Source organism: Epinephelus lanceolatus, chromosome 24 (assembly GCF_041903045.1).
Source record: "Epinephelus lanceolatus isolate andai-2023 chromosome 24, ASM4190304v1, whole genome shotgun sequence".
In the NCBI taxonomy this organism is placed as follows: Eukaryota; Metazoa; Chordata; class Actinopteri; order Perciformes; family Serranidae; genus Epinephelus; species Epinephelus lanceolatus.
In genome coordinates, this window is record NC_135757.1 from 2,835,417 (window position 1) to 2,907,332 (window position 71,916).

The window sequence follows — 71,916 nt, forward strand, 5'->3', positions numbered from 1 at the left end:
TGCGAGTACAAGCGGCCGAAATGAGTTTCCTCTGCAGGGTGGCTGGGCTCAGCCTTAGGGATAGGGTGAGGAGCTCGGACATCCAGGAGGGACTCGGAGTAGAGCCGCTGCTCCTCCACATCGAGAGGAGCCAGTTGAGGTGGTTCGGGCATCTGGTAAGGATGCCTCCCGGACGCCTCCCTTGGGAGGTGTTTCGGGCATGTCCAACCGGGAGGAGACCTCGGGGCCGCCCCAGCACACGCTGGAGGGACTACATCGCCCGGCTGGCCTGGGAACGCCTCGGGGTTCCCTCGGAAGAGCTGACAGAGGTGGCTGGGGAGAGGACTGTCTGAGCTTCTTTGCTGAGGCTGCTGCCCCCGCGACCCGGACCCGGATAAGCGGAGGACAATGAAACGAGATGAGACGTGACCTCTGGAGCCAGCCTAAAGTGGTCATTTGAGGAACTCAAGCTTTTTGGCACTTCCATGCTGTCCTCATTTTCAGTGCCAAAGGTTGTGTCTTGTTGTGGAGCCACCAGTACGTTCACCAGCAGGGTCCCTGCGCAAACTCTAAGCCTGCCCACTTTTTAGCAGTCCAATCAAATGCAACGGATTTAATTCAAATACCACTTCTAACTACACGGCTCAAATATTCTGTTTCACTGAAAAATCCCAAACTAAAGACCTGGGCATTTTAAGATGGGGGTCACTTCTGGAGCCAGCCTCAAGTGGTCATTTGAGGAACTCCAGCTTCTTGGCATGTACACATAACTGTACACCGCACAAATAATCAGTTTCACTGGTAAATGTGATGCTAAAGACACTATAACTTCCGTGTCACGGAGACTCTAATGTTGCTGAATACCATGTGGGGTCAACTTTGCAGAGAACTACAAGACCAAACTATAAGACCGTCGCAACGCAACTTTTGTGTTTATTGCTAATCAGCAAATGTTGCCATGCTTAACTAAAGCCCCTTCTACACTGCCAGATTTTCGGCGAATGTTGGGCCATTTTGCCGGCAAGCTGCGAGTGTTGAGACACACAGAGCTGGATTGGCGAGTTGATCCGAGGTGCCCAATTTTCCGCCTCGTAGGGTAGGCATATTGGTGGAACCCTTTTAGTTTAAGAAGAACGAGGCGGCCTTCTGCAATGGGAGGGGATGTTGATGACTTGTGGGAGGAGCTGTTGATGACGCCGCACGTGCGAGCCACTGGCGGTGGATAAACAGGAAACGGCTGATAGCAGGAATTAGCGAGCAGCTAGTAGCAAGAGGGAAACACAAACCTGACGGACACTGTAAAGATGAGCAACTGGGGAGACAAGGAATTGCGCGCCCTCCTTGTCCTCGCAAACGAAGAGGCCATTAACCGTCAGATGACGGGGACGGTGAAGAACGGGCCGACTTACGAGAGAATCACCGAAGGACTGACCAGCCGCGGCTTCCCTCCCACGTCACTGGTTACGTCACACGCTGAGCTACACGTTTTGTTACTTGCTCACGCCCCCCATTGCCCCGAAAAAGGCGCATTCTGTATAAACAAAAGTAGGTAGGCGGCATTTTGCTGCACTCCCCGATTTTGTTTTTATACTGCCAATGCTGAAAAAAGACTGATTGGGCTTTCCTGCTAATTTGCACAACTCCTGTTTAAAAAGGGCTACAGATGGTGAACATGATGAGCATTTTACCAGCTAAACATCTGCATGTTGGAGTTGCCATTGTGAGAATACTCTTTGGGGATTTCATGTGAGTTATTCATGTTGGCCAAAGTCTGTCTCCTGCCTCTGGTCCTGGTTGATGTGACACAGGTTTATAGTACAACCACGAGTGTTTTAATATGTAGCTCTATAACTGACATGTTCATGTTTCAGCTGATGGAAAAACATTAAACACACCACTCCTCCCCCTCCTCCCCCACCTTCTACCCCACACATCAGCTTGTATTTAGCTTCCTTGTCACCTCAGCGTCTGCATCGCGGGATCTGTTTGATGAATCATTCAGAGGACGATGCTCTCTCGCTAATTTGAGTCATGCGTCTGAGCTGCGGGGGGCTGAGCAGTCATGCTGTTCTCATTGGTTAAACATCAGCGAGGGGACAGCGGATGAACACAGCAACATACACTCTCAGGTTGTCCAACAAACAAGCTGCTCTGGAGCGTAATCTGATTATTTTGGTCTCTGTGGGGCAGAGCTAATACTGATCTAAGCTGACTGCTCTTTCACACATTCTGCAAGGCTGACGGTGCTGCTGCAGGATCCAGGTTTTCCTGAAAACCACCGCAGCATGTCGGGATTCATGGAGAGGAATTACTATGTTCACTATATACTTTGCACCATTTGTCTGTAGTTGTATCAACAAATTAAGAATCAAAATAAAATACACAGCCCTGCAAACCATGAATATGTTACATTTGCATGCGTGCATATCAACATTTTTTAAGTGACATAGTATGAGCTGTCATCTGGAGGTGGAGGGGATGGTGGACGATGGGTCACCTTGGAGAGTCGTCTGCCAAACTGCAGACCACTGTACAAGACCAACAAAAAACATAACCAGTTGTGCTTTCAGCAGCTTTTTAGCCACCAAACAGTGTTTTTGTAGCTACGCGTTGCTGTTTTTCCAGCAGGAATAGTGACACGAAAAGCATCTGACATGTTTGCATTTCCTGCCGGGATAGCAGCAAGAAAGTGGTTGTTTTTTACAGAGATGTTGCTGCATTTCCCTCTGAGATAGTTGAATGAAAAGTGGTAGTTTTTGACCAAGACATTGCTGTGTTTCGTGCTGGGATAGTGCTATAAATAGTGTTAATTTTAACCGAGACATCACTGTGTTACCTGCTGAATAGTGGCATGAAAAGCATTGTGTTTTTACCGAGACATCTCCTGTTTTCTGACGGGATAGTGGCATGAAAAGTGGTTGGTTTTTACCGAGACATTTTTGCATTTCCTGCCGAGATTATGCCACGAAAAATGATTGTTTTTACCAAGAATTGGCTGCATTTCCTGCCAAGATAGTGCAACAAAAAGCGGTTGCTTTTACTGAGACATTGCTGCATTTCCTGTTGGATAGTGCCACGAAAAGTTTTTTTGTCTTACCACGACATTGCTGTGTTTCCTGTTGGAATAGTGCCACAAAAAGTGGTTGTTTTTACTGAAGAATATCTACATTTGTTGTTTTTGACTGAGACATTTCTGCATTTCCTGTCGAGATAATGCCATGAATAGTGATTGTTTTTTTTACTGAGACATTGCTGCGTTCCCTGCCAAGATATTACCACGAATAGCAGTCTTCTTTTTACTAAGAATTTTCTGTATTTCCTGTCGAGATAATGCCATGAATAGCGATTGTTTTTTTACCGAGACATTGTTGTGTTCCCTGCCAAGATGTTACCACGAATAGCAGTCTTGTTCTTACAAAGACATCGCTGTGTTTCCTAACAGGATAGCGGCATGGAAAGTGGTTCTTTTTACCAAGAACTGGCTGGGTTTTCTGCAGGGATAGCACAACAAAAAAGCAGTTGTTTTTAGCGAGACATTTCTGTATTTCCTGTCAAGATATTGCCATTAAAAGGGTTTTCCTACCAAGACACTGGTGTGTTTCCTGCTGGGATAGTCCTATAAAAAGCAGTTGTTTTTCACAGAGACATCATTGCATTTCCTAACAATATAGTTGCACACAAAATGGTTGTTGTTGACTGAAACATCACTGCGTTTCCTGCTAAATAGCTGCATGAAAAGTGTTGTTTTTTTACCAAGACATTGCTGCATTTCCTGTTGAGATAGCGCCACAAAAAGTGGTTGTGTTTTTACTGAGACATGGATGCACTTCCTGTAGAAATCGTTCCCAAAGAACTGAGTATTTTCAGCTGAAGCATGATCTTTCTAACCATAACCAAGTGTTTTTTGTGCCTAAACCGAACCTCACATCAACAACAGTTTTGTTGAAACATAAAGTTTCAACCTGTCCTCTACATTATAATGTATTTTTTTTTTTTTTTTTTGTGGCAGTAGGGCTGAAATACCTTAAAGTCCTCAGACAACATCAAAACCTCAAAAACAAATTATTAAAACATCCTTGAACTGTGATCGCTCTCACAGTAGCTATTATGAATTAAAAATGAATTCCAATAAATTTCCATGACAGCAACAATGATTACATAATAATGATTTAGGTTTTAAAGGAGCATTGTGCCAGATCTCTCCCGGTTAGAATTCCTTCAGTGTTCATTGTTCAGAAGGTTTTTACCAGGAGCTGAATTATCTGCAGAGGTCTCTTCTTCTTCAAAGGAAATGGACCATGTGAATTAAACCGGTAAAAACACTGAATAAAACAGTTTAATGTGAAAAATTAGTGTTTTTGGATGCTCTGCGTTAACGAGCACTTGAACAGGTGTACCTAATAGCCTAATGTGGCCGGTATAAAGTCTTGGCTCATCCAGCTACTTTCCAGGATCTTTTTTGATCCGCCAGGACCGGTTACATCACGCATCAACACAGCTGGAGAGCTAGCGTGCGTCACAGCATGAAAGATGGGCCGAGGATAACGCTCAAAAGTGTGGCTTCACTTTGTAGAAGAAAAAGACGACAAGGCAAACTGCAACTCACGTCAAATCTGACGAATTTTACGCACGATTTATACTTCTGCATTGAACCAACGGCGTACGTGACCTACGTCGCAGCATCGATATGCCAGTGTCACATTAGCTGGTCTTAGTAATCATGTAGTTGCCGTGTTTTTATGGTGCATTTTTAGTTTATATTAACATACTTTTCAGCCCTTTTTGTGGTAATCTTATTTTGTGTTTTACATTGCGTGTTTTGGAGCTACATATATTTTATCTTTGGTCTGTCTGTAACTTCAGCTGCTGCCTGAGAGACTCAGATTTTTAATCTCAAGAGGTTTTTCTGGTTGAATAAAAGTTAAATAAATACAATCAGTGATTCTATTTTTAATATATTTGATTTTAGGAAAGTAAGAAATGACATTCTGACTCAGTATCTACATATTTTAAGGCAGAAGGAGTTTGTCAGGTCTTAGGGATTTTTTGATTATTACACTGGCAGTTTTGGTCCTCCATACCTCCAGCTGGAGGAGCAGCGGGCAGGAGGAGGCAGGTCCAGCCCTCAGAGGGGAGGCCCGGCCCAGCTGGTGTCAGGCTGATGACGCGACACCAGGTGGAGGAAAATCTCCTTACAGAGGAGGCGGGAAGGAGGAGCGGTAGAAATACACAGCGACGGCAGTGAACGCAACACTCCGCTGTCAGCGCACCGACAAACATCAGCTTCATCACCGGCTCCTTCACACGGAGCTCACCCGGACTACCGGCTGCATCGAGCGGCTCCCGGCCGGTCCTCCTCCCGGTGTGGGGTCTATGCTCCAGGATTCTCCCTGCAGGAGGATTTAGATCAGCTGCAGGCGGACCTGCAAGCGGTTTATTGACTTGAGAGGTAAGACGGATTCTTGTTGACTAATCTGCGGCTGACGCTCGTGCACAGGTGTGCCGTCATGAATTAAAAGTTTACAGAAAGGCGGTCAGTGAGGAACATGGAGTGCACAAATGTGCAATAATAATAATAATAATTAAGGGTTTTTCTCTCCAGCTTTGGACTTTTATATCATAATTAACAGTTATATTTGGAGATGAATGAGTAAATAATGTCAAAAAAGATCCACAAATGAGCTTCAAATGTTCCCAAATCCCCAAAATAAATCTTTAATTGCCATTTCTGTCTGATTTAAGAAAAATAAAAGCAAATCCTCACCTTTAAAAGAGAGATAACTTTAAATATGTTAAATTTTTGACGTAATAAATGCCTTAAATGCTCAGTTAAAACTAAGTGCACACATTAAATCTGTTTACCTTTGTCACCTGTACAAGGATAATTTAAATATTAGGGCCAGAGTTAGCAGATATTTACATATTATATATACATTTATGTTTTAACTTCTTCACTTCACAACTGGATTATGAAATATAAACTCATATTTTTAGGTGTATTTGCTCATCTTGAGCATTTAAATTCAGACCTCCCTCTAATCTTTGCATTTTTATAGTAATTTCCTTGATAAGGGACTGTTCTCTACTGGTCAGGGGAGGACGCGGGTAGCTCGGGTGTGACTGTGTTTTTTTGTTTTTTATTTTATTTTGACCCTCCCCGAGACTACAGATATTTTTCCTGAAAACCCATGACCCTCGCTTCACCTTAAATTAGTTATAAAATTTGTAAAACTTTGATGTTTGAAAGTGAAAAGTTGAGGACGAAATCCTGGAGTTGAAAATCAAAGGATATCTGTTTTTATAGTTTCTGGCCATGATAAATGGTGTAATTTTGGCATTGTAAGAAAAAAAGGAAAAAAATAAACTAAACTAAAATAATAAATATAATATCATAATAAATAATAATAATAATAATAATAATAATAAAAAAAATACAAAATGCCCCTTCCTTAAAACAAACTAAAACACATTAGTTCCTCCCTAGAGCTTAATTTTTTTTTGACATACCTCTCCCTTTTTACACCACCCCTAACCCTTCACTTTGTAAGTAACGAACAGTAGGAAAAACAAAACAAGGGAACACAACAGCAGAAAAGCAGCCTGTGATGAGCGCACGGTGCTTTATTTCAAGGACTCACAATCCAAAAAGGTTTGGGACGCACTGATCTGAGAGAGTAAACTTTTGAACTGCGTCGTCCAGTTTCTACACTGACTGTTCTGTTATCAGCCACTCCAACAATCATCTTTGATGAATCATCATTTTTTTTGTCTGTTTTCAGGCTGAAACTCCACTTTTAAAATGTCATGTGTGTCTGATTTGCTTTAAGTCATTTATTCAGTTTGTTGCTGAATCATCCGATTCTTTGAACCAAGCAGGAATTGTTTGTCAGACCCCAGCCAGCAGAGTATTTTACTACGACTCGCCAGGATAAATGATGGCATTATATGTTTCTGCAAACCTCAGATGCGCTATGTTAACAAGTTGTGTATGCAAACACTGTAGTTGTTCTTAGGCAAAAAACCAACTTGGTTATAGTTTGGAAAATATTATCTTTTGGCTTAAAATACCTGCTTTTCATGGCAGTGTCCCGGCAGGAAATGCACTGATAGCTCAGTTTAAACAACCACATATTGTGGCAATTTCTGAACAGGAAATGCAGCGATGTCATGGCACTATTCTCGCTGGAAAAACAGTGCTTGGTTGCCAAGGAACACCTATGTTTGGTGAGAACGCAGCAGTGACTTGCTAAATCACAACTGGTTTTGTTGTTTGTTTGTATTGAACAGTGGTCTTGCCATCCACCTTCCCCTCCAACTCGACTAGAAATTTAGCAACAGGCTGCTAAAAGACAGCTATGTTTGGTGGCACCAACATTGCTAGAAACATAGCAACTTGTTGCTGAAAGACAGCCATGTTTGCTGGTGGACACAGTGACAGAAACGCAGCAACTGGTCACTAAAAACAACTACGTTAGGTGGCACAAATGCTGCAAAAAATGTAGCAGTGGGTTGCTAAAAAAAATCCAAGTTTGTTGGTGCAAATGCAGCTAGAAGGTCAGCGGCTAAAAAACAGCTACTTTTGGTGGCACAAACATTGCTAGAAACATAACAACAGGTTGCTGAAAGACACCCATGTTTACTGGCACATGCACCAATAGAAACACAGCAACTGGTCTCTAAAAAACACCCACATTTGTTAACATGAATTTCGCTAGAAACGCAGCAACTGGTTGCTAAAAAACACCCACATTTGTTAACATGAATTTCACTAGAAACGCAGCAACTGGTTGCTAAAAAACACCACTTTTGGTGGCACAAACACCGCTAGAAACATAGCAAGAGGTTGCTGAAAGACAACCATGTTTGCTGGTGCACACATCGATAGAAACGCAGCAACTGGTCACTAAAAACATCTACGTTAGGTGGCGCAAAAGCTGCAAAAAATGTAGCAGTGGGTTGCTAGACAGTCAGCAACAGGCTGCTAAAAAACACCTACTTTTGGTGGCACAAACATCGATTGAAACATATGTTGCTGAAAGACACCCATGTTTACTAGCACACGCACCGATGGTTTCTAAAAAACACCCACATTAGTTAGCATGAATCCCACTAGAAACGCAGCAACTGGTTGCTAAAAAACAGCTACTTTTGGTGGCACAAACACCGCTAGAAACATAACAACAGGTTGCTGAAAGACCCCCATGTTTATTGGCACATGCACGGATAGTAATGCAGCAACTGGTCTTTAAAAAAACACCCACATTTGTTAGCGTGGATTCCGCTAGAAACGCAGCAACTAGTTGCTAAAAAAACAGCTACTTTTGGTGGCACAAACTTTGCTAGAAACATAACAGCGGGTTGCTGAAAAACACCCATGATTAGTGACACATGCACCAATAGAAATGCAGCAACTGGTCACTAGAAAACACCTACATTTGGTGGCACAAATGCCACTAGAAATGTAGCAACCGGTTGCTAAAAAAACACCAATGTATGGTGGCATAAATGCTGCTAGCAATGCACTGACAGTTCACAAAAAATGAACCACGTTTGGTGGCACAAACACCACTGGAAACACAGCGAATGTTGCTCAAAAACGCCTACATGTGGTGGCACTAACGCAGCTGTAAACACAGTGACGGGTTGCTACAAAATTTAGCACAGTTGATCATTTGAAGTCAGGCGATGCAGATGAGTCATTATCCCAGTGGAGGACTGCTTCTTCTTTCCCTGTCGTCTTCACACTGACACAGATGAAGCTCCAGCCTTCAGAGTGCATCAAGTCATAAAATAAAGCACATCAATGAAGCATTTGCTGTGAACTCTGACCTTTCAGGCTGACATAAATAAATATAGTCTTTCTGATTGGTACCAATCTGTTGCTGAAGTAGCTCCACGTGCACAGGATGTTATGAGGGTCTGCTTTGTGTCTGCAAACTGGATTCAAGCTCCCGAAGCATCACTGGACTGAAAGAAGACGATGTGTTGTGAAAATAAAGGCACGTGACGTTTGAGCCACGTGCTTAATCCTGAAGCTGCTCACTTTATGATGTTGTGTATGAGCTGACTGGTGGATGGCGTGTCACCTCGCAGAGACGCCTGACAAGCTGCAGACCACTGCTCAAAACCAATAAACACATCTGGTCGTGATGATAGTGAGTCATGGCTGTTTTCCCAGCAGGTCTTTAGCCCCCAAACATGGATGATTTTTAGCAACCTGTCAGTACTTTACCAGCGGACTTTATAGCCCTGAAAAACTGTTTTTTGTCAGGAACCTGCAACTGTTTTACTAGCAGCTTTATGACCCCCTAAAGTAGATGGTTTATTTGGGTCCTGCACATGTTTTTCCAGCGGATTTTAAAGCCCCCAGAAGTGATTTTTCTTGGGAACACGCAGCTGTTTTTCCAGCAGCATCATATTCCCCAAAGGTGGGTGTGTTTTAAGACCTGTCAGTGATTTTCCAGCTGCTTTTTAGCCCCCAAAGTTGGTGTTTTTTAGCGACTCGTGGCTATTTTTAAGCAGTGTTTCAGCCCAAATGTGGAGGATTTTTGGCAACCTGTCGGTACTTTTCCAGCGGCTTTTTCCCCCCCCGGCAATTTTTTGTTTTTCTTTGTAGCACTCTGCAGCTGTTTTTCCAGCAGCTTTACAACTCCCAAAGGTAAATATTTTTTGGCAACCTGTTAGCACCTTTCCAGCCCTCCAAAGTTGGTGTTTTTTAGTGACCCACAGCTGTTTTTCCAGCAGCTTTATAACCCTTGAACGTGGGTGTTTTTTGGGGACCTGTCAGTGTGTTTCCAGTGGCTTTTTAGCCCCCAAACCTGGGTGATTTTAGGCAGCCTGTTGGCACCTTTCCAGCTGCTTTATAACCTGCAAAAGTTGGTGTTTTTTAGTGACTCATGGCTATTTTTTAAGCAGTTTTTCAGCCCAAATGTGGGGGAGTTTTGGCAACCTGTCAGTGCTTTTCCAGCGGCTTTTTTGGCCCCCCAAAATGTTTTTGTTTTGTAGCAACCTGCAGCTGTTTTTCCAGCAGCTTTACAACTCCCAAAATTAAATATTTTTTGGCAACCTGTTAGCACGTTTCCAGCGGCTTTCTAGCCCTCCAAAGTTGGTGTTTTTTAGTGACCCACAGCTGTTTTTCCAGTAGCTTTATAACCCTTGAACGTGGGTGTTTTTGGGGACCTGTCAGTGTGTTTCCAGTGGCTTTTTAGCCCCCAAACCTGGGTGATTTTAGGCAGCATTTTGGCACTTTTCCAGCTGCTTTTTAACCTGCAAAAGTTGGTGTTTTTTAGTGACTCATGACATTTTTATAGCATCTTTTTAGCCCAAAGGTGGGTGATTTTTGACAACCTGTCAGGGTTTTTCTTTTTGAACTTTTAGCCCCGAAAAATGTCTTTTCTAACGACCTGCATGTGTTTTTGTACGACCTTTTATAGGCCCTAAAAGTGTGTGTATTTGTTGCGACCCACAGCTGTTTTTGAAGCAGCTTTCAGCCCCCAACAGATGTTTTTAAGCAACCTTTTTAGCTCCCAAATGTGGGTGTTTTTTTAAAGACCTGAATTTTAAGTAATGGGAGAATTTGTTGCTCCATGGTGTCTTAACATTGTTGCAGCCTAAACATATTTTGAGTTTGGAACTGTTGATTGGACAAAGCAAAACATTTAGACACGTCACTTGGGACTTTCATTGTCTTCTAATGTTTTGTACAGGAAATAATCAGCAGATAAATGATCGTTAGTGTCATTCTGGAGATAAAGTATCGACATGTGCTGCTGTAATTATTCTAAGTGGCTGCAGATGTTTATGTGATGACAAACTAATGAGACTGGGCCAAATTAGGAGCACAAAGTAGTGATTTTCAGCTTGAAAGCTCAGCTGTAGTGATTATACCCCAAATAAAATCTCTGGAAAGTAGTTTTAGTGCACGCTGATGTTCCTGCTGAGTTTTTAATGTCAAACTAAAGCAGCAGGATCTGAATTAGCAGTAATTATCACAGCTAACAGAGACAGAGACAATACAGCTGCAGGACAGTGTTTAATTCTGACAGACTGAGCTTTACTTCAGTGTCATCTCTTCTGAATCCGGTTTATGAAAGTATGGAATCAAGATTGAACGGGAGAAGCTGCAGGGAGTTTCCCCTCACTGTACTGTGCTGTAGCGTTAAACATTATTAGCACTGTGCAGTACTTCCTGTCTGCTGTGCACTGGAGTGGAAAATCCGTTTAAACATAAACATTTAGTATGGTATGGCTCATCATGTGTCAGATGACCTTTAACATCATATGTTCATGATATGAACCGCCCACAGTGAGCTGCAGGCATCTCGTTTTTCTTGTTTACAGGCAAAGATAATTCAGTTAGCTTCATGTTAAAGGTCGAACACAAGACAGAGGATACTGAAGCTTTTCTCTGCTTGTTAACTGCACATAACAACTTCTAATCCGTTTTATCCTCCAGATTTTAGTCCTGAGTCATGTGGCAACCCTGGTGATTTCTCAGCCCGGTCAGGGGAAGAAAATGGTTGCATATCTGCAAACCACAAATATGTTGACTTTGTAGCTAGGTGTCATGCTTCTATCGACATTTCTGTAGTGACAAAGTTCTGATCACATGTATGTGAGCTGACTTTGTCGTCAGACGGGCAGACCACTGTTCAACACCAAATAACACTAACACTGGTAGTTAGCAGTGACCTTTGACTGTGTTTCCAGCTGCATTAGTGCCACCAGATGTGGGTGTTTTTTAGTGACCTGTCACGACATCTCCAGTGGTGTTTGTTTTGGAACGACCTTTGCTGCATTTCTGGAGGAGTTTGTGCCACCAAACATGGATGTTATCAAGTGATCAGTTGCTTAGTTTTTGCACCACCAATTCTGGGTATTATTTAGCGAACTGTCACCACGTTGCATTGGTTGCTGCATTTCTAGCGGCATTTGTGCTACTAAATGTATTTGTTTTATAGCAACATGTTGCTGAGTTTCCAACAGCGGTTGTACCACCAAATATTGTTTTTGTTTTAGCGGTGGTGTAGCATCATTTTAATGAATGATTGCTGCATTTCAAGTGGTGTTTGCGCCACCAAACGTGAGTGTTTTTTAGTGACTGGTTGCTACACTTCTAGTCATGTATTCGCCATCAAATGTGGGTATTTTTCAGCAACCAATTGCTTTGTTGCTTGCGGCATTGTGCCATAAAATGTGCGTGTTTCTTGGTAACCAGTTGACTCATTTTTATCAGCATTTGTGCAACCAAACGTCAATGTTTTTTAGTGACTGGTTGCTACATTTCTAGTGGCGTATTCGCCATCAAATGTGGGTATTTTTTAGCAACCAATTGCTTTGTTGCTTGCGGCATTTGTGCCATAAAACGTGCTTGTTTCTTGGTAATCAGTTGACCCATTTTTATCAGTGTTTGTGCAACCAAATGTGAATGTTTTTTAGAGACCAGTTGCTGTGTTTCTAGCAACGTTTGTGCCACCAAACGTGAGTGTTTTTTAGTGACTGGTTGCTACACTTCTAGTTGTGTATTCGCTATCAAATGTGGGTATTTTTCAGCAACCAATTGCTTTGTTGCTTGTGGCATTTGTGCCATAAAACATGCCTGTTTCTTGGTAATCAGTTGACCCATTTTTATCAGTGTTTGTGCCACCAAACGTGAATGTTTTTTTTAGAGACCAGTTGCTGTGTTTCTAGCAACGTTTGCGCCACCAAACGTGAGTGTTTTTTAGTGACTGGTTGCCACACTTCTAGTCATGTATTCGCCATCAAATGTGGGTATTTTTCAGCAACCAATTGCTTTGTTGCTTGCGGCATTGTGCCATAAAATGTGCGTGTTTCTTGGTAACCAGTTGACTCATTTTTATCAGCATTTGTGCAACCAAACGTCAATGTTTTTTAGTGACTGGTTGTTACACTTCTAGTGGCATATTCGCCATCAAATGGCGAATTGTTTAGCAACCAATTGCTTTGTTGCTTGTGGCATTTGTGCCATAAAATGTGCGTCTTTCTTGGTAATCAGTTAACCCATTTTTATCAGCGTTTGTGCCACCACATGTGGGTGTGATTTAAAGACAGGCTGCTGCATTTGCAGTGGCATTTTCGCCACCAACTGTGGGTGTTTTTGAGTGAACTATTGGCCTTTGTGTGTTTTTTACGAGCTCATAACCAAGTGGGGTTTTTTTTGTGTCAATGTCTTAGGACACTTTGACATATGGACAAGAGGAGGTGAGACTCAAACCACCAACCCTTTAGTTGTCCCACTCTAGAAAGTGGGCTCCAGCATTTATCGATCTGTGCCAAATGAAAGAAGTCCAGGAGTGTGGTGAAAGGCTGTAAAGACTCGAAGTTTAGAGCTTGGATCTGACTTGGGACTTGTTGGTGTGAGATTAAGGACCTTTTACACTGCACGATGTTGAGCTAGAAACGTTGAATGACAGATACAAAATACGCTGAATGACTCTTGCTATAAATAACTGTGGAAATATGGTTTAATAAGAACATCGTTAGGATGAAAACTTTAAAAGTCATTAGTCTCAGTGTTGGTTGTTAAATTCGCAGCCACTGTGTTCATGATGTTTCTGTGTGTCAGCATGTTCCTGATATGATAAATATCTGTCTGTTAATTAGTAACACACACAGGATTATATAATGCTGCAGTGTTTATGCCAAACACAGGCCTCGGCTGGCGTCAGTGTGTGTGTGTGTGTGTGTGTGATTGAGTGCATGTGACTCCCTGTGGATCGAACGCTGTCGGTTCAGATCTGTGTTTCCTGTCTGTGTTGCCCGAGGTGCTCTGTGTGTGTGTGAGTGTGAGCTGTGATGGGTGGATGCTCCGACCGCCGCCTGTTATGGAGCAACGCAGCGGGTTACATCCTTCAGATAAGACTTATCACTGCTGGATCTGCACATGACGGTTGAGGTCGTGGCCACAAAGTCCAACAGTGTGTCTGACAGAGATGTCTTGTTGCTGCGTGATTCTTGCTGCTGTCAGTGCTACTGCTGTGTGTGTGTGTGTGTGTGTGTGTTGGTTTCTTCACGTGTTCTCCCGGCTGTCAGTGCTGGTTTCAGCCATGTTCAGGATCTTTGTAACAGTCATGGAAGTGATTGAGAAACTGCAGATAGATGCACCAGGCAGTGTTCAGTTTGAGGACTGACCCTTGAAATGTGTTTGAGTTCTTTAATCCAGCTGCAAATCTCATAATAAACTTGAAGTAGGGCGGCAACCAGCAACTCATTTCTCTGACAGTTAATCTCCTGATTGTGTTTTGGATTCAGTAACTAAAGCTGGGGTCGGCAGAAATCCGAGACATAAAGAGGCTAAAGATAGCAGTGTTATTATTATTATTATAAATGATTCTATATTATTTCAAGTGAAGTTAGGGAGATTAGTGGGTCAGGGTTAGTGACCAAATGCGGCATTTCCAGCGGTGCCAGATAAAGGTGTTTTTCAGTGACCAGCTGCTGTGTTTCTAGCAGTGCTTGTGCAACCAAATGTGGGTATTACTTAGTGAACTGTTGCCGCGTTGCATTGGTCGCTGCATTTCTAGTGGTGTTTGTTTTACTAAATGTCTGAGTTTCCAACAGCGGTTGTGCCACCAAACACAGGTGTTTTTAAGCAGCATGTTGCTAAATTTCGTCCTGCTTTGCACCAACAAAGCTGAGTGTTTATAAGCGATTGGTTGCTGCATTTCCAGAGGCGTTTATGCCACCAAACGTGTATGTTTTTTTAGCGACCTTTGCTGCGTTTTCAGTGGTGTTTGTGCCAAGAAACACCACTGTTTTTTAGTAACCCATTCGTACGTTTGTGCCACCAAATGTGAGTGGTTTTTAGTGAATAGTTGCTACATTTCTAGAGGCGTGGATATGTTTTAGCAACCTGTTTTGTTGTTCGTCGTGGTATTTGTGCCACAAAATGTGTCTTTCTTAGTTACTAGTTGCTGCATTTCTAGCGCCGTTTATGCCACCAAACGTGCATGTTTTTTTCAGCAACCTTTGCTGCATTTTCAGTGGTGTTTGTGCGTTTTTTAGTGACCAGCTGTTGCATTTCTAGCTGTGTTTGTGCCACCAAACATAGGTGGTTTTTAGCAACCCATTCATACGTTTGTGCCACCAAATGTGGGCTTGTTTTGGCAAACAGTTTCACCGTTCGTCGTTTGTCGTGGCATTTGTGCCACAAAATGTGAGTTTATTAGTGACCAGTTGCTGCATTTCTAGCGATGTTTATGCTACCAAACGTGCATGGTTTTTAAGCAACCTTTTTAGCAACCTTTGTAAAAACTGGTATTTAACTGTCAACACAGACAAAACAAAGGTTGTTATTTTCTCTAGGGGGAAATTACGGATACTCCCAGAATTTAAGTTTGGTTCAGATAAATTAGAAGTTACTTTTGAGTATGACTATCTTGGAACGTTATTTAATTTTAATGGACGATTTGATAAAGCAATAGCTAAGCAAGTTAAACTAGCTAAAAGAGCTTTATTCTCCTTGGAAAACAGAGTTACTAGATTACAGTTACCTGTTGATATACAATGTGAGTTATTTGACCAGCTTATAGTGCCTATTCTTTTATATGGAAGTGAAATCTGGGGATTTCATAAACTTGACCAAATTGAAATGCTTCACAGATCTTTCTTGAAACGTTTACTTAATGTTAATAAACGCACAGCAAATTGTATTATTTATGGAGAGCTTGGTCGAAATAGTTTAGATTTAAAGGTAAACATGAGAATGATTAACTTTTGGGTTCATTTAATTAGTCATAATACAACAAAAATCTCTTTGACTGTGTTTATTGTTTTCAAGACTTTGTATGATGACAATATTTTTCAGTGTAAATGGATTTCCAAAGTTAAAAATATTCTTGATGATTGTGGTTTATCGTACTTATGGCATGACGCTGGACGGATGAACCCTAAATATTTAAAATTAATGATTGAACGTAGATTATCTGACATGGAACTACAGAGATGGCATGAGAAATTACAAAGCAACCCTTTATGTGATGGTTATAAATTGTTTAAAACTGATTTCACTTTTGAACCTTATCTGATTATGTTAAGACCTGCCGAAAGAGTTTGTTTGTCTAGGTTTCGGTGTGGAAATCATAAGTTACCCATCTCTGAGCGCAGGTATGATCGTGAAAATGTCCCTCGGAAATGTACTCTTTGTTTGACTGGCAATCGAGGAGACGAATATCATTATGTACTTGTGTGTTCCTTTTTTAACACAGAGAGAAGAGAGCTGGTCGGACAGTTCTATAGAGCAAATCCAAATATTTATAAGTTTCAAAAGTTAATGTCATTTCAAAAAGTAAAGGTCTTGTCAAATTTGTTGAAACTTTTAAAGAAAATCTTGAATAGTTTCCCTTGATTTGCTTTGACTTGTATGTATGTACACAAATTCTGTTTTATTTATTTTGTTGTGCATTGGCTGCCGCCTGTCCTGATTTGTTAATGTTATTTTTTGTTGTTTGCCCCTTATACCCCGGGGAGGGGTCAAAAGGAATAAATGAAATGAAATGAAATGCTGCATTTTCAGTGGTGTTTGTGTCTTTCTTAGTGACCAGTTGCTACATTTCTAGAGGCGTGGATATGTTTTAGCAAACAGTTTCATTGTTGGTCGTGGTATTTGTGCCACAAAATGTGTCTTTCTTAGTGACCAGTTGCTGCATTTCTAGCGCTGTTTATGCCACCAAACATGCATGTTTTTTTTTTAGCACCTTTGCTGCCTTTTCAGTGGCGTTTGTGCCATCAACATGGGTGTTTTTTTAGTGACCAGCTTTTGCATTTCTAGCTGTGTTTGTGCCACCAAACATAGGTGGTTTTTAGCAACCCATTCATACGTTTGTGCCACCAAATGTGAGTGGTTTTTAGTGAATGGTTGCTACATGTCTAGAGGCGTCTGCACCACCAAATGTGGGTATGTTTTGGCAACCAGTTTCGTCATTCGTCGTGGCATTTGTGCCACAAAATGTGTGTGTTTCTTAGTGACCAGTTGCTGCATTTCTAGCGGAGTTTGTGCAACCAAATGTTTTATATCAACATGTTGCTGAGTTTGTGCAAACACAAATCGGCGCGTCATGGCTGAAGTGGGTGTGGCCAAGCGTGACAATGAAAAAAGAGGTATATTAGCATCTTTTTCTCTCCATGTCTTAAACTCTTTGCTGCTATTGACACATGTTTACTTTGTTTATTGCCAGACACTCTTTTGATCAGTCCGTCTTCCTTTTCTGGGTTGCTTTGCAGTGTAGACAGTTGTTGCCAACGCTGGAATAGCAACTTTCAGAATGGCCATCACAATTGCCCAGAGTTCAATTTTCTGTTGACTGAAAACCAACAGAATTGTTTTATCTTTTCAGCTTTTGAAATTTGGGACCATGACAGTGCGTTCTGCGGACTCGTATGACTCACCGAAGTTATTTTTTGATCCTATTCAACACATTTCAAACTGTCTTTTTATTCTTGTACCGAGTGTTTCGTCAGCTCTCAGATGTTTTGTGTTGCTGTCAGTGTGACAGTGACGGAGTGAATGCAGTAATTAATTCGAATGAATGTCATCGAGATCCATAAGTTGTCCTCCCTTTTTCTTTTTTTAGACGGCTGCGTTTCCATTAAGCCTCTCGCTGCTGTTTGTGTGCGGGGACTTAATTAGAGTCTTTGTTGTTAAAGGTCGGAGCCTCGCCTCTGGGGACGACAGTGTGATGAAGCAACCAGCGCTCCACTTTTTTAAATAAACCTTATCTCTTATTTTAAATGGCTTTTTAAATGTCTGCGCTCTCAGCGTGAATACCTCATTTATTTTGGAGACCCTGACGCCCTTTAAATGTTGACAAACAATTATATTAAATAGAGTTTTGCAGACAAAAGACAGAAGGAATGACTGATTGTTTTGGAGCAGAGCAATCAGAGCAATGCAAACAGGAACGACTTGTACTTTTTTATGTAGGTGTACACTCTGATGTGAGTGTTGCATTCAGTATAGAACTACATTTATGATGTTTAAAGGCTCCTCACTTTTGGAAATCACTTACAACGTGCTCACAAATCACCAGAACATAACATTGACATTAGGGATGCACTGATTGTGAAATTTTGGGTCAATACTGCCTTTTATTTTGTTTTTGTTGTAATGTATTCTCCTTCTCCTGCCAGGCAAACAAAGAAATTGAAGTCATTCAGCCCTTCGTTACACTGGCTTTGAATGAGCACAAATTCAGTGATAGAAATTTATGAAACAACCTTTAAAATAACCTTTATTTCATATGAATAACTGCTTCAAAAGCCTTTTTACTATACATGATACATCATAATTCCGTCTCTAATATCTTGTTTATATTGCTGTGAAATCATCGACAAATGACGAAGTCAGGTGACGTATTATAAGAGGCAACAGAGCCTGAGTAGGGAGGGGGCTGGGGTGGATGGATGACTCAAACAAACCCAGGACTTTTACCCGGGAGACAGCTATTTGTGTCCTATGTGACCAAAACTCAGCGTTCAGTAGAGTTGGGGCCCGTCCCAATACCCCCCCTTAGCCCTACCCCTCGGCCCTCCCCTACATTTGCGCGTTCCCGTGAGGGGTAGTGGTGTCCCAATCCCTTTTTGCATGTAGGGGTAGTGGGTATGAAACTAGCCCTTCGGAGCGAGGGATTTCAGATGCTGACTTGCCAGCGAGGGGTAGACGTCGCCATGGCTACCACCAAGCAAGAGACGGGGAAAAAAGTTCATACATAGCTAACGTTACTGTTGTCAGGTTGCTTGTTAGCTAGCTAGCTAGCTCGCACTATCTGGCGTCTGTTAGGCTGACCAAACGTCCTCTTTTGCCTGGACATGTCCACTTTTCACGTCCCGTCCGGGGCATCCGGGGGTTTTTATAAACTGATGATAATGTCCGGTTTTCCGTGTGTTTGTGTGTGTGTGTTAGAGTGCGGCACGGGCAGCATATTTCTGTCCGAACCCGAACCGAGCCCGACATTATTTAATGACCAAAGCACTGAGTTTGTGTCACGCAGTGGTTACAGGCTATTTAACAGGCCGTGGGTGCTCAGCTGAGGAGAGGGAGACCTCCGTGTTTGAGACGGGAGCGGGAGGCGGGAGGTCCGACGCTTCCAGCGAGAGGAGAGGGAGACATAAAACAAAATAAGATAAAATAGGAAAAACCTGTCTCCCTCTTTTATTTTATTTTCAGCGTTTAATCAAGGCGGAGGCGGGCGGCTGGAGGTCCGAGACTTCCAGAGAGGGGAGAGGTAGAAACAAACAGCCAGTGTGTGTGTGTGTGTGTGTTATGTTCAGGTGTTGTCACGTAAATAACAGTGCCCAAGCAATAAACAGGACAGACAGTAGGATTTTATTTATTTTTACACTACATTTTCACTGAAAGCTGACCGAATCCGACCTGAGCCCGAATACAATTTATCTACATTTCTGACCAAACCCGGCCCAACCCGTCGGGTACCGTCGGGCTCGGATCGCCACACTCTAGTGTGTGTATGTGTCCCCTATTGGGGCCTATCTGAATTTCTGTCTTTGAGAGATATTATTTTGTAATAAAACTGAATTTTCTATCCATACATATAAATTTTAAATATATTAAAATGATAAGGCATCTTTGAGTAAACTGCGAGTATCATATAAGTAGGCCGGAGTGTCCTCTTTTTTGGAAATCAAAATATGGTCACCCTAGCGTCTGTCATCTGTCCTGTTCTGCAAAACTGTCGGATGTTAGCTGGTTAGCTAGCTATCTAGCTAGCAGAAGTCCCCTGTCATCTGTCGTTCATCAAACAAAGCATGATGAATACAGCAAACGCGATCGGTAGGATGAACTCAACCGGAGACTCCATTGTAGATGTCAGTTGGAAATGTAGATGGCTCACAGCTTCCTGTTTAAAATAGTTACATATGCGTGAACGTAACCGACGCGGTGACGTAGTGAGTGGTGTCCCAATTCCTAGGGAAAGATTTCTACCCCTACCCCTCGTTGCTTCATTTCGAGGGCCAAGGGGGAGTGGCCAAGGGCTAGGGGGTAGTGGACAAGGGGGGGTATTGGGATTGGGCCTAAGTCAGTTTTACGAATTTACTTACATAAGTTACTTCATGTCTGAAGTTAACAATCTGACTGTAATCCAAACCATGACCTTTTGCAGGCAGCTTGGTGGTGCAGTGGTTAACATTGTCGCCTCACAGCAAGACGGTTCCTCGTTCGAACCCAGGGTGGGGGAGCCCCTCTGTGCAGAGTTTGCATGTTCTCCCTGTGTCAGCGTGGGTTTCCTCCAGGTGCTCCAGCTTCCTCCCACAGTCCAAAGACATGCAGGTTAATTGGTGACTCTAAATTGTCCGTAGGTGTGAATGTGAGTGTGAATGGTTGTCTGTCTCTATGTGTCAGCCCTGTGATAGTCTGGTGACCTGTTCAGGGTCTGCATCCCTCTGGGATAGGCTCCAGGCCCCCCCCGACTCCTAACAGGATAAGCGCTAATGGAAAATGAATGAATGATCTTTTCCGAAACTTAAGCAAGTAGTTTCAGCGCCTAACCATAACCAAACTGCAATTTAGTTTCACAGTGTTGGACATATAACTTCTGGTCTCCTGGTAGGTGCAGTTTGCCCCATCTGAAGCATTAGAATTGTAGTGATAACGGCCATTCAATGGGCTGATAACATTAGAAGTGGGTGGTTTTCTGTTCTTCAGAAGTGCATAGCTGCCTTTTTAGCATATGTTGGTCTTACTCCAAACGACTTTGGAGAAGGAGGAGAAACTGGTGGAGCTGTGGAGTCGGTGTTTGATTTGTATCCGATCCACGAATTGATCCGATCCGAATTGACAAGAATACTGTCGACATGTGACGCCTTTTATCTCGTGTTTCTAGAGTTATGTGTTTTTGCAGAAACGTAAGGAAATGTTAGGATGTTGTATTTCTCAAAGGGACTTTGATGTGATATGTTCCACCAGGAGCAGGATGGGAAATAATCTGTAGTCTTGCAAACTCACGTTGTCTTAAGACGGTGTCAGACTTTAGTCTTTTAAATATCTTTGCAAAGTCCTCTGCTCTCCTGTACGGTGGACGTTAGTTGAGTGAAGAAATGAGAACGTGTGCACATCCAGCAGAGGATAAAAGAGCTGCTCAGTGACTTTAATTATTTCTCTTCCATGAAAGGTGATGCCAGTCAGCTGCCCGTTCACCTGCAGGTTAATAAAATGGTTACACAGTGATTCATTGTGATATCTGACTGACTCTGACAGATTGATTGGGGTGGACTCCTGCAGCGGGCCGACACACACCTGTCATCCACATAGATTTACCTGTCAGAAACATCTCCAACATGACCTCGCTGCTGTCAGACAGCGCAGAGAATCGATCAGCTGCTGTAAATGTGGAGGGGGGGGGGGGGGGGGGGGAAGCCAGTCGTCACGGCAACAAGTAAAGCGGAGTGCTGTGATTGGCTGTGAGGATCAGATAGTGAGGGGACGCTGCATTCAGGTATCAGATGGACCTTTGGAGAGATCAGTGTGACAGCATGGTTCTGTTGGTTCTGTGCACACAGTTCAAACAGCTGCATTCAACACTGATACTTGAGCTTTTCTCATGACAGAGAAATACAAACCGTACTAATGAACCTTCATTAATATAGGCCTATATTTTATCTCCAAGTGCACGTCACACACTGAGCGAGCCGCCTGTTAATGACGCTGTGGGCTAATGGGCATGTAGCTACTTCCATGTTTCAGATGATACGTCATGTTTGTAGTCGACCAATGAAGATGAGTTTACATATCACCTTGGGTTCATCCTTCACCTTCTCAAAATGATCCCACACTTTGGATTTCCTGCCCGACATGTTATTAACTAGCCTGTGGAATAACCGCAGGTACCAGCCCTGGAAATTTGTATTTTTCTCCTTCAGCAACAAACACACATAGTTGGGTTACGGTAAAAAGAACCAGGTTTGGCTTTACAGTCTTACAGGAAGTGAACACCGGCCTCCAGGGTGAGAGTCTGTGGTTGTTGGACCCGTCCTACTCGGACCTCTGCCCCCTTATCTTTCATTGTTGTCCTGTCACGTTTCCGATGCTGGAAGACGCTGCCCGTGCAACAGGTTTTGATGACTGTAGAGTGAATCCGGGTTGGTATTCCTCTCCAGTGGGCGTGGTTTGCGCTGCGTCTCTGTGGCTGCAGGCTGCAGACTCCTCGTGTTGTTTCTCAAACCCACAAGGTGGAAGTCCTAGAACTTTTACCTTGAGTCTTGTAAGAGGCACGTATTTCTGATAACGTCGACGAGGTTTTGTCCTGAGACTTTCTATCAGTACTCAAGGTCTTCATACAGCACTGCTGGAGTTTATTCAGCTTTTGAAAATGTGTGCTCTGTAATACGTGTTCTGTGACTAATATTATCGCAGCTCAAGGACCTGCGTATCTCTGAAAGCCGTCAGATGCTGGAGTGGTTTGATCACATTCACTGTGGATTTACAGGCCAATAAAACAATCCCAGTCGATTCATTAACAATTATCCAGCTGCATGTTCAGTTACACCTCAGGTAATTAGCTTTACAGGCACATTAAACTGTAAACCCTGCTTTTTATGTGCAGCATCTAAGAGGTTATGTAATGTAATGGTTATGCAATGAATGTATGGCTTTCTCTTAGTCCGAGAAGTCACATGCACGAGGCTCCAACAGCTCAGGGCATCCCATTGCGGTTGGACTTTTGTATTGTGAGACAGGAAATTGTGAATGGGCCCGTAACCTGGAGGTGAAGTAAAGAGGAATAACTCTCGTGACTGTATGATGAGGTCACAGCGGACAGGAGGAATGAAAGAAAACAAATCATAAATCCACAGTATTCTGAGTCAGATCAGGTCTGGTTTGGTCTTTCTATTCTGGCTGCAGGTCCTTCTCGGCAGAGTGCATCCAAGGTGACTATCAGCTGTGATCATGTGGTGCGTGCTCACAGGAGTGTGGTCTGTAACACATACTGCTGTTAGTTAAGCTGTCTGAGGCTGTTCAGGTCCTTCACATCTTGGAGGGAGTCGGTGTTAGACGTTCGTCACGCTGCAGACCACTGAAGACCAAGACACTACAAAAAGGTTGTGATTTAGGGAGTCATCGCGTCATTTTTCTGCTGGGATAGTGGCATGAAAACTGTTCATTGTTTTACCGAAACATTACTGTGTTTCCTGCCAGGTTGGTGGATGAATCGGTTGTTTTTTACAAAGACATCACCACATTTCCTGTTTGCATAGTGGCGCTGCATTTCCTGCCGGGATTTGCAACGAAAAGTGCTCGTTTTTAGGGGCACGAAATGCACTAATGTTTTACAGCAACATTGCTGCGTTTCCATCCAGGATAGTGGCATGAAAAGCAGTTCACTTTGCATTTCCTGACAGAATACTGCCAAGAAAGCAGGTGTTTTTCACCAAGACATTGCTGCATTTCCTGCCGGGATTTTGCAAAAAGTGCTTGTTTTTTACTGAGACATCACCGCGTTTCCTACAGGGATAGCGGCATGAAAAGCAGTTATTTTTAGTGAGATATTGCCCTGTTTCCTGGAAACATTTTGCCAGAAAAGTGCTTGTTTTTTACCAAGACATCACCGCATTTCCTACGGGGATAGTGGCACAAAAGTGGGTGTTTTTTTTTTACTGAGACATTGCTGCTTTTCCTGCCAGGTTAGTGGCACGAAAGGGGGGAGACATTGCTACGTGTCCTGCAGGGATTGTGCCAAGATAAATGCTTATTTTTTACCGAGACATTGTTGAGTTTCCTGCCAGGATAGTGGCACCAAAAGTGCTTGTTTTTTTCACCAAGATATCACTGCTTTTCCTGCCAGGTTAGAGGTGCGAAAAGCAGTTAGTGCCACATAAGCAGGTGTTTTTCACCGACACATCGTTGCATTTCCTGCCGGGATTTTGACGCGGAAAAGTGGTCATTTTTTACTGTGACATTGGTGGATTTCCTGCCATGAAATGCTGTTTGTTTTTATGGAGATTTTGCTGCAGTGTCTGCCAGGGTGGGGAAATGAATAGTGTTTGTTTTGACCTCAGCCACAGCTCTGTGAACCCAAAGAGCAAAATGAGCTTCTTTGGCCTCATGCGACCAGTCAATCCTTTAATAGCATGTATGGGTCATGATTTTGAGTTAAATTCAAGCTCCACTCTCCAATAAAAATCAAAGCTGTTGCCTTTAAAACAAATAAAAATGAGTGCCTGGCTGTTTCTGGACAGAGGTGTTGGTTGGTGACGCTGAGGGATTAAAAACAAGCAGCTACAGTTCATCCTTTTTTTTTTTTTGTGCACTTTTCATGGAGGTCGTCTTGTGTCATGGTATTCTGTGTCAGGGTCAGCTGAGGCCTCCAGATAAAACCCAACAAGGCCTCCTTTTTAATCCCCCGCCTCCTGCAAGATCAAGGCGGGGATTATTCACAATGATTGTTGTGTTAGCGCTCGAGGATCGCTGCTGTTCGCATGTCACTGCTGCTGCTCCTCCAAGAGCAGACGTGACGACATGTGACTCATCCCTCTCACCACAATCTTGATGCTGGTCTCCACACGGAGGGTGTTTTATTTTATGGCTGGTGTTCCAGACCTCGGCTGACCTCAGCGGCTGGATGATGGCAGCAGACCCTCCTCTAATCCCGTACTCGAGTGAGAGCAGCAGAAATACTAAAATAAAAGTATTGATGATCTGTTTGAAATGGAGGACCTGAATTTAGAGCCGGGCTCTTCAGGTCCACACTCAGGATCAATTCCTGGGATCGTTACTGTGCTGAAAAAGATTAGTCCTATTTATAGTTGCTTTGGCAAACTTGTTGCAGGTGAGCTGTCCCTGATTGAGCCGTCACGAAGCCCGTCCCTGCCCTGAGGACAGATTTTTCTTTGGGAGGCAGGATGTAAATTTAGATCCTCGTCCTCCTGGTCAATACGAGAGAAAGAGCTCAGCGTGTCCTTAAAAGGGTTCCTGTGTTCTTCTAAGAAAAGTTGCTGCAGTGGAAAAGATGTCTGTTCACGCTGGGAAATTGTTTCATGGCAGGTCGTCCTCAAACAATTTCTTGATTGTGACGCTCTGATTGAAGGATTGCGAAACATAATTTATGTTTCCTCCAGTCATTTTACAAAGCATGAGGTACAACGTTTAGTTTATAATGGATTTGTGACAACAGACTTGTGTTTTGCCTTTCAAAAGACCTCTTTAACAGGATGACATGGGTTGTATGAGTCACTTATCCGTAGTCAGTGTATTACCTACAGTCGACACAGCTCCACTTTGGAGAAGCAGGCTGGAGTCTGACATGAAAGCTAAGCAATGTCCTGCTGTGGACAGGGTGAGCAACAAAACGCCTTTTAGCCACCAAAAATATCTCTATCCATTTAATTGTAGGCTACATTTACAGCATTTTCATATCTTTACCTTGCTGATAGGTCACAGTTTCTAACGTGGAACTGAACTTGTTACATCGCTCACTTCAAAACCAGACTTCACTGAGAAAAACAGTCATTTTAGCTGGTGGAAGACGTTGAATCTGAACTTAACCTTTGACGCACCAAAGTCACACAGTAACACAGACTAACTTACTGGTCGAAACAGATGCTGGAGACGTTAAAACAACACAGCGGAGAGCTCCGCCTCCCTCTTATTGTTCTGTTCTCTTACAGGCAGGAGAGTGTAAGGTGCTGTACAAGTAATTCATTAATTAATGCAGTTAACTATTTCTGGTGAAATATGACAGTGTGCAATCACTGACATGAATATCTCACAAAAGATGAGTGTGTGCAACCACAGATGGATACAATTCAACTGGTTTAAAAGCTTGGCTATGGAAACATTTAGGCTGAAAGGAAAAACGGACCTGCGCTGCATGTAAATTCATCTGTTTATAGTATATCCTGCTAGTGTTGCAGTGTTGTTTTTTATATGGAAATACTGTATGTCTCTCCTGCCTGTAGAGCTATTAAAAATTGTATGTCCTTTTATATTGCATCAATTTTGCCTCAAGAGCTAGCACTGAATCACAGGGCTTACGTTTAAATGGATTTTAATTCTTTAGGGGGCGAAAATGTGTTTTGCTGTTTCCTCTGTCCACAGCAGTACATTTTATAGCTTCCATGTCAGACTCCTGTCACTTCTCCAAACTGTGAGCATGTTGTTTGACATCTACTGCATGGTATACATAAGCCCCTTTTACACTGCCAGATTGTTGGCGAATGTTTGGGGCGTTTTGCCGGCAAGCTGCGAGCGTTTAGACACACAGAGCCGGATTGGCGAGTTGATCCGAGTTGCCCAATCTTCCACCTCGTAGGGTAGACATATTGGTGGAACCCTTTTCGTTTAAACAGACTGAGGCTGTTGAAGACTTGTGGGAGGAGCTGTTGATGACTTGTGGGAGGAGCTGTTGATGACGCCGCACGTGCGAGCCACTGGCGGTGGATAAACAGGAAACAGCTGATAGCAGGAATTAGCGAGCAGCTAGTAGCAAGAGGGAAACACAAACCTGACAGACACTGTAAAGATGAGCAACTGGGGAGACAAGGCTTCCCTCCCACGTCACTGTTTACGTCACACGTTGAGCTACACGTTTTGTTACTTGCTCACGCCCCCCATTGCCCCGAAAAAGGCACATTCTGTATAAACAAAAGTAGGTAGGCAGCATTTTGCTGCACTCCCCGATTTTGTTTTTATACTGCCAATGCTGAAAGAAGACTGATTGGGCTTTCCTGCAGATTTGCACAACTCCTGTTTAAAAAGGGCTTCTGATGATGGATAAGCGCCTCATACAACCCCACTTCAAGATCCAAACTATACCTTTAAGGAGGGAACTGATTCCAGATAAAACCAGACGGAGAAACTTTAAGCCAACTAAAAAAAAGAAAGAAACGAAAAACCCCATAAAACCACTTCTATGGTCCTTTATGGGTCATGATGTTTCCACAACCCAGTCTCATTCTGACGTCATTGAATACCGTCACTTTGGCAGTGACTTCCAGCGTTAGACACCGACAGAAAAAGCCGTCCTTTCAGGTCAGCATGATACGCAGCCAGGCCCGGCACTGTCAGGGGGAAACGCGGCTTGACAGCAGCATAACTTAAAGGGACAAAAAGTCTGAATAGGGTGGGCAGTCGGGGTGGTAGATGGGTCCAACAACCACCAACTTTGACCCAGGAGGCTGGTGTTCAATGATGTGATTGTAAAGCCAAACCCTGTTCTTTTTTTTAACTCAACCACTTGCTTTAGTTGTTGAAGGAAAAAAAACAACAATTTGTGTTGTACTGATGTAGTGCTTTTATTTTGAAAGAGACTGTATGCAAACTGTACATTTCCTGTGAAAACAGAAGTGTATTTTGAAAACAGACAATGCATGTAACAGGCTGAAGTTGACACGGTGTCCCAGGACATGGAACAACAACACACCCAGGGTACCTTGCACGTCATATGTCAACTTCAAGTCCATGAGTGTTGTTGTTCCATGCCAGTCTGGCCTCAAATGCCACATTTGCTCAGTAGTTTCTGAAGGAGCGGTTCACTTGACTAAGCTGATTAGAGTAATGAGCTTTCATCAGAATCTTAAAAGCCTAATGATCTCTCTGTCATGGTCATGGTCACAATGTCAGACTGAATAAAATGTTAATCACAAGTGGTAAACGTCCAAGGCTGAAAAAAATGAAGCATATGTTGAAGTGCCAAAATGTTGGAGTTCCTCTAATGATTGCTTGAGGCTGTCCCCATAGACCTCCATGTTGAAATGTGTATCATTAAATTACTCACTTACATTTTCCAAATGGATAACACACCGACACAGACACGGACTTCCTGTGTCTGTCATATGTGTTAATTTCGACAAGGCACAGCTCCTAACAGAGTTTTTTTTTTTTTGACGAATGACCTATCTGTCTGGAAAATGTAAGTGAACACAAAACTGCTAAACCAAAAATGAAGCACTAAATCTGCTTGTTTTGATTTTAATTTTTGAAATCACGTGCACACAAATTGAAAATCTGATTCCATTTTAATATCGGCAGCTCTAGACTTCCGTACCAAGGATCCATATTTCCATTGTGGTGTTACTGGTTTTAGACTCTTCACTGCTACAACTCTGGGACTCACGTGGGAGGAATTCCCACCAGTAAACCTAAATTAGTCTTTCTATTCTTTACTCTGTGCTGAGTCTAGTTTTTGGGAATGCGCACACTCTTTAAAGGGTGTTTGTTGATGTCTTTGGCGCCACAGCGGAGGACTGGTTTGCTGGGAGATGGAAAGAGGTGGGGGGGGGGGCCGGGGGGGGGGGGTGATGCGTCTCATGATTGGAGGAAGTGATGCTTCTCCAGAGTCGCCGCTGCTCATGTTTGGACTCAAAGAGCCGCAGGGCCATCACACTGCTGCCCTCTCAAGTATAAATGTCCACTCGTGTTAGGGTCACAAGTTTCTGCTGGAAACTGAGTGAGTGAAGCAGGATCTGGATTTGCTGTGGGAGTTTTTTCTCTGGCCTGAGCTTGTGTGTTTGTTTTCTTTGTGACAGGTGGACAGAAGGTTTCAGGATGCTGTGGCTGCTGCTCTGTCTGCTTCCTCCTGTGGGCAGCAGCAGGATCGTTGCCCAGGACGTCGATTATAAAGAAAAACACAGCCACGGTGAGTCCAGCACGTCAAAGCTGCTTTTATTATTCATATATTATCTTCATCCTTCAGTCTTTGACGTTTGCCTTTAATTATCTACTTGAATAAATCAGCTGTTAATCATTGCATATGTTTGTTATGTCCTCACGAAGCTTTAAATCCATATGTTGCTGCTGAACTCAGAATCTATGGAATATCATTTTAGTCGATACTGAATAAATAAATAAAGTCATAAATATATAAATAAATGTGCCTTTGAAATAATATGGCTATGATATCATTCCTGAAATAATTAAACAAGGCAATAAATATATAAATAAATGTAAATATGAATATATAAAGGAGTCAGTGTAGTTCAATAAATAAATACATTTTTATTTCAAAAAGGACATTTTTTAATTGACAACTTTGGGTGATTCTTGTGCTGTTGCTTTGATGTAAATTGTGAATGTGTGTAGGAATTATGAAATCAAAGTTCTCCAAAAAAAAAAATGTATATATGGAATCAGGGAAATACAAGATCTGAAGATAAATAAATATGATATTGGGACTTAAAAGTTCCCTGAAATAAATAAATGTGGCAAAAGTTTCCTTTAACAGAGAAATAAAATAAAAGCTCCCTAGATAAATATTAAGTTATAAAATAAAACGTCCCTGAAATAAATAATTGTGGAATTGTGAAATATAAGATCCTTGGAATGAATAAATGTGGTATCAGAAAATAAATAAATTAAACAAAAAATGGCATTTGAAAATTAAAGTTCCCTTAAATAATTAAATATGGCATTGGAAATAAAAGTTCCCTGAAATAAATAAATGTGGAGTTATGAAATGCAATAAAATCTTTTTATGAATATATTTTTTATCTGTATTTGCATTTCAATGTTGTCGTTTTTTGTTATTTTGATTATTGTTTGTCATTACCTTTTTTAATGTAGCGACTATCCTATCTCTTTTTTTGTGTTATTGGGTGACTTGAAAGGTGCTCATAAATAAAAAAAATTATTATGCTTAGTTGTACTATTTTTTATTAAAAGTCCCCTGAAATAAATAAATAAATGTGGAATTATGAATTATTAAAAAATCCCCATAAGTAATTGTCTCTTTTTTAAAAAAAATAAATAAATAAAAACCTACTATTTTTTTTTACAATATTGACTCATTTGTAAATTTATATATACATTTATTTATGTCTTTTTTTGCCTCATTTGTTTATCTCAAGATTTATTTCACAGCCCTATTCATGTATTTATTTGTGTATTTATTTAATACTGACTAAATCACATTTTGAGAAGCTCATACGGTGACCTTTTTGGAAGAGTCTGTGATCGGGCAGCAGGCAGCGGTGTCGGCCATTTTATTTCCGCTCAGCTGGACGTGTTGGCAGCTCGTCGATGCCTCAGTGGGGAGGTATCGACGAGTTCAGAGCATCACTCATGACTTTTGTGAATTTCTCAATATTTTCAGACAGTTTTGAGCTGCACACATGCCCTCGATTTCATGCCCTCGATTTGGACATGAATGTGCCGACAAAATCAAAAAGATCATTTCAGAATCTTAGGTTTATGTTGATTTGTGAGACCTGACTTGTTTCTGTGCACAACGTCTGCGTCCATTCTCTCTCTGCTTCCAAACAGAAGCTTTGTCCTCGTCATGGTGATCACTGACAACAACACTGTAGTGGAGCAATAGTTTGCAAGATGGCACAAGAGTCTTCACATTTGTCATAGATGTCCTCTTAGTTTAGTCCGTTCATGTCTCTCTGTGGTTGTTTTGTGTCAGTTTGTGGTTGTATTGTGTCTCTTTGTGGTTGTTTTGTGTCAGTTTGTGGTTTTGTGTCTCTTTGTGGTTGTTTTGTATCAGTTTGTGGTTGTTTTGTGTCTCTTTGTGGTTGTTTTGTGTCAGTTTGTGGTTGTTTGTGTCTCTTTGTGGTTGTTTTGTATCAGTTTGTGGTTGTTGTGTGTCAGTTTGTGGTTGTTGTGTGTCTCTTTGTGGTTGTTATGCATCAGTTTGTGGTTGTTTGTGTCAGTTCGTGGTTGTTTTGTATCAGTTTGTGGTTCTTTGTGTCAGTTTGTGGTTGTTTTGTATCAGTTTGTGGTTGTTTTGTGTCAGTTTGTGGTTGTTGTGTGTCTCTTTGTGGTTGTTTTGCATCAGTTCAAGGTTGTTTTGTTTCTTTGTGGTTGTTTTGTATCAGTTCAAGGTTGTTTTGTGTCTCTTTGTGGTTGTTTTGTATCAGTTTGTGGTTGTTTTGTATCAGTTTGTGGTTGTTTTGTGTCAGTTTGTGGTTGTGTGTCTGTTTGTGGTTGTTTTGCGTCAGTTCAAGGTTGTTTTGTCTCTTTGTGGTTGTTTTGTATCAGTTCGAGGTTGTTTTGTGTCTCTTTGTGGTTGTTTTGTATCAGTTCGAGGTTGTGTGTCTGTTTGTGGTTGTTTTGTGTCAGTTCGTGGTTGTTTTGTGTCAGTTTGTGGTTGTTGTGTGTCAGTTTGTGGTTGTTGTGTGTCAGTTTGTGGTTCTTTGTGTCAGTTTGTGGTTGTTTTGTATCAGTTTGTGGTTGTTTTGTGTCAGTTTGTGGTTGTTGTGTGTCTCTTTGTGGTTGTTTTGCATCAGTTCAAGGTTGTTTTGTTTCTTTGTGGTTGTTTTGTATCAGTTCAAGGTTGTTTTGTGTCTCTTTGTGGTTGTTTTGTATCAGTTTGTGGTTGTTTTGTATCAGTTTGTGGTTGTTTTGTGTCAGTTTGTGGTTGTGTGTCTGTTTGTGGTTGTTTTGCGTCAGTTCAAGGTTGTTTTGTCTCTTTGTGGTTGTTTTGTATCAGTTCGAGGTTGTTTTGTGTCTCTTTGTGGTTGTTTTGTATCAGTTCGAGGTTGTGTGTCTGTTTGTGGTTGTTTTGTGTCAGTTCGTGGTTGTTTTGTGTCAGTTTGTGGTTGTTGTGTGTCAGTTTGTGGTTGTTGTGTGTCAGTTTGTGGTTGTTGTGTGTCAGTTTGTGGTTGTTTTGCGTCAGTTCGAGGTTGTTTTGTGTCTCTTTGTGGTTGTTTTATATCAGTTTGTGGCTGTTTTGTGTCAGTTTGTGGTTGTTGTGTGTCTCTTTGTGGTTGTTTTGCATCAGTTCGAGGTTGTTTTGTGTCTCTTTGTGGTTGTTTTGTATCAGTTCAAGGTTGTTTTGTCTCTTTGTGGTTGTTTTGCGTCAGTTTGTGGTTGTTATGCCTCTCTTTGAGGTTATCTTGAGTCTCTTTGAGGTCATTTTGCGTCTTTTCGTGGTTGTTTCGCATCAGTTTGTGGTTGTTTTCTGTCAGTTTTTGGTTGTTGTGTCTCTGTGTGGTCCTTTTGTGTCAGTTTGTGGTCATATTGCATCTCTCTGTCGTTTTATGTCTCTTTCTGGTCATTTTGCGTCAGTTTGGAGTCATTTTGTGTCTCGTTGTCTTTTGTGTCTTAGTAGTCCTTTTGCATTTCATTGTAGTCATTTTGTGTCTCTTGGTGGTCATTTTCCATCAGTATCTTGTCTAATTTGATAACGTTGAAGGAGTAGTGTGTAGGCTTCAGTGACATCTAGAGGTGAAACTCCTCCTGGTTAGATTTCCTGCAGTGTTCATTGACCAGGAGGTTTTTATTAGGAGCTGAATTATCCACAGAGGTCTCCTCCTCTCTGAAACAAACAGACCAGCTGATTTAAACCAGTAAAAACATTAAATGAAGCTTTTTTTAATTTAAAAATTGGTGTTTTTCTGAAGCTTTTGGGCTCGTTGCAGAGGGGCTGCAAACTCTAATGGCCCACGCAAAAACGTAAATGTCCCTACCTAGAGCCAGTGTTTGGTTTGTCTGTTCTGGGCTACTGTAGTTGGTACAACATGACGATCTCTGTAGACGAGGACCTGCTCCTTATGTAGATATAAACGTCTCATTCTAAGGTAACGAAAACAGAATTATTCTTATTTTCAGGTGATTATACACTAAAGAAAACACACTTATTATATTTTATTCCATCTCTGCCAATATTTCTCCCTAAATCCGACACACTGGACCTTTAAGTGTGCATTGGTGCACAAATGTTTAAGATAGAGAGAAACATGGAGACCTAAAATTAAATAAAAAAGATGTGAAAAGATGATGGCAATAAATGCAAAAAAAAAAAAAAGTGAAATAACCCAAATGCTCATTTGGACCGTTTGAAGTGTTGTTGAGTCTGTTGCTGCTGCTGTAAATATCTGGAGGGAAATAAAGATTTCAGCACACACTGCATCGATCTGTCACGCTTAATATTTAGTCTCAACCTTCCTGAGATTTGTTCCACATGAAAAGTTCTTCATGCTTTTCACAAAGAAAACTGTTCAGCCAGATGTCACGAGGAATGAGCTCTGCCTGCTTCTGTTGGTGTGATCAGCCTCCTGTCAGACGCTGTGACTGGACCCTCAGTGATTGCTGCCTGGCACATTATTTTTATAGATTCACATGTCCTCAACACTCGTCTTCAGTCTTCTGATACACATAGCATGACTTCATATTTATCTCCTCCAGCTGTAAGTCCAGAGGGGATCATTTGTGTGTGTGTGTCTGTCCTCAGCTAATCTCACAAACTACTGGAACGATCAGCCTAATGTTTGGTGCTCACATGTGTGACTGTTTGCTCAAGGACCTCTCATGGTTGCGCTGATTCACATGGAAAACTGTTTTATTGACCGTTTTATTCCGTCACTGACTGCTAACTTCTCACGCCTCTTAACTGGCCGGTAGTTTGTGGTCATTTTGTGTCTCTTTGTGGTCATTTTGCGTCTCTTAGGGTTATTTTGCCTCTCTTTGTGGTCGTTTTGCGTCTCTTTAGGGTCATTTTGCGTCTCTTAGGGGTCATTTTGCATCTCTTAGGGGTCATTTTGCGTCTCTTTGGGGTCATTTTCTGTCTCTTTGTGGTTGTTTTGAGTCTCTGTGGTCATTTTGCCTCTCTTTAGGGTTATTTTGTGTCTCTTTGGGGTCATTTTGTGTCTTTTTAGGGTAATTTTGTGTCTCTGTGGTTGTTTTGTGTCTCTTTAGGATCATTTTGCATCTCTTTAGGGTCATTTTGTGTCTCTTTGTGGTCGTTCTGAGTCTCTGTGGGGTCATTTTGTGTCTCTTTAGGGTAATTTTGTGTCTCTTTGTGGTCATTTTGCATCTCTTAGGGGTCATTTTGTGTCTCTTTGTGGTCGTTCTGAGTCTCTGTGGTCATTTTGCGTCTCTTTGGGGTCATTTTGTGTCTCTTTGTGGTTGTTTTTAGTCTCTATGGTCATTTTGAGTCTCTTTAGGGTCATTTTGTGTCTCTTTGTGGTCATTTTGCGTCTCTTAGGGTTATTTTGCGTCTCTTTGGAGTCATTTTCTGTCTCTTTGTGGTTGTTTTGAGTCTCTGTGGTCATTTTGCGTCTCTTTGGGGTCATTTTCTGTCTCTTTGTGGTTGTTTTGAGTCTCTGTGGTCATTTTGTGTCTCTTTAGGGTTATTTTGTGTCTCTTTGTGGTTGTTTTGAGTCTCTTTAGGGTCATTTTGTGTCTCTTTAGGGTAATTTTGTGTCTCTTTGTGGTTGTTTTGTGTCTCTTTAGGGTCATTTTGCGTCTCGTTGTGGTCATTTTGAGTCGCTATGGTCGTTTTGAGTCTCTTTGTGGTCGTTTTGAGTCTCTGGTCGTTTTGAGTCTCTTTAGGGTCATTTTGAGTCCCTGTGGTCATTTTGAGTCTCTGTGGTCATTTTGCATCAGTTTTTGGTCATTTTGTGTCTATTTGGGGTAATTTTGCGTCTCTTTGTGGTCATTTTGCATCTCTTTGTGGTCGTTCTGAGTCTCTGTGGTCATTTTGCATCTCTTTGGGGTCATTTTGTGTCTCTTTGTGGTTGTTTTGTGTCTCTGTGGTCATTTTGCGTCTCTTTAGGGTCATTTTGTGTCTCTTTAGGGTAATTTTGTGTCTCTTTGTGGTTGTTTTGTGTCTCTTTAGGGTCATTTTGCGTCTCGTTGTGGTCATTTTGAGTCGCTATGGTCGTTTTGAGTCTCTTTGTGGTCGTTTTGAGTCTCTGGTCGTTTTGAGTCTCTTTAGGGTCATTTTGAGTCCCTGTGGTCATTTTGAGTCTCTGTGGTCATTTTGCATCAGTTTTTGGTCATTTTGTGTCTATTTGGGGTAATTTTGCGTCTCTTTGTGGTCATTTTGCATCTCTTTGTGGTCGTTCTGAGTCTCTGTGGTCATTTTGCATCTCTTTGGGGTCATTTTGTGTCTCTTTGTGGTTGTTTTGTGTCTCTGTGGTCATTTTGCGTCTCTTTAGGGTCATTTTGTGTCTCTTTAGGGTAATTTTGTGTCTCTTTGTGGTTGTTTTGTGTCTCTTTAGGGTCATTTTGCGTCTCGTTGCGGTCATTTTGAGTCGCTATGGTCGTTTTGAGTCTCTTTGTGGTCGTTTTGAGTCTCTGGTCGTTTTGAGTCTCTTTAGGGTCATTTTGAGTCCCTGTGGTCATTTTGAGTCTCTGTGGTCATTTTGCATCAGTTTTTGGTCATTTTGTGTCTCTTTGGGGTCATTTTGCATCTCTTAGGGTTATTTTGCGTCTCTTTGTGGTCGTTCTGAGTCTCTGTGGTCATTTTGTGTCTCTTTGTGGTTGTTTTGAGTCTCTGTGGTCGTTTTGCATCTCTTTAGGGTCATTTTGCGTCTCTTTGTGGTCATTTTGTGTCTCTTTGTGGTTGTTTTGAGTCTCTGTGGTCATTTTGCGTCTCTTTAGGGTAATTCTGTGTCACTTTGTGGTCATTTTGCATCTCGTGGTCAGTTTGAGTCTCTTTAGGGTCATTTTGTGTCTCTTTAGGGTAATTTTGTGTCACTTTGTGGTCATTTTGCGTCTCGTGGTCATTTTGAGTCTCTTTAGGGTCATTTTGTGTCTCTTTAGGGTAATTTTGTGTCACTTTGTGGTCATTTTGCGTCTCGTGGTCATTTTGAGTCTCTTTAGGGTCATTTTGTGTCTCTTTAGGGTAATTTTGTGTCTCTTTGTGGTCATTTTGAGTCTCTGTGGTCGTTTTGAGTCTCTGTGGTCATTTTGCATCAGTTTTTGGTCATTTTGTGTCTCTTTGTCGTCATTTTGTGTCTCTTTAGGGTCATTTTGCGTCTCTGTGGTTGTTTTGAGTGTCTTTGTGGTAATTTTGCATCTCTTTGTCGTCATTTTGCGTCCCTTTGTGGTTGTGTTGTGTCTCTTTGTCGTCATTTTGTGTCTCTTTGTGGTCGTTTTGAGTCTCTGTGGTCATTTTGCATCAGTTTGTGGTTGTTTTTTGTCAGTTTGTGGTCATTTTGCATCTCGTGGTCATTTTGAGTCTCTTTAGGGTCATTTTGTGTCTCTTTAGGGTAATTTTGTGTCACTTTGTGGTCATTTTGCGTCTCGTGGTCATTTTGAGTCTCTTTAGGGTCATTTTGTGTCTCTTTAGGGTAATTTTGTGTCACTTTGTGGTCATTTTGCGTCTCGTGGTCATTTTGAGTCTCTTTAGGGTCATTTTGTGTCTCTTTAGGGTAATTTTGTGTCTCTTTGTGGTCATTTTGAGTCTCTGTGGTCGTTTTGAGTCTCTGTGGTCATTTTGCATCAGTTTTTGGTCATTTTGTGTCTCTTTGTCGTCATTTTGTGTCTCTTTAGGGTCATTTTGCGTCTCTGTGGTTGTTTTGAGTGTCTTTGTGGTAATTTTGCATCTCTTTGTCGTCATTTTGCGTCCCTTTGTGGTTGTGTTGTGTCTCTTTGTCGTCATTTTGTGTCTCTTTGTGGTCGTTTTGAGTCTCTGTGGTCATTTTGCATCAGTTTGTGGTTGTTTTTTGTCAGTTTGTGGTCATCTTGGGTCTGTTTGTAATCCATCATGTCCCTTCGTGGTCATTTTGCATCTCCTTTGGGTCATTGTGGGTCAGTTAGTAGTCCATTGCATCTCTTTATGGTCACTTTGCGTCTCTCAGTTTGTGGTTGTTTTATGTCTCTTTGTGGTCATTTTGTATCTCGTTATCTTTTGTTTCTTGCAGTCCTTTTGCATTTCGTCAATTTGCATCTCTTTGAGGTCATTTTGTCAATTTGTGGTTGTTTTGCGTCTCTTCATAGTCATCTTATGTCTTGAGGTTTTCGTGCATCTCTTCATTGATGTTCCATAAGGGAAATGTCATTTTCAACACCTTGTACACCGTTTTAAAAATATTGCAGAGAATAAAGACGACCTAATGTTCCCTTTGATGGTTTAAAGCTGACTCCTATGAAATGGAACTGAATGTCTGAGATAAATAAAGTTGAATGTTGATTTACTTTTATAAAAACGTTGGTGGTGCTGAAAACTACCTGAAGGGTTAAAGATGCTTTGATCTCCTGCAGTGACAAATATTCATCTTAAATGTTTGGTATGTAGCTTTCTGTCCACCTGGCGCCTCGATGCAATAAACCCTGACATCGTTACAAATAAACCTGATATCACAGATGCTACTCGGCCTCTAGAGTAAAACCTGGGGCGGTCAGATTGCAGCAGGTGTGAATTAGTCCAGTTCTATCAGTGCCCAGCGTGCGTCCTTTCTTTCTTTCTGAGAAGTGGAGGCTGTTGATTAGAAAGACCCCGCGGGGCAGCTCTCTGAGCTCCTTACAGCAAACACAACAGGCTTTTGTTTCCCCGCTGCCCTCAGACTGCAGATCCATGCATTCTCTCATGGATTACCGCTCGCCTCCCGCTGCTTTCATCTGTCGGGGGCACATGATGGCTTGCTGCTTTAGTGGACTCTCAAGGACATTTTCTTTTACATGACACACAAAGTCTTCGCGGTGGTTTTTGACAGAACAATCTCAGCTCAAGGTCCACTCGATATTTCCTCCGGACCGCTCACCTGTACCACAGCCTTCATCAGAGAGTTTGCCCAGTTGTCATGGACGACATTGATGAGGAGTCCAAACAGTGAAGTGTCCAAACACAAATGTAGTTTTAACGTCTACAGATCCACGACTGAACAAACCTCATGACTACATGAGATGGTTGACAGCAGACATTGACCAATTTACTGGCTTGAAAGATGGATCGCCACAGGAATTTATTACCTAAATTACCGAGTGATCAGATATCACCTTTTGCATGTTCCAAACTATTATTACTAAATCGACCTTTGATCGTCCAATATTGGTCACTATCGTCTAGTTCCGTTATATTTGAGAGAAGGCAGACATCTTCACTGCCGATCCAACGCTCGGCAACTCACACCAAAACTATCTAGACTGATAAACAGCTCTACAGGTAAGAGGAAGACTATGTATGTTTGATTTTAGGGTGTACTGTCCCTTTAATTGTGCTTGAATATGATCGTCCTTTGAAAGGTTGAGTCCTGAAATGTTGAGAGATCGAAGTCTCACTTCCAGTTGATGTTAATCTGCAACTGTTGTGAGTTCCTGCTGTTTTCAGACGCTGATCAATTTCCCACTGCTGCTCTGAATCACTGTCATGAGACCAAGTGTGTGTGTGTGTGTGTGTGTGTGTGTGTGTGTTTCGTTACCTCTCCATTATCTACTTTGTCACCAATGTCACATCAATCGTTTTTCAATTTTCCCTCAAACGCTGCAGCTGCGTTCGCCAGCATGCAATTAACCTAGGTCGACCAACAGTTGTTTAGATGTGAAGACATGACGACAGCGTGCATGTGTGTGCAGACTGTGATTGGACGATAAAACCATCGGCACCTACAAGAGATATTATTTAGAAATGTCACTGTAAGCAGAGGCAATGAGGCAACCTGGTCTGACTCCGAAGTCGCTGAAATTCGGCGCTTGGTCAGTGACTTTGGGATCAGACACTGACAAAAAAAAATGTCCTTAAATGTCGGTATGATACACGGCTGGTCACCATTACTGTTTAACGGTACCTGGTAGCGTCAGGGGGGAGACGGAAGGAGGCGGAAGTCTGAGTAGGGTGGGTCGGACAGTAGGTGGATGGGTCCAACAACCACCGACTTTCACCTGCAAGGCCGGGGTGTTCATTTCCCGTGTGATTGGTAAGCCAAACCCTGTTCCTTTGTCCTAAACCCAACCACATGTGTGTGTTGGCGAAAACCTAACGACGTCTGAATGTTTCTTAAACCTAACGATGTGTGAATGTTTCTTAAACCCAATGACGTGCGTATGTTAGCAAAACCTAACAACATGCGAATGTTTCTTAAACCTAACGACGTGCGAATGTTTCTTAAACCTAAAGACGTGCGTATGTTAGCAAAACCTAACAACATGCGAATGTTTCTTAAACCTAAAGACGTGCGTATGTTAGCAAAACCTAACGACATGCGAATGTTTCTTAAACCTAAAGACGTGCGTATGTTAGCAAAACCTAACAACATGCGAATGTTTCTTAAACCTAACGACGTGCGAATGTTTCTTAAACCTAACGACGTGCGAATGTTTCTTAAACCTAATGACGTGTGAATGTTTCTTAAACCTAACGACGTGCGAATGTTTCTTAAACCTAATGACATGCGTATGTTAGCAAAACCTAACAACATGCGAATGTTTCTTAAACCTAACGACGTGTGAATGTTTCTTAAACCTAACAACATGCGAATGTTTCTTAAACCTAACGACGTGCGTATGTTTCTTAAACCTAATGATGTGCATATGTTTCTTAAACCTAATGACGTGCGTATGTTTCTTAAACCTAATGATGTGCGTATGTTTCTTAAACCTAATGATGTGCGTATGTTTCTTAAACCTAACGACGTGTGTATGTTTCTTAAACCTAATGACGTGCATATGTTTCTTAAACCTAACAACATGTGAATGTTTCTTAAACCTAATGACGTGCGAATGTTTCTTAAACCTAACAACATGTGAATGTTTCTTAAACCCAATGACGTGCGTATGTTTCTTAAACCTAACAACATGCGAATGTTTCTTAAACCTAATGACATGCGAATGTTTCTTAAACCTAACGACGTGCGAATGTTTCTTAAACCTAACGACGTGCGTATGTTTCTTAAACCTAACGATGTGCGAATGTTTCTTAAACCTAACGACGTGCGTATGTTTCTTAAACCTAACGATGTGCGAATGTTTCTTAAACCTAATGACGTGCGAATGTTTCTTAAACCTAATGACGTGTGAATGTTTCTTAAACCTAACGACGTGCAAATGTTTCTTAAACCTAATGACGTGTGAATGTTTCTTAAACCTAACGACGTGCGTATGTTAGCAAAACCTAACAACATGCGAATGTTTCTTAAACCTAATGACATGCGAATGTTTCTTAAACCTAACGACGTGCGTATGTTAGCAAAACCTAACGACATGCGAATGTTTCTTAAACCTAACAACATGCGAATATTTCTTAAACCTAACGACGTGCGAATGTTTCTTAAACCTAATGACGTGCGAATGTTTCTTAAACCTAACGACGTGCGAATGTTTCTTAAACCTAACGACATGCGAATGTTAGCTAAACCTAACGACGTGCGAATGTTTCTTAAACCTAATGACGTGTGTATGTTAGCTAAACCTAACGACGTGCGAATGTTTCTTAAACCTAACAACATTCGAATGTTTCTTAAACCTAATAACGTGCGTATGTTAGCTAAACCTAACAACATTGCCTTAACCTAACAACGCATATCATGCTGACGTGACAGGATGCTTTATTTTGACCAAGCGCCGGTATTCTGCGATTTCAGAGTGAGACCAGATTGGCTTCTAGACTTATAACCGAAACCAACATGGCGGCTTGTTTGGAGACTTCCTCATATCCTCCTGAGACCCTGTGTCCTCATATGTGGACGTCACATTTTGGGTTTACTGCACCTTATACTTCATCCTACTTAAATCACACCTGTTGTGTTTGTGCTCGGCACAAAGTAGAAAGACAACAAACTGTTTCTGTTGTTTATTTTATGTTTTTTAAAGCTTAAACTTTTTACAACGTCTTTGTGATTTCAAGTATAGTGTGTGTCGGCAGCTCAGGAAATCTGAACGATGAATAAAAAAGGGATTGAAATAACAAACGGCAGTCCGTGGCAACGGGCTCACTCTGACTTTTTGATTTTCTGCAGAGGAGGTTGCCGTGATGAAGAGGCCTCACATCTATTTCTGCCGCTCACCCAACATGGAGGACTTCAGCTGCTGGTGGCATCCGCTCGACAACCTGACGGACGGAGAGCCGGTCAGATACGTCCTCACCTACTCCAAAGAGTACGTACACACACACACACACACACTCACACTGAGTGTAGCTCTGAGGTACCTGTACGTTACCTGAGTATTTGCTTTATTGATTATTTATTTCAGGTGTATACTTTATGCTGTAGTTGCTTCAGGTGGTGTCAAAGGTCACTGTGACTTTGGATCCATCGCATCCTTCTAAATGCGATACCTTAATAATACCTTGAAAATTTCTTTTCAAATTTGGCACAAACATCCAGTTGGACTCAATGTTAAAGTGATTAGATTTTGGTGCTCGAAGGTAAAGGTCACTGTGACGTTAGAGCCATCTCATGCTCGTGAGTGCAATATCTCAAGAACGCCTTGAGAAATTTTCTTTTCAAATTTGGCACAAACGTCCACTTGGACTCAGTGTTAAAGTGATTAGATTTTGGTGTTCAAAGGTTAATGTCACTGTGACCTTGTCCGTCTCATTCTTGTGAGCGCAATACTTCAAGAATGCCTTGAGGATTTTTTTTTTTTTTTTTCAAAAATGGCACAAACAATTAACAATAAACTGATTTAATTTTGGTGGTCAAAGGTCACTGTGACCTTGCATCGATCTCATTCTCATGAGCACGATTTCTCAAGAATGCCTTTAAGGAGTTTCTTCAAATTTGGCACAAACGTCCACTTGGACACGATGATAAACTGATTAGATTTTGATGATCATAGGTGAAAGGTCAAGGTCACTATGTCATTGTCTCTCTCATTTTTAGTGAATGTGATATCTCAGAAACGCTGTGAGAAAATTTCCTTTTAAATTCAGCACAAATGTCCACTTGGACTTAACAATAAACTGATCCAATTTTGGTGGTCAAAGATTAAAGGTCAAGGTCACTGTGACCTTGTTTCTCTCATTCTTGTGAATGCGACATCACAAGAACACCTTCAGAAAATGTCTTCTAATTTGGCACAAATGTTCCAGTTGGACTCAGCAATGTCAAGGTGAATATTATTCACCTGAAGAAAGCGTGTGTTTACGAGGATTAAAGACTAAGAAAGGTCACAAATCTTCACATTTGAGAACCTGGACCATCAAAATGTTTTTGTTTGAAAAATGTCTCAAAATAGATGTCGTTAAATATTCTTTTGATCGATTCATTGATTTATTGTTGCAGCTACACACTTGCTGAAGCGTTCTCTTATTATAAAGTCTCCTTAAAGATCCTTAAGTTTCAGTAAGTGAGAACACAGACTGCTGACACAAAATTATTCGAGCAAAATAAAATTGTTTTCTGCAGCTTTAAGAAGTCCCTCCATTCACCCTAAGGAGCTCAAACAAGGAAAAAAGAAAAGCCTCATGAATCAAAAGCAGACTAAACTTTCTGGGTCACTTAAATCCAGTTTGATTCGTTGTGCTCCACGTCACCGTGAAGCTTTTAACACGTCGATATTCCGGAGCAGCCCTGACCTCCTGATCGCCGCCTCACGTGGCTTCTGCCCGATGCAAGCCTGCCCACATGGCACACACGGCAGAGAAACCACTCGCAGTAATCAGGACAAATTGGATTGACCCGACTAGGCATCGATTGTCGTCTCGTTCTCCCGCAGCTGCAGATGTAAATCTGGGATTATGTGGGAAGAAAAAACAACTCAACATTTTGAAAAGTGACTGTTCACTTGATCAGATTTATAAGTGTTTGCTACAGTGTTTAGATCATAAAGATCTAAAAATTCATGGTGAAAAAATTCAAATACAACATCCAAGTTACCCGGGACAGGATAGGAAATCTATGGAAGCAAATGAGAGACATAAATATTTTTAGTTTAACAGCCAATGAATTCATACAATTGAATTATTTTACTCTGAAAACCATGGAACTAAAATTATTTGTTCTGAATTCACTTCTTTGAAATAAAAATATGAAATTGCTTGATTTGCAATTTTAAAAGCTGAATTTAAATACATTTTTTCAGTGTTAACAAATTCAGATTCAAAAATTCCAGTTTCATAATAAAAGAAAACATATTAAAAAAGAAAAGAAAATAATAAATAAATAAATTATAAATAAATAAATAAATTTGGATCTAAAAATAGAATTTATTTTTTTTTTTCAATGTTCACAAATTCAGATCCAAAAATTCAAGTTTCATAATAAAAAACAAAAATTTTAAAATAAAATAAAAAAAAAAATAGATTTGATTCAAATTCAGTTAATCAAATTTAGATCTAAAAATTCAACGACCGAACTACCTAGGATGATAAAGGCAGTCTTTGGCAGCTTATAACGGACATGAATATTGAAAATTTAACACCTCTTATTTATAACACTGAAATATTTTACTTTGAAATCCATGTAGCTGAATTATATAAAATTTCTTGATTTGCAGCTTAAAAAACTGAATTTCAAAATATATATATATATATATATAAAAATTCGAAGAAAAAAATTGATTTGCTCAAATTTGACTTATGTTCCATTTGAAATTTTTTCAACTTGAATTATTAGATCTGAATTCAACCAATCTTTTTTTTTTTCTTTTTTTAATTTTTAAATTTTAATATTTGGATCTGAAATTAAAAATCTGTAAATTAAAAACTTTCCTCTGACGTTCACAGTAAGGGGCCCAAACATGAGTGTCCGGACTACGTGACCTCCGGCCCCAACAGCTGCCACTTTGACAGCAGCCACACATCCATATGGAAGATGTACTGTTTGAACGTGACCGCCGTCACCGCCCGCAGGAATTACACCTCAGAGGAACACTGCCTGGATGTGGCCGAGATAGGTAAGCACCGGTGGGATGTGCCGCGGAGTGCTCCACAGGCTGGGCTGTAGCTTTATATGAGTCAGTAGTGTACAGGCGCAGATAGATACAAAGACAAGATCACTGTTTTTTCCAGCTGCTTTTTAGTCCCCAAACATTTGTGGTTAATTAAGGAACTGTTGCTGTCTCTCCTGCAGCTTCTCAGCCCCCACATGGCTGTTTTTCCAGCAGATTTTATTTGAATGTTTTTATTAATTAATACGGTTCATCGACTTACATAACCTTTTAGCTCAGGTTGTACAGATTTTAGGGATATGAAGCTTAAAGATACTCCGAGAGATGACATCACACTAAGCACTAAGTCACTTTAGGTTTATTACCAGCTGAACTTGAAGTGAGATTAATGTGTTAGTTGCTATTTCACTCTCACACCCCCTCATTTAAACACATTCCTCCCAGCTGCCATCATGTCTGTACATTTTGGCCTCTGATGAACAAATCCTTTTTTATTTTAAGCAGAGTTTTTGACATTTTATCATCCTTGAATTCAGCATGTACAGGGTCATTCCTTCAGTGAGGGACAGTTTTTAAAAGCCCATCTCAAGGACGAATGCATGAAATGAGAAGAACTTAAACCCTGCTCGTCTTTCAGAGGAGACTCTGTGTGAAAAGAGCAGATGGACTGTAGAAGTAGAATTTGTTCTGTCTGCAGCAGAAAGTAGCAGAAAGTATTTGCATAACCCCAATTATATATATTGACCCATATATACATATATATATATATATAGATCTAAAATAAGAATCATTCATTCTTTTGCTGCAACAGCTAAGCCTGTCTTTTCACATTCATGTCATTACCTTGTGTTACCTTACCTTATGTTTAGTGCAAAAGCATTTTGTTTTTCCAGCAGCTTTTTAGATACCAAAGGTGGGTGTACTTTTAGCATTCATTGCACTTTCTCCAGCAGATTTGTAGCTCTCAAATGTGGTTTTTAGGGACCCATCATCATTTTTCCTGCAGCTTTAGTGACCCATGGCTGTTTTGCCAGCGGGTTTTCAGCCCCTAAATGTGGGTGTTTTTAGCAAGCCATGGCTATTCTTCCAGCTGCTTTTCAGCCCCAGTATGTTGCTGTTTTTTAATGATCCGTCACTGTTTTTCCAGCATTTTTTTAGCCTGAAAACATGGGTGGGTTTTTTGCGACTGTGGCTGTTTTTCCTGCAGCTTTTCAGCCCCTGAACATGGGTGTGTTTCTAGGGACACATGGCTGTTTTTCCAGCTGCTTTTCAGCCCCAGTATGTGGCTGTTTTTTAGTGATCTGTCACTGTTTTTCCAGCATTTTTTTAGCCTCAAAACATAGGTGGTTTTTTGCGACTGTGGCTGTTTTTCCAGCGTCTCTTTAGCCCCCAAACATGGCTGTTTTTCAGCTTTTGAGGCACCAAACGTAGGTGATTTGCAGCTGCTTTTTAGCCCCCAAACATTGGTGGTTTGTTGAGGAATTGTTGTTGTTTTTTGTGCAGCTTTTCAGCCCCCAAACATGGCTGTTTTTCAAGCAGATTTTCAGCCCCAGTATGTGGCTGTTTTTTAGCGATCCATCACTGTTTTTCATGCATTTTTTTAGCCTCAAAACATGACTGGTTTTTTGCGACTGTGGCTGTTTTTTCTGCAGCTTTTCGGCACCCAAATGTGTCTGTTTTTCAAGCAGATTTTATTTTTATATTTTTATCAATTAATATGTTACTGACTTACATAATCTTTTAGCTCTGGTTGTACAGACTTTAGGGATATGAAGCATTTAAAGATACTCCGAGAAATGACATCACACTAATCAAAATCACCAGTACAGGCACTGGTGGATCGTTTGTATTGCAAGGGGTTAAATCCTATTTTTCATATTTTCTTTGATATTCATATGCGCTGCTTCAGAGGATACAACAGTGTTTTGAGTCAGTGAAACAACAGTAAAACTGCAGCTTTATAGTTTATGTTCTTCTCTCGTTAAAGCACTTAGACAGCTGCTGCTGATTTATATGAACACATTTATATAACAGTAATAAAACTGTATAAACATTACATCACACACAGCAGGGATATGTTTATTTTTAGCAGCGTTTTTCCCACTCTTTCATACTGAAATTCAGTACTTACAGGGTCGTTCCTTCAGTGAGTGATGGTTTCTAAAAACCCATTTAACGAAAGCCTGAAATGAAAAACACTTAAACGCAGCTCTTCCCTCTGTGTGAGAACAGCATGAATCCTCTGCCAGCACTTCATCTCATTTATCGAGCGGGTTATTACCCAGACTCGTCTTCGCTGCAGACCCAGGCCCTGTCACCTCAGCTGGTGTGAGGTGCAGCAGAGATGGAGGTCTGCTGTGTGTCATATATGTGAAGAAGAAGAAGAAGCACATGGGATGTGTGTGATTCATCAGAGCTTACATGTGTGTGTGCATCCGTGTGATCTTTTGTTTCGGAGGAGGTCAGGGACGGCTCTCTTATCACGGCCCTGCAGGGAATTCAGCCCAGGCCTGCAGAAACACAGCACACAGCCTCGACTCTGTCGCTGTAACTGCTGTGTTACTGAAAGGTCATTCCTCACGTTGATGGAAAATAACGGCAAATAATCATGTCACCAATTAACACTACAGTTTATAACATGTTGGAAGATCAGCCCCAATAAGTGGCCATGATTTAGTGATCTGTCGCTGTTATTCCAGCAGCTTTTCAGCCCCCAAACGTGGCTGTTTCTTTGATCGTGGCTGTTTTTCCAGCAGCTTTTTAGCCTCAAAAACTGTCTCACTGTTTTTTTTAGTGACTGTCTCTGTTGTTTCTGCAGCTTTTTAGCCCCTGAACATGGGTGTTTTTTAAGCTACTGTTGCTGTTTTTCTAGCTGCTTTTCAGCCCCAACACGTGGCTGTTTTTAAGTAGTTCATCACTGTTTTCCAGCAGATTTTTAGCCTCAAACGTAGGTGATTTACAGTGGCTTTTTAGCCCCAAACATTGATGGTTTATCAGGGAACCATTACTTATTTTCCTGCAGCTTTTTAGCCCCTAAATGTAAGTGTTTTCTTTGTGACTATGGCTGTTTTTCCAGCAGCTTTCTAGCCTCAAAACGTGGCTGTTTTTCATGCAGCTTTTGAGCCACCAAACTAAATTTCCAGCGGGGTTTTTTAGCCCCCAAACATTGATGTTTATCAAGGAACTGTTGCTTTTTTCCTGCAGCTTTTCAGCTCCAATACGTGGCTAGTTTTTAAGAGACTGTCTGTTTTTCCTGTGGCTTTTTAGCCCCTCAACGTGGCTTTTTTAGCAAGACATGGCTGTTTTTCCTGCAGCTTTTTAGTCTCAATCGTGGCTGTTTTTTTTTTTTTTAAGCAAGAACGTGATGGATTCACTTTAGCGTGAGCATGCATCAGTTGTTCTGAAGTCTTTAAAAAAAATGGATATCTATGAATAAAAATGTGCACAATATGAATTATAAATGAACTCAATGAGGTCATAAATGTGAAATAACTGATGTTTCCTTGCTGCATGAATAATAGAGGATATCATCTCATTATAACATCCAGCTCTGAAAGATTTACAGCAACATGCTCCATACATGGAGGCCTTGCTTCACTACATCTATTTTTAATTATACATATACATATATATGACCAGGGGATTAGTCACAGTGCATCGTGGGCCAGTGAAGAAAATGGTGTAGTGTGTGAGCTGACTTTGTCATCAGGAGGTGGAGGGGATGGTGGAAGGTGTGTCACCGAGGCAACTGCGACCAAGCTGCAGCCCACTATGAGACCAACAAAGTGAGGGTGTGTCTTAGCGACCAATCACTGTTTATCCTGCAGATTTTTAGGCACCAAACAGTGTTTTTTAGCAGCCACGGCAGTTTTTCCAGCGGAATTGTAGCCCTCAAACATGTGGTTTTTAGGATTCATTTTTCCTGCAGCTTTTCCACCGATGAACGTGGCTGTTTTATAGTGACTCATCCCATTTTTTCCTGCAGCTTTTCTGAACCCAAACTTGGCTGTTTTTCAGTGACTAGCCACTGTTTCTTTTTGGAAACCTAACATGGGTGTTGCTGTTTTCCCTGCAGCTTTCCAGCTCCCAAACATGGCTGTTTTTTAGGAACCTATGACTGTTTTTCCTACCGCTTTTTTAGCCCTAATCATGGGTGTTTTTAGCAACCATGGCTGTGTTTCCAGCTGCTTTTGCCCCAATACATGACTGTTTTTTTAGTGATCCATCATTAGTCTTCCAGCGACTTTTTAACCTCAAAATGTGGCTGTGTTTTTTAGTGAGTGTCACTGTTTTTCCTGCAGCTTTTCAGCCCTTAAACGTGGCTGTTTTTCAGCAACACATGGCTGTTTTTTCAGCAGCCTTCTAGCCCTCAAACATTGGTGTTTTTTTATCAAGACATCTGTGGTTTTTGTTGCCTTAATCTAATCGCACATTAATGAAATCAAATCAACTTTATTTATATGGCACTTTTTATACAACAGTAACACAAAGTGCCTCACAGAGGTTAAAAACAACAAAGATCCAAAGAGAAAAGAAAAAGAAAAGAGAAAACCCAACCCTCCCACACAACAAAAAGCTATTTAGCTCATAAAATTGAGTTAGTAGCTAGGTAAGAATGATGTAAAACAGTGACATAAAATGCATCAAAACTAAAACCTATAACTAAAATAACAAAAGATAAAGGTTAAATGAGATAAGAACGTAAAAAGAGGAAGGGTAAGAATATAAAAAATAAATAACAAAATTGATAATAGATGGATAAATCGGTTATAAGACGAATTTAAAGTAGATAAATAAAGAGATCAGTTAAAAGCCTGATTAAAAAGATGAGTCTTGAGCCTCTTTTTAAAAACATCAACAGTCTCTGCAGCCCTGAGGTTCTCCGGCAGGCTGTTCCACAATCGGGGGCCATAATAATTAAATGCCGCCTCCCCGTGTGTTTTAGTCCTAACTTGTGGTATGGTTAAAAGGCCGGTGCCGGAGGACCTCAGGGTCCACGAGGGTTGATATGATAAAAGCAGGTCAGATAAATAAGATGGCCCAAGACCGTTAAGACATTTAAAAACTAATAAAAGAACCTTAAAATCCATCCTGAAACACACGGGGAGCCAATGCAGCCATTTTAAAACTGCTGTAATGTGCGCCCGCCCTCTGGTCCTCGTCAGCACTCGTGTGGCTGAATTCTGTAATAACTGTAGATTTGAGATACTCTTTTTGGGAAGACCAGAGAGCAGGACATTACAATAATCTACCCTACAGGAGATAAAAGCATGCATCAGCACCTCCACAACGTTGGTACGTAATAACATGCAGATGTAACATATCTGTGGTTTGCAGAATCGTGACGACCAGAAGAAGCATTTATAATCTAAAAACATGTTTCTTTCTCCTTTCTTAACACGTCACAACATGTTTGTGTGTGTGTGTTCCTGTTGTCCACAGTTCAGACCGAAGCTCCGGTGAATCTGACCTACGTGCTGACGGATGCTGGTGGGGATGAGATGGGTCACAATGCGCTGCTGTCCTGGACGTACCCGGTGCCCTCCGACCTGCAGTATGGCTGGATCACGCTGGTGTACGAGCTGCAGTACAGACGTGTCACTGAGCCCGACAACTGGAAGGTACACAGAAAAAAATGTTCACGTACACATACAGAGCAACACGATCCACTTCTGGTTCGACTGATGAGAACAGTCTGATGTTCTGTATATAATAAACATGTGGTGTGACGCAGGTGAAGCACCCTCTGCGGGAGCCTCACGTCGAGCTGCTCGGCCTCCCCGTCGGCGACTTTGTGGTCCGAGTTCGCTGCCGCTCGCACAACTACGGCCTGTGGAGCAAATGGAGCCCCACGCTGCTGATGAGCATCCCCGCCAGGCCGCCCGCAGGTACCAAGGGCTGGGAGGGTTTCCATGGCAACGGTGATAAACGCAGGTTTATTACACTATAGGAAGCTGAAGTTTTTTTTAATTTGATGTTTCTGATGGTTTGAAATATAACAGCTGGCTTTGGTTTTTATTGTATTGACCTACATCTCAAGAGCGCCTTGAGGGAACGGTTTTCAAAATTTGGCACAAACGTCCACTTTAAGATACGGATGAACTGATGAGATTTTGGTGGTCGTAGCTCAAAGGTCAAGGTCACTGTGACCTTATCTGGCTCATTCTCATGAATTGATATCATAGGAAACCCTAAAGGGAATGTTTTTCAAATTTGGCACAAACATCCACTTGGACTCAACAATGAACTGATTGAATTTTGATGATTAGAGGCCAAGATCACTGTGACCTTGTGTCTGTCTAAATCTTTTGAATGTGATATCTCAACAACACGGTGAGGGAATTTCTTCAAATTTGGCACAAACATTCACTTTGAGTCAAGGATGAACTAATTAGAATTTGGTGGTCGAAGGTCGAAGCTCAAAGGTCAAGGGCACTGTGACCTTGCATCTGCCTCATTCTCATGAACACAATATCTCAATAACACCTAATGACAATGTTTTTCAAATTTGACACAAATGTCTACCTGGACTCAACAATGATCTGATTAAATTTTGATTATTAGAGGCCAAGGTCACTGTGACCTTGTGTCTGTCTAAATCTTGTGAACATCATATGTCTTAAGAATACTTTGAGGGAATTTCTTCAAATTGGGCACAAACATTCACTTTGAGTCAAGGATGAACTAATTAGAATTTGGTGGTCGAAGGTCGAGGCTCAAAGGTCAAGGGCACTGTGACCTTGCATCTGTCTCATTCTCATGAACACAATATCTCAAGAACATCTAATGGTAATGTTTTTCAAATTTGACACAAATATCCACATGGATTGGGCACACAAACATTCACTTTGAGTCAAGGATGAACTGATTAGAATTTGTTGGTGTAAGGTAAAGGTCACAGCACCTGTCTCATTCTTGTGAATGTATCTCAAGAAGGCCTTAAGGGAGTTTCCTCAACTTTGGCACAAGTATCCGCTTGGACTTAATAATGACCTGATTAGAATTTGGTGGTCGAAGGTCGAAGCTCAAAGGTCAAGGGCACTGTGACCTTGCATCTGTCTCATTCTCATGAACACAGTATCTCAAGAACATCTAATGGTAATGTTTTTCAAATTTGGCATCAACATCTACTTGGACTCAACAATGATCTGATTAGATTTTGATTACTAGAGGCCAAGGTCACTGTGACCTTGTGTCTGTCTAAATCTTGTGAGCGTCATATGTCTTAAGAACACCTAAAGGGAATGTCTTTCAAATTTGACACAAATGTCCACGTGGACTCAACGCTGACCTGATTAGATTTTGGTTGTCGAAGGTCAAGGTCACAGTGACCTTGTGTCTGTCTAAATCTTGTGAACGTGATTTATCTTAAGAACACTTTGAAGGAATTTCTTCAAGTTTGGCACAAACGTTTACTTTAAGTCACAGTGATTTAAGGTTATGGTCACTGCACCTGTCTCATATCTCAGGAACAGAAGGGGAGACATTTGATCAGATACTGAATTTATTTTTATTTTCATTTATTGTTTTGTTGTGTTTTGTCCCATCGCTGCAGCTGCGTCTGTCATTAACTTTTTTAGGACAGTTGTAATAAAACAAACCATTTTACAGCACAGCGTCGGAGCTTCAGTCTGTCCTGTAGTTTCAGTCTCTCAGGACAGATTTAAAGGGGCGAAGCTGTCGGTTTTAAATGTATTAAGAAGGTTTGACTCACATGTGTGCTGATCTGGAGTCAGGGATTATCCTGCAGTCCGAGGGAACCCTGCTGTCAGCATTTGCTTTTCCAAGTAAACGTGCAGCCCTGAAGCTGAAGGGGAGGAACGGTGGGGGGAGGGACAGAGAAGCTGAGGTGTGACTCTAATGAAGTGTCTCTGGTTGAACCTGTGCAGGTAAACTCCTGGTGCTGATCCTGGTGACAGGAGTCGGTGTCATGGCTCTGCTGGTCATCGCCTTCGGAGTCATTCCACAGAGCAGGAGGTGAGTTTTACTGCATTTCATATTTAATGCAACATTATCAACATTACAGCTGCAGAAATAAGGACGCCTCGCTCTGCAGCTGAAACTGCATTTTACACTGATTCACATTAAAGGAAATGTGTTAAAGGATCGATACAAGTGAGGGAAATAAAACATTCATCAGATTCAAATGAGCATAATTAGGCACAGCTGCGTTTGTGCCACTAAATTCAGGTGTTCTTTAGCGACCCTTCGCTGCATTCTCCAGCAGCATTTGTGCCACTAAACAGGTGTTGTTAATGAGCCGTGGCCATGCTCTAGCAGTGTTTGCGTCAACAAACTCTTTCAGCAACCTGTTGCTGCGTTTCATGTAGAGATTGTGACACTAAATGTGGGTGTTTTGTAGTGACTCCTCACTGCATTTCCAGTGGCGTTTGTGCCACATAATGTTGGTGTTCTTAAGCAATCCGTTGCTGTATTTCCAGCAGTGTTTGTGCCACAAAGCACAAGTGTTTTTAGCAACCTGTCTGCACATTTCCAGCGGCGTTTGTGCCACCATACGTGGGTGTTTTTTAGCGACCAGATGCTGCATTTACAGCTGTTTGTGCCATCAACATGTTGTTTTTTCAGTGACCTGTGGCCATGTTTGATTTTTTTAGCAACTTGTTGCCACATTTCCAGCAACGGTTGTACCACATAGTGCTGGTCTCAATGCTGCATTTCCAGCAATGTTCGTGCCACCAAATGTCGCTTGTGTTAGCCACCTGTGGCCACATTTTCAGCTGCGTTCGTGCCACCAAACACGTTTTTTTTGTGACCCATGGCCATGTTTTCAGCAGCATTTGTATCAACAAACTCTTTTAGCGACCCGTTGCTGCATTTCAAGTAGCGTTTGTGCCATTAAAGGTGGGTGTTGTTAAGTGACCCGTGGCTTCCTTTTTGAGCACCATTTGTGCCACATAATGCTAGTGTTTTTTTTAGCAACCTGAAACTGCATATCCAGTGGCGTTTGTGCCAAAATTGTGTGACATGGTTATTTTTGTGACCTTTGGCCATGTTTTCAGCAGTTTGTGCCAAATCATGATCTTTTCCTAACCATAACCAAGTGGCGTTTGTGCCACGTAATGTTGGTGTTCTTAAGCAATCTGTTGCTATATTTCCACTAAACACAAGTGTGTTTAGCAACCTGACGGCACATTTCCAGCGGCGTTTGTGCCACCATACGTGGGTGTTTTTTAGCAACCAGATGCTGCATTTACAGCGTTTGTGCCATCAACACGTTATTCTGTTTTTTTTCAGTGACCTGTGGCCATGTTTGAGGCAGTGTTTGTGCCACTAGACACAGGTTTTTTTAGCAACCTGTCGCCACATTTCTAGCAACATTTGTACGACACAATGCTGGTGTTTTTTATGCTGCATTTCCAGTGGTGTTTGTGCTGCCAAATGTCGGTTATGTTAGTCACCTGTTGCCACATTTTCAGCAGCGTTTGTATCAACAAACTCTTTTAGCGACCCGTCAATGCATTTTCAGCGCCATTTGTGCCACATAATGCTAGTGTTTTTAGGGACGTCACACTGCAGATCCAGTGGCGTTTTTGCCACCAAACCAAACCTTTGGCCATGTTTTCAGCAGCGTTTGTGCCAAATCATCTTTTCCTAACCATAACCAAGTGGGTTTTGTGCCTTAGCGTAACCACAGGGTTGTTGAAACGTAAAGAAAGTCTCAACATATCGTACAATGCTAACATTTATTCTGGCGACTGGGCTGAACAGTCACAGGTGCCCTTTTTTTCCCTTTTCAAACTTCCTCTCTTTATGTTTTAACCTTCAGAATAAAAGACTACTTCCTGCCGCCCATTCCAAAGCCGCGGATCATCGGCATTGACCCGCTGCTGCTGAAGGTAACACTGCTACTCACTTTTCATTTTTTAATTTAATATCTTTTCTTCTTTTTATATATTATATCTCTCCTCCTGTTTTCCTTAGTAATTTTCTTCACTTTCTTCATCTCCTCCTCCTCTTCATTTTTCTCCTTTCTCTCCATACCTATCAACCCCCGTACTTTGTCTTTTCTTGTTTGTTGTCCTTACCTTTTTTGCTGTTTCATTCCTCTTTTCTTTCCCTTTTTCTCCTTCTTTAATTTGTTTTCCCTCCTTTTCACCATCTTTTTCCTCCTCCTCTTCCTTTTTCCTCCCTTTTGTTCATTGTTCGTTTCATTTGTCTTTTATTTCTTTGCCTTTTTTTGCTCTGTCCTTTAACATATCTTTTTCTTTATTTTTCTTCCTCCATTTCTTTTCCTGTTGTCTTCGTCCTCTTCCTCTTTCCTTCCTCTGACCTCCGTCCTCAGAAGGGGAACTTGGATGAAATCAACCGTCACTTCAGTAACTTCCACAGCTACAGGCCTCCGAGCTACACGGAGGAGGTTTGGGACCACGTCAGCACCAACGACGTCTATCTCACCACGCCGAAGGACTGCAGCGTCCCGGCCGACCAGACGGACCGGCAGAAGGATGCCTTGATGGTTCCGTGCGACCTGACGCCCGTGGCGGCCCATCACCACCTCACAACCCAACATCCGTCATCATACGTGCAGGGCCTGTCGCCCTACTGCTCCTCGTCTCCTGAACCCTTTGCTCCTTCACTGGACCCACCTTCCTCGTGGCCAAGGCCAGAGATCGTGTCGCTGCCGGGGACAGAGTACAGCGTTATGGGACATCCAGGCCTTCCCAACGCCGTCCCCGCTCCCGTTGCCACCAGCCGCTCGCCGCAGGATTTCTACACCTGTGTGCAGCTCATGAATGAAATTGGCGAGGTGCACCTCGTGCCATGCCTGCCGCCGCCGTACTGCCGGGAGTTCCCACCTCTCCCGAGGGCAAACTCGGAAGCGGAGGAGAAGAAGAAGGAGGAGGAGAAGAAGAAGAAGCTGGCCGACTGCCAAGCCAGGACAACTGCGATGAAAGATGGCGGCGAGGCTGAGAGGAGCGAGGCGGCGGTCCCTCTGCTGCCCATCACTGTCGATAACAAAGGCTGAGCCACGAAAATACAGATACTGTGAAAACTGCTGCCATGTTCAGAGCGGGGATCTAACGTGACCTGCCGGTTTGACTCGAGACTCGAGAAGAGCACCACATTGACCTTAAGATGGGAAGTGCACCCGCAGGACATCGGCAGCGAAACAACAATGCAGACTCTATGAAACACTTGTGGCGCAGCGTTGTGTTTAGACGACAGAGACGTTTGTAAAAGTTCCTCTGGACGTCGACTTTTTTCTGTTTTTTGGTAACTCTGCCCACCAAACGTGGCGATGTAAAGGCTGCAGGTGGAAACATTTTCTAGAGCCAATTTCAGGTGAATCAAAACTCAAATTCCAAACTAAATTGCTGCCAAGCAGGCACTCCGTCCAATAGAGGCTGGACTTGCTGATGAGTGTAACAGTCACATGACATGATTTATGGGTAATGAAGTCCGTCAACCTTAAAGAGAGAACTGTGGAGATAAATTTGTCTCAATGTTATTTAGGTCCTGAGCGACACACCTGGACCCCAAACAGCTATAAATTCAACTTTTTATTAAGGCTTGAATTTGCACATGTTTAATGGCAGTGAGTCAGATCCACAGCTCATCCTCCTGCCCAAATATGGTTATTTCTGGCTCCAAAAAATCAAGATGGCAACATCCAAAATACCAACCTCGAGGCTTCAAAATAAACCACAAAATTTGGCTCCATTACAGCTCACAAGGTTCACTGATAAAACAGTTCTTACACTAAACACGTTTTGCAAACAAATACAACATGCTAACGTTATTAGCACAAGCCTATGGCATTTTACATTGTATAAATTAGCCTAGCAGCTAGCAGAGATGTCCTCTGCTCATATGAAGCCAGGTTAAATCACACACAGGACTTAGGGTGTCAAGAGTCTCCTAACACTACAAAGAACATTAAAAACATATGGGTTTATGCAGTATTAAGACAAATCTATCTCCACAGAGTAGGACGTTGCCTCGTGCAGCTTTAAATAAGAACAAACAAACATGAACACACCACATGTTGCGTCTCCCAAACTGTCAGATTCAGGATTTCTCTTTCAGGAAAAAGAAACAGCAGTGACAGAGATTTCTTTTCATTATTTTACTCAGCATTGTCTTTCGTCTTGACTCTGTTAGTGTTTACATGCTGTAATGCTCCAGGTATTAGCCTTAGCCCGTCGAGACAATCTTTGCACATTCTTTAATCTCCCTCAGATATCACAGTTACCATGTGATTTTCATATTCAGGATATGTTCGTGTTCCTTTAGTCTCCACTCAGCGGTGCTTATTAAGGGGATATTTGCTCATCCTGAAGATGTGAAGGGCACCGTGTCTGACTCTGAATCTGTCTCGTTATCCGTCTCTCGTCTCGCAGAGCTCTGCAGAGTCTTCAAAACGTTGTGATTTATTCTGAAGACTTGTTCAAAGAGGTCGGGAGCAAACGGACCCTCAGGAAGACGTCCGCTGTGAATCTTACTCAGCTGGATTTCTGTTCGTCACGCTGAAACGAACCTCTCCAACACTGCTCTCACTGCGGTGTTTTCTGAACTTCATTTTCCAGAGAAGCGTTTGGAAGAAGCAGGCTCCTCTCGGATGTTATTTTTTATAATGAACAAATTTAACACTAGTAACACAGAATATTTTGTATATTATAGAGATGCTGAACCTCAGGTAGTGTTTTCTTTTTTTCTACAAGTGAAAGTATTATGGGTTACATTCAGACAACGCCTGTGATTTCTCCTCCTGTCCTCATGTTTCTGAGGCGTTAAAAGGACAGTTATGATTTTTTAACGTGGGGTTGTTTGAGGTATTTATTTATAGTCAGTATATTACCTACATATGAAAAGTGACGTAATATTGAAGGCTAGTAAAGAAGGAAGTAGTATTAAGAGCGACAGTCCACATATGAAGGCAGGTTGGGGTGGGTGGGTCAAACAGACACCGGACTTTAACCCAGGAGACCGATGTTTGTGACCCGTATGAAACCGTTTTAACTTATTTTAAGGTACATAGTCACGCTATGTTAAGTACGTAACTGTATGTTAGGTACATAGCCTAACAGTAGCCAACCACATTTATTTTCCTAAATCTAACCTACGTAATTTTACCCCCCTAACCCTAACCTACGTAATTTTACCCCCCTAACCCTAACCTACAGGACTCTAATTTCTTAAACTTAATCTTTGTAACTTTACTTGCCTGAACCTAACCTCCTTAACTTTATGTAATGTAACTATACCCAACCATTATTCTTAAACGTAACATAAAACTTAACCTACGTAACTTTACTTGCGTACACCTCACTTACATAACTTTACTTGCCTAACCCTAACCTAAGTAACTTTACGTTAAGTATGTAACATGACTACACCCAACAATAATTCTTTTCCTAAAATTAACCTAAGTAACTGTGCTTGCCTAAAGCTAACCTACATGACTTTACGTTAAGTGCATCACCTGACTACACCCAATCATAATTCTGTTCCTAAACCTAACCTACATATCTTTACTTTCCTAAACCTTACCTACGTACGTTTACATTAAGTATGTAACTTTATGTTAAGTATGTAGCATAACAATGGCCAACCGTAATCTTTTCCAAAACCTAACCTATGTTATTTTGATTTTCTAAACTTAACTTGCGTAACTGTACTTATCTAAACCTAACCTACATAACTGTACTTGCCTAAAGTTAACCTACATAATCTTACGTTAAGTACGTAACTTTATTATAAACACGTAACTTGACTACACCTAATCATAAATCTTTTCCTAAACCTAACCTACGTAACTTTACTTCACTTATGTAACCTTACCTACATAACGCTACATTAACTACGTAACTTTGTTAATCACGTAACATGACTACAACCAATCTTTTCCTTAACCTAACCTATGTAACTTTAGTTTCTTAAACCTAACCTACTTAACTTGACGTACTTAAAGCTAACCAGCATAACTTTACGTTAAGTACATAACTATATGTTAAGTGCGTAATGTGACTATATCTAATCAGAATTCTTTTCCTAAACCTAACCTACGTAACTTTACTTCACTTATGTAACCTAACCTACATAACGCTACATTAACTACGTAACTTTATGTTAATCACGTAACATGACTACAACCAATCTTTCCTAAACCTTACTTACTTAACTTTAGTTTCTTAAACCTAACCTACTTAACTTGACGTACCTTAAGCTAACCAGCATAACTTTACGTTAAGTACATAACTATATGTTAAGTGCGTACGTGACCACAACCAATCATAGTTCTTTTCCTAAATGTAACCTACGTGACTTTGAGTTAAATATGTTACTTTACATTAAGCTCAAAACGTGACTATGCCCAAACATAGTTCTTTTCCTAAACCTAATCTACGTAACTTTATGTAAAGTTCGTAACATGACAGTGCTCAGCCATGATTCTTCTAAACCAAACCAAGGGGGCACTCATTTGTTAGAAAACTGTTGTATGATCATACGTTGACCAGCAGCAGGTGGCTAAAATACATTTTGCTGCTCCCCTGTCCACAGCAGTACATTGCTTAGCTTACCTGGTGGTACTCCTGTCTGCTTCTCCAAACTGGGGGCGTGCCGACTGTCATCTACTGTAGGTAACACGCTGACTATGGATAAGTGACTCATACAACCCTACTTCAAAAGATCTGAACTATTCCTTTAATGAAAACGAGGTGGGAAACTTGAACATTTTCAGCTACTAATGGTGTTTTTTAACGTCAGCAGTCGGACATTGCTGTGACCACAGTGTTGATACACCTCCAGTGTGTTCAGTCCCTGCAGTATTCTGTCATGTTGATGAAGTTGCTCTGCGGCAGGTTGAGGTGCTAACTGGGGATCAATCTAAAGCAACATTGACCCTGAAGCGTCTTAAAGAAGCTATGAAACACTGGTTATTGTCTGTCCACAGCACTGGTCCCTGCGCTCTGACACAGCCGTCACTGTCCTCCTCTCACTGATGTCGCTGTTGGATGTCATGCTGTTTATTCTCGTGCCTGTATGTGCCTTTTTGTTTTTCACACAGCAGTATGTGTTTCCACTCCTACACGCCTGGAAGTGTCTCCATGTGAGGGTTAAACAGTGAACGACACTTGATATAAATATATAAAATGAAATATGTGCACAGGTGTGCTGTGTTGAGCATGTACTGTATAAAGACCCGCTCAGTGTTAGTTACATTTTCACCTTTTATTGTGACTGAAGCCACCGACACCACTTTTCTTCTCGTCAGACAAAAGCACTTTGGATTCGATGCAATAAAAAGTGAAAAGGCTGAAAGGTGTGCATGCTTCATTTACACACACACACACACACACACTTTACTTTCACTTTAACCAGCAGGTTTTGGTACCTGGCGTCTCATAGCGATGCACAGGGCGCCATTTCACATCTCAATGTGACGCAGGTTTAGGCAACAAAACTACTTTTGTTTTTATGCCTCTGCACCAGTTATAGCAGTGGGTGGAGGCACTATGTTTTCATCTCAAAAACACCTCAAGAATTTCTTCAAATTTGGCACAAACATTCACTTGGCCTCAACAATGAACTGAGTAGATTTTGGTAGTCGTCGGTCAAAGGTCAAGGTTGCTGTGACCTTGCATCCATCTCATTCTCGTGAACACAAGCTTGGGAGAATTAATTCAAATTTGGCACAAATGTTCACTTGGACTCAATAATGACCTGACCAGATTTTGGTGGTCAAAAGTCAAAGGTCAAGGTCACCATGACCTTGTCTGTCTCATTCTTGTGACTGTGATATCTCAAGAACACCTTGCGGGAACTTGGATGACTACACTGACTAGAATTTGGTGGCCAAAGGTCACTGTGACCTGGGCCCGTATCCACAAAGAATCCTAAGACTAAAAGTAGCTCTTAGTGACGTCATTCTAAGAAAAATCTTAGAATTTTCCCTTGGTAAGATAAAAGTTATTCACAAAGCATCTTAGGCCTTAAGAGAGCTCCTAAGGTGAAAAACTGTTAAGAGGAGGGAGGAGGACTTTTAAGAAGCCTAAGAGTGTCTTAAACAGAGAAGATGGCGGAAAGACAGAGAGGAAGGAGAGATATTCTCCGTATATTGAACGACAGTGATTTAATAAGACGTGCAGGGATAATGTTTGTGGTTGACCTCATCGGGGATGAGCTTACTTTTCCCAGTAAGCAGCTGGCCCAGCTGGACAGAAAAGCTTCTATCTGAGAGGTAGGATCCAGACCACTTCAGAACAGGCCCCCTAATGCATGATCCCAGGAATCAGGCTGCTATGAAATATTTAAACTTGTTTTCTGTCTGTTGATTCTGTTGGACTCTTCAGCTTGAGGTTAGCCACGTGTAGCGAACCAGTTACAGCAAGATTTCCCTGGTTAAAAGACATACGTATGGGGTGCCGTTTGTAAAGTGTGTCACGCTGAAAATAACATCAACATTTTGCCACATTTAGCTTCAAACAATGTTTAAAAAAGTGTTGTGAACTTTTTAACGTCACCTTTTACCACATTTACAGCAATATTTGTTAACTTAGAAATATATTTAATAGTTAAATCTAAATATTAAATGTGCACCTAAATGTTAAATCTAAATATTAAATCTAAATCTAAATCTAAATGTTAAATCTAAATCTAAATCTAAATGCTAAATCTAAATCTAAATCTAAATGTTAAATCTAAATATTAAATCTAAATATAAATGTTAAATCTAAATGCTAAATATAAATCTAAATCTAAATGTTAAATCTAAATGCTAAATATAAATATAAATGTTAAATCTAAATATTAAATCTAAATCTAAATGTTAAATCTAAATGCTAAATATAAATCTAAATGTTAAATATTAAATCTAAATGTTCTGGGTGAAACTAAATATTTAGCTAATATGCAAATTCACACTGCCGGTCACCAGAAGTACCAAAATAAAAGCTCGAGATGGTCAGACTGTGTTTATAGAATCAAATAACGAATTAAAACCAACTTATCGGGGGAAATGAACACTTGAACATACATTAGCGTGATAATAACTACCTAAAATAACAAGAAACATGTTTGGAGAAATTTTATTTGACGTGTACTTTGAGTTGTTAGTGTCCCTTCGGAGGGACTAACAACCTAAGCTAAGCTAACAACCGTTAGCTCTTAGCACCGTTAGCAGTGTCTGTAATGACTCATTAACTCTTAAATGGCCCGTGAAAAAAATATTTTTTTCCAGCGGATGTCTTAGTTACAACATGATTGAGCTAGCAAAGCAGTTTTGTGTTGCGATGTGTGGTATTTATTCAGTTTTGGGAAATCACGATGTCTAGAAAGCATCAGTGGCTGCAGCAGCAGCAAAGCTAACATCAGGACGTCATCTGTTAAAAGTCTCCCGTTGTCGGATACGACATGAAACTACTCCAGTTAGCTCAATCATGTTGTAACTAAGACATCCGCTGGAAAAAATATTTTTTTCACGGACCGTTTAGAGTTAATGAGTCATTACAGACACAGCTAACGGGGCTAACAGCCAACGGTTAGCCCCGCTAATCTACGATAACCATGTTTTTAATTTCAGAACGTGATAGTAATGTTTGTTCAATCATTGTGTTTATAGACTTTACAAACACCAGATTAGTCTAAACGGTGATATAGTGACGTGAAAAATGTGAGATATGCATATATATATGTAGCTAAACTCCGTTGGTTTTCTACCCAGAAGTATTTGTAAACAACAAGGTGATTCCCTCCGAAGGGACACTAACAACTCAAAGTACACATCAAATAAAACTTCTCCAAACATGTTTCTTGGTATTTTAGGTAGTTATTATCACGCTAATGTGTGTTCAAGTGTTCATTTCCCCCGATAAGTTGGTTTTAATTCGTTATTTGATTCTATAAACACAGTCTGACCATCTCGAGCTTTTATTTTGGTACTTCCGGTGACCAGCAGTGTGAATTTGCATATTAGCTAAATATTTAGTTTCACCCAGAACATTTAGATTTAACATTTAACATTTAGATTTATATTTATATTTAACATTTAGATTTAACATTTATATTTAGCATTTAGATTTAACATTTAGATTTAGCATTTAGATTTAACATTTATATTTATATTTATATTTAGCATTTAGATTTAACATTTAGATTTATATTTAGATTTAGCATTTAGATTTAACATTTATATTTACATTTAATATTTAGATTTAACATTTAGATTTAGATTTAGCATTTAGATTTAGATTTAATATTGAGATTTAACATTTAACATTTAGGTGCCACATTTAATATTTAGATTTAACTATTTAATATATTTCTAAGTTAACAAATATTGCTGTAAATGTGGTAAAAGGTGACGTTAAAAAATTCACAACATTTTTTTAAACATTGTTTGAAGCTAAATGTGGCAAAATGTTGATGTTATTTTCAGCGTGAGCCACTCTACAAACGGCACCCCATACATACATGTCAATTTTGCCGCATTTAGCACAATATTTGCATTTTGTTGAGAAATATTTACCACAATTTGACCAGATGAGAAGACGTAACCAACCAAGAGTTATGATTAATAAAAGCTAGTTTTAATTTAACTCTATGGAAGAATAAAAAATATACTCTGAACTCCGTTTGGCTCCTCAGAGGGAGTTACATTTGGATTTTTTCACTCGTCTTAATGCGCTCCATGTCCAGAGAATCTTTAAATAAAAATGTTCCTGGAAGAAAAGAAACAAGAAAATGACTTGAACACGGTTTAATAACTGATTATGAAGCGGATGTTGCTTCTGGAAATATTCAATCAGTTGAGCTTCTTGGAATTTAAACGGTCACACGTGAAAGAGACTCATGTGGCGTTTAAAAAATGTCACTCTGACAAACCCCTCAGCCAAAAAGTCTGGGATCACTAATAAATAATAGTGAGGTCATGTGTGTGTGTGTGTGTGTGTGTGTGAGAGAGAAAGACCGTGTGACTTAAATTAGCTGCATTCTGAGGTTATAAATAGCGCCGATTGTCAGCTGACTTTAGATAAACACACGAGATGTGTTCAAGCTCAGGAGAAAAAGTTGTTCTTCTGAGAACTGTGAGAAAAGTTCTGTTTGTCAAAATTAGATTTTTCTGCCATTTAACTAGAATTCAAACAACCAGAGTGGAAAAGAAAAAGTAAGGAAAGCATAAAAAGAATAAGATAAAAGAAAGGAAGAAAAGGAGGAAAGGAAGGGTAAAAAAACGAAGGAAAGAAAAGGACAGAAAAAGGGTGAGCAGAAAGAAAACAGAAAGGAAGGAGGGACGGAAAGAGAGAAACCAAAAGAAGGAAGGAAGAGAGAGAAGGAATGAATGAAGGAAAAGGGGAGGAAGACTGAAAGAAAAAATGAGGCAAAGAATGAAATAAGGAAAAAAGAAAGTAAGAATGAAAGTTAAAAAAGAAAGGAAAAGGATGAGTGAATAAAGTAAAAAAGGGAAGGAAGGATAGAAACAGAAGGGAGGAAGAAAGAGAGTGAAACAGAAAGAACAAATGAGGGAAAGAAGAAGAAGAAGAAAGTAAGGAAGGAAGGAAAGAGAAACAGGAGAAAGAAGGGAAAGAAAGAGAAAAGGATGAATGAAGGAAAAAGCAAATGGAAGAAAATATATAAGAAAAAGCAAAGAAAGAAATAAGGAAAAAGAAAGAAAGGAATAAAGGAATTAAAGAAAAAAGGATGAGTGAATAAAGTAAAAAAGGGAAGGAAGGACAGAAAGAAGAAAGGAAAAAGAAGGAAAGAAAGAAAGAGGGAGAAAGGGTGAATGACTGAGGTAAAAAGGAAGGAAGGACAAAGTAAGAAAGAGAACGAAAGTAAAGATGGAGAGAAAGAGAAATTAGAGAAAGAAAGGAAAGAAAGAGAAAAGGGATGAATGAATGAAGTAAAAGGGAAGGAAGGACAAAGAAAACAGCAAAAAGAAAAGAGGAGAGAAAGAAAGAATAGGAAGGAAGGGAAAAATGAAAGTTAAAAATGAAAGAAAAAAGGAAAGAAAGAGAAGGAGAGATGGAAGGACAGAGAGACAAGGAAGGATAAATAAGGAAACACAGGACAGAGAGAGAAGGAAGGATAAATAAGGAAACAAGGACAGAAGGAAGAAGGAAAGATAAATAAGGACACATAGAAGGATAGAAGGAAGAAGGAAAGATAAATAAGGAAACATAGAAGGACAGAAGGAAAAAGGAAGGATAAATAAGGAAACAAGGACAGAGGGAAGAAGGAAGGATAAATAAGGACACATAGAAGGACAGAAGGAAAAAGGAAGGATAAATAAGGAAACAAGGACAGAGGGAAGAAGGAAGGATAAATAAGGACACAAGGACAGAAGGAAGAAGGAAAGATAAATAAGGACACATAGAAGGATAGAAGGAAGAAGGAAAGATAAATAAGGACACACAGAAGGATAGAAGGAAGAAGGAAAGATAAATAAGGAAACATAGAAGGACAGAAGGAAAAAGGAAGGATAAATAAGGAAACAAGGACAGAGGGAAGAAGGAAGGATAAATAAGGACACATAGAAGGACAGAAGGAAAAAGGAAGGATAAATAAGGAAACAAGGACAGAAGGAAGAAGGAAAGATAAATAAGGAAACAAGGACAGAGGGAAGAAGGAAGGATAAATAAGGAAACAAGGACAGAGGGAAGAAGGAAGGATAAATAAGGAAACATAGAAGGACAGAAGGAAAAAGGAAGGATAAATAAGGAAACAAGGACAGAAGGAAGAAGGAAAGATAAATAAGGAAACAAGGACAGAGGGAAGAAGGAAAGATAAATAAGGAAACAAGGACAAGGACAGAAGGAAGAAGGAAAGATAAATAAGGAAACAAGGACAGAAGGAAGAAGGAAAGATAAATAAGGAAACAAGGACAGAGGGAAGAAGGAAAGATAAATAAGGAAACAAGGACAGAGGGAAGAAGGAAAGATAAATAAGGAAACAAGGACAGAGGGAAGAAGGAAAGATAAATAAGGAAACAAGGACAGAAGGAAGAAGGAAAGATAAATAAGGAAACAAGGACAGAAGGAAGAAGGAAAGATAAATAAGGAAACAAGGACAGAGGATTTAAACACGAAATATTTTAGTCTGACATGAAGGAAACAAACACACTGAGAACAACTTGAGAGCCGTCTCTCTCACAGTACTGCAGTAAAGTAACAGAGTGCAGTAATCAGAGTACTGCAGTAAAGTAACTGAGTGCAGTAATCAGAGTACTGCAGTAAAGTAACTGAGTGCAGTAATCAGAGTACTGCAGTACTCAGTTAAAGCAGCTGTGGTGTCGGGTGTCGGGGTGTCTGCAGACGGGGGAGGACTCTGTGTGACTTCACTGTCACTCTGACCACCGTCAGCTTCACACACTGAGCGGCTGAGGTAAGAACACACACACACACACACACACACACACACACACACAGATGAGGTGTTTTATATAAAGAAAAATATATAGTTTAAATTTCTGACACTTAGTTGTGTAGTTGTTGTGTAGTTGTTGTGTAGTTGTGTGAGGCTGGAGCGGTGAGGCCTGTCAGAGCTCTGACGCAGCTGTCGCTCCGCTAAAAATACACTAGCCTCATATCACACACACACACACACACACACACACACCAGAATGAACCCGCCACATTTTTATATTCTTCTTTTTTAATGTGTGCTCCCACTATACTTCAGTCCACATCTGAGGTATGTGTACTTTATCTGAGTCTGTTCTCTGTACTTGTAATCTATTACATTTCTCTGACAGCTTTAGTTACTTTATAAATGCAGATATTTACACAGAACACAACAAGAGTTCAATCGATTAATCAAGTGATCGACTGACAGGCGATTAATCAAGTCTGATTTTTACTTTATATCATGTTAATGTTAATAACTGTGATTTATTATTGTTATTTATTATTCACTATTTTTACTGTGTGGTGTGAGAACTTTTACTTTGAACAACGTGTGTCGATATCACAAAGAGTTTTATCAGTTTTAAACTGTAACTTGTTTTGCGTCTTGTTTCATGTGGATTTAAGACTAAGGGTTCTATTAAGAACCCTTTTCCATTGAAAATATTTTTTACACTGAGAATCCTTTTCATTAAAATACAAAAAAACTGTTTTTAAGAGAGGATTCTTCAATTATTCTTTGTAAGACTAAGGGTTTCTTTAAGAACTCTTTTCATTCAAAATAATTTTTGTAAGACTAAGGGTTTATTTAAGAACTATTTTCATCCACAATAATCTTTGTAAGACTAAGGGTTTCTTTAAGAACTCTTTTCATTCAAAATAATTTTTGTAAGACTAAGGGTTTATTTAAGAACTATTTTCATCCACAATAATCTTTGTAAGACTAAGGGTTTCTTTAAGAACTCTTTTCATTCAAAATAATCTTTGTAAGACTAAGGGTTTATTTAAGAACTATTTTCATCCACAATAATCTTTGTAAGACTAAGGGTTTCTTTAAGAACTCTTTCCATTCAAAATAATCTTTGTAAGACTAAGAGTTTCTTTAAGAACTCTTTCCCTCTAAAGAACTTTGTTTGAAGAAAGTGTTCTTTAATAGTTCTTCGTAGAACCAGAGATTCTTCTTTTAGTACTTGAACAATGTTATTCTGATCTATACTGACACACTTAAACTGAAAGAAGTATTTTTTTTAAGTATTTTTATTGTGTGATGTTAGAACTTTTACTGCGGTAAAGAACCACTGCTTTATGTCAGAAATAGTTCTTAGGGTTAGTGAAGGACCTGTAGATGATGTCACCTTTAGTTCCTGAACGTTCTCACAGTTTATCTCTGAGTCTGATTCATAGAGCAGTGACACGTTCCTGTGGTTCCATCATCAGGTCCCTGTTTGAACTTTGACTCACTCACAGACCAGCTCTTCTTTTCTTCTTTGGGTTCTAACTACACTTCCTGTGTACCGTCTGTTATTCGGTCCACTGTTTGCGTCCACGTTCCTGTTAGTACTTTGTGTTGATCAGATTTTCAGTCTCGTGATGAATGTGTTTCTTTCCTCCCTGTAAGTTCTCCGTCAGTGTAGTTCTTCATACGTTCTGCTGTGTGAAGAACATCAAGTATAAATCCAGTGTTATTATTCATATTTTCCTGTTGGTCTCATTGTGCTGTAGAACATCTGTTTGGTTTTTAACTTAAAAGGTAAAATTAAACATTCTCATTCCCAAAACGCTCATAGAAATAAGGGTTCTTCCTGAAGGGCTGCAGTTCTACCAAGAACTATTTGCTTCTAAAGAAACTTTGTCTGAACGGAGGGTTCGTTAAAGGTTCTTTTTAAGACTAAGTGTTCCAGGAACCCTTTTTTGGATTAAAGAGTTCCAAAAGCGTTATTTGTGAGACTAAGGGCTCATTAAGATCCATCTTTCTCTAAAGAACACTTCAATTATGTTTTTCTTCTCATCTAAGGAACCCTTTTTGGAAGAAAGGGTTCTCTAATGGTTCTTTGTGGGACCAATGGCTTCATTAAGAATCATTTTCACCCAAAGAAACCTTTTTAAAGAAAGGGTTCCAAAATAATCTTTTATAAGACTTTAAAGAATAGTTAGAATAGAAGAGAACCTTTATTTTAAAAAAGGTTTCATTAAGAACCCTTTTCATCCAGACGATCCTTTTCTGAAGAAAGGGATCCGTAAGGATTTTCCAAAAGGGTTCTCCAGTGGTTATTTGTAAGTCTAAGGGTTTCATTAAGAATTCTTTCACTAAATATGCACTTTTTTTTGAAGAAGGGGTTCTTTAACGGTCATTTGAGAAGCCAAGGTTTTCATCGATGACACTTTTCATCCAAAGAACCCCTTTTTTTAAGAAAAGGGTTCTTCACTGTTCTTTGTAAGACTACGGGCTCCGTTAAGAGCCCTTTTTATCCCACCCCCCAACACATACACACACACACACACACACACAAAAACCCTTTATTGAAGAAAGGGTTTTTCAGTGGTTCTTTGACTAGGGGTTCTATTGAGAGCCCTTTTAATCCAAAGATTTTCTTTTAAGACGCAGCTCTTTAATGGTTCTTTGTAATATTAAAGGTCCCTTTAAGAACCCTTTTCAAATAAAGAACCCTATTCCAAAGAAAATGTTCCAAGACCAAGGGTTTCATTAAGAACCCTTTTCATCCAAAGTATCCCTTATTGAAGAAAGGTTTTCTCAGTGGTTCTTTGTAAGACTAAGGGTTCTGTTAATGGTCACCAGAAAGGGGTTCTCTGTAGACCTTCTCATAGGGGGATGTGGATGGAACTCTTTACAGGTGGTTGTAAGCATCACCCTTTTATAGTTGGGTTCAAGGTAGAACCCTCTGAAACCTTTATTAAAGGTTCCACCAGGAGCCAAGAAGGATTCAAGAACTATCAGATACTCACAGTAACAGATGACATGAAACTATCAACCGCCATGTTTAACTTCTACAAACACGTGTGTCTTTAATTCTGTTCCTATTTTCTATGGAAGGAGGTTGCCATGGCGTCGACCAATGAGAGCGGAGATCATGGTGACCAGACGGTACCTGATGGAGAGGAGGAGGAGAGGAGCGTCCGAGGAGTCCAATCCCATTACCTCCGCTGTCCGTCACCGAGGTAGGAGACCACCTACAAACCAACTGTAGACAGCTAAACATAGAACAGAATATATAAGTGTGTCAGAATGAGACGTTTATATCTCCACAGGGAGCAGGTCCTTGTTTACGGAGATCACCATGTTGCACCGCCATGTTTCTACAGTAGCCCAGAATGGACAAACCAAACACTGACTCTTGGAGAGGGACATTCAGTGTGTTACATTAGCCACTGTAGTGAGCAGCTTCTAAGTAGCCTACCAAACAGCTTTGGAAAAACACAGATTTTAACATGAAACGTCTTCATTCAGTGTTTTCACCAGTTTAAATCAGCTGGACCGTTTGTTTTCATCCAAAAGAATCTTTGTAAGACTAAGGGTTTCTTTAAAAACCCATTTCATCCAAAAGAATCTTTGTAAGACTAAGGGTTTCTTTAAGAACCCTTTTCATTCAAAAGAATCTATGTAAAACTAAGGGTTTCTTTAAGAACCCTTTTCATCCAAAAGAATCTATGTAAGACTAAGGGTTTCTTTAAGAACACTTTTCATTCAAAAGAATCTATGTAAAACTAAGGGTTTCTTTAAGAACTCTTGTCCTCTAAAAGAATCTTTGCAAAACTAAGGGTTTCTTTAAGAACCCTTTTCATCCAAAAGAATCTTTGTAAGACTAAGGGTTTCTTTAAGAACACTTTTCATCCAAAAGAATCTATGTAAGACTAAGGGTTTCTTTAAGAACTCTTTTCATCCAAAATAATCTTTGTAAGACTAAGGGTTTCTTTAAGAACCCATTTCATCCAAAAGAATCTATGTAAGACTAAGGGTTTCTTTAAGAACCCTTTTCATCCAAAAGAATTTATGTAAGACTAAGGGTTTCTTTAAGAACCCTTTTCATCCAAAATAATCTTTGTAAGACTAAGGGTTTCGTTAAGAACCCTTTTCATCCAAAAGAATCTATGTAAGACTAAGGGTTTCTTTAAGAACCCTTTTCATCCAAAAGAATCTATGTAAGACTAAGGGTTTCTTTAAGAACCCTTTTCATCCAAAATAATCTTTGTAAGACTAAGGGTTTCTTTAAGAACCCATTTCATCCAAAAGAATCTATGTAAGACTAAGGGTTTCTTTAAGAACTATTTTCCTCTAAAAAAATCTTTGCATAACTAAGGGTTTCTGTAAGAACTCTTTTCATCCAAAATAATCTATGTAAAACTAAGGGTTTCTGTAAGAACCCTTTTCATCCAAAAGAATCTATGTAGTACTAAGGGTTTCTTTAAGAACTATTTTCCTCTAAAAGAATCTATGTAAGACTAAGGGTTTCTTTAAGAACTCTTTCCTCTAAAATAATCTATATAAGACTAAGGGTTTCTTTAAGAACCCTTAAAGAAAGAGAATGTTTGATTTGTGATGTTTTGGATTATATTGTTATGTACGTATTGCAGTTTCTCGATGGCGTCAGAGTCCAGGTTCTCCATGATCTCCGGCTCTGACGCCGCCAGCATCTTCATGGAGCCAATCCACCTCTCATCAGCCATCGCCGCCAAGAAGATTATTAACGAGGGTGAGACAGGTTTGTTTCAGATGTTTGTTGAGATGTTTGCTGTGTGTGGTGAGTCTGTGTTTCAGAGGTTACATCATCAAACCACACGGAGAAAGAAGCTCTTTGTCCACCTGGGCTGAGACTACTTCCTGGAGGCCAGTTATTTAATAATGTTGTTTAAAATGTAACTTTTGTTTCTTTCAGTCGTGAAGTCTGACAATGTTTGACCAAACAAATTTGGCACAAACGATCAATCAAACTTAAGCATGAACTGATTATAATTTGGTGGTCAAAGGTCAAGGTCACTATAACCTTGCATCTGCCTCATTGTTCTGAACATGATATCTCAAGAACACTTTGAAGAAATTTTGTTTGAATTTGGCACAAACTTTCACTTGGACTCAACAATGAACTGATCAGTTTTTGGTAATCAAATGTCAAGGTCACTGTGACCTTGCATCCTTCTCATTTTCGTGAAAGCAATCAAGAACACCAATGAGTTGTCTAATGAAAGCCTCTGAGATGTTTTTCAAATTTGGCACAAACGTCTATTTTGAGTCACCAATCAACTGATTTGAATTTGATGGTCTAAGGTAAAGGTCACTGCACCTGTCTCATTCTCGTGAACACAATATCTCAAGAAGGCCTTAAGGGATTTTCTTCAAATTTGGCACAAATGTCCACTGAGACTTAAGAAAGAATTGCCCGACTGCTTTTAAGAAAGTATGTGGGTCTCTGTGTGCGCTGTAGTTGCAAAAACGTGGAGGACGGGGTTAAACAGGGGCCTCCAAAGAGTTTAATGCAGGTCGTGGAGTTAGAGGAAAATTGCCAAATAAAATAAAGTCTAAAATTGGCAAAATTAAGATTTAATTTAGGAACAAGATTAGGAATCTGAACAGACACATGATGCCAGTTAGACTGAATTCCAGCGCTGCAGCAGGTTGGTAATGTTCACTGGTATGAAACTAAGAAAATAAGCAAATCCTTCTGTGCAGGATTTTTCAGCGATGAATAAATCAGAGGACTGAACACAGATCAGATCAGATGAGGCCACGCTCTTGTTTTATTCCTCCTCCAGATGCAGCATTAATGACTTCTAAGTCCACATTCAACAGCTCTGATTTGGTCAAGCACTCTTCAATTACAGTGAGTCCACGACTCGTCCTCTCAGCTCATTACCAGACGGAGACGCTCTGGACGGAGGAGCAGGGCTGCGCAGATTGAGGGAATTAGCTCATCTGACACATCTCAGAGCAGCTTCAGTATTCTGACATTACGCTACAGCAGCAGCAGCTTTAATGGACGATGAATGGTTAAAGTGAAGGACGGAGACATATCTATATCTGTGGCAGCAGGGTTCGGCATTAATGAGGCTTCACTGCAGTCAGAGGGACCAAGAGCATGTCTGTGTTTCATACGCCTCAGTCTGTGAACCACCTTCACCACTGAACTTTTTCCAGTGGCTTTTTTAGCCACTAAACGTAGGTGTTTTTGGGGCCCCGTTGGTGTTGTTCCAGCTGCTTTTTAGCCCCCAATTGCGGGTGTTTTTTGGGGATCCATGGCACTTTTTTTCCAGTAGCTTCTTAACTCCATTAACATCAGTTTTTGGTGACCTGTGGAACTTTTTCCAGTGGCTTTTTAGCCACTAAATGGGTGTTTTTGGGGCCCCATTGGTGTTGTTCCAGCAGCTTTTTAGTCCCCAAATGTGGGTGTTTTTGGGGCCCTGTTGGTGTTGTTCCAGCAGCTTTTTAGCCACTAAATGTAGGTGTTTTTTGGGGACCCATGGCACTTTTGTTCCAGTAACTTCTTAGCTCCATTAACATCAGTTTTTGGTGACCTGTGGAACTTTTTCCAGTGGCTTTTTAGCCACTAAATGGGTGTTTTTGGGGCCCCATTGGTGTTGTTCCAGCAGCTTTTTAGTCCCCAAATGTGGGTGTTTTTGGGGCCCTGTTGGTGTTGTTCCAGCAGCTTTTTAGCCACTAAACGTAGGTGTTTTTGGGGCCCCGTTGGTGTTGTTCCAGCTGCTTTTTAGCCCCCAATTGCGGGTGTTTTTTGGGGATCCATGGCACTTTTGTTCCAGTAACTTCTTAGCTCCATTAACATCAGTTTTTGGTGACCTGTGGAACTTTTTCCAGTGGCTTTTTAGCCACTAAATGTAGGTGTTTTTGGGGCCCCGTTGGTGTTGTTCCAGCAGCTTTTTAGCCACTAAACATAGGTGTTTTTGGGGCCCCATTGGTGTTGTTCCAGCAGCTTTTTAGCCCCCAAATGTGGGTGTTTTTGGGGCCCCGTTGGTGTTGTTCCAGCTGCTTTTTAGCCCCCAATTGCGGGTGTTTTTTGGGGATCCATGGCACTTTTTTTCCAGTAGCTTCTTAACTCCATTAACATCAGTTTTTGGTGACCTGTGGAACTTTTTCCAGTG

The 71,916-nt window shown here is 40.7% G+C and overlaps 2 protein-coding genes across 4 annotated transcripts in view; both read left to right on the forward strand.

Moving 5' to 3' along the window:
- The first annotated feature begins 5,123 nt into the window (after positions 1–5,123).
- On the forward strand, positions 5,124–58,729 carry crfa4 (cytokine receptor family, class I receptor 4). 2 transcript variants are annotated; one of them, XM_078165529.1, is made up of 9 exons: positions 5,124–5,428; positions 28,477–28,586; positions 40,570–40,708; positions 43,281–43,450; positions 48,887–49,065; positions 49,179–49,332; positions 51,334–51,421; positions 53,232–53,301; positions 53,748–58,729. In XM_078165529.1, exons 2-9 carry the CDS (start codon positions 28,496–28,498, stop codon positions 54,429–54,431), a joined length of 1,575 nt encoding a protein of 524 aa, XP_078021655.1. In that variant the 5' UTR covers positions 5,124–5,428; positions 28,477–28,495; the 3' UTR covers positions 54,432–58,729. The 2 variants fall into 2 exon arrangements, with proteins under 2 accessions (XP_078021655.1, XP_078021656.1); XM_078165530.1 differs by lacking the exon at positions 5,124–5,428 and adding an exon at positions 28,322–28,397.
- A 5,926-nt stretch (positions 58,730–64,655) lies between these two features.
- styxl2 (serine/threonine/tyrosine interacting like 2) overlaps positions 64,656–71,916 on the forward strand; it is a 16,984-nt gene continuing 9,723 nt past the window's right edge. The window contains exons 1-3 of one of the 2 annotated variants that reach the window (XM_033616103.2): positions 64,656–64,789; positions 67,862–67,986; positions 69,400–69,527. In XM_033616103.2, coding sequence (XP_033471994.2) covers positions 67,871–67,986; positions 69,400–69,527 — 244 coding nt within the window. In that variant the 5' untranslated portion in view covers positions 64,656–64,789; positions 67,862–67,870. The remainder of the gene's footprint in view (positions 64,790–67,861; positions 67,987–69,399; positions 69,528–71,916) is intronic. The other variant, XM_033616104.2, reaches the window with a different exon arrangement.

Coding starts and splice junctions, on each gene's coding strand:
- crfa4 (XM_078165529.1), top strand. CDS start 28,496: ATGCTGTGGCTGCTGCTCTGTCTGCTTCCTCCTGTGGGCAGCAGCAGG. Junction 28,587..40,569: donor TAAAGAAAAACACAGCCACG/GTGAGTCCAGCA, acceptor GATTTTCTGCAG/AGGAGGTTGCCGTGATGAAG. Junction 43,451..48,886: donor CCTGGATGTGGCCGAGATAG/GTAAGCACCGGT, acceptor TGTTGTCCACAG/TTCAGACCGAAGCTCCGGTG.